Source organism: Puma concolor, chromosome A1 (genome assembly GCF_028749965.1).
Source record: "Puma concolor isolate L17-30 chromosome A1, mPumCon1.1.hap2, whole genome shotgun sequence".
NCBI lineage: Eukaryota > Metazoa > Chordata > Mammalia > Carnivora > Felidae > Puma > Puma concolor.
In genome coordinates, this window is record NC_141667.1 from 153,849,266 (window position 1) to 153,920,013 (window position 70,748).

Below are 70,748 nucleotides of genomic sequence, written 5' to 3' on the forward strand. Positions count from 1 at the left end.
GGGAGGGGCAGAAAAATTGGTGGGGTGAGGGGCAGAGAGAGAGGGAGACACAGAATCTGAAACAGGCCCCAGGATCTGAGCTATCAGCAGAACCCAACATGGGGCTCAAATCCATGAACTGTGAGATCATGACCTGAGCCAAAGTCAGACGCTTAACCAACTGAGCCACCCAGGCATCTCCAGAGCTCTGTCTTGAGCAGACCCAAATTTACTTTCATGATGAAAAGCCAACTCTAGGCCTGGCCAGCCATTAACTTGGCCATAGGGTTTATTTGGAACCAAAGTCTCTAACTCACTCAAGACTTTGTGCACCAGATACCTGGAGAGTTTGCTTTTGTTGCACAGAATTGGTCCCCTAAGGAAGTGGGAATCTAAGTGTGATGGTTGATTTTATGTGTCAGTGTGGTGGGGCCATGGTGGCCAGATATTCTGTCAAAAAAATTTTGGATGCTCCTGGGAAGGTGTTTTTGGATGAGATTAACACTTAAATCAGTTGATGTTGGCGCGTCTGAGTGGCTCAGTGGGTTAAGCACCCTATTCTTGATCTCAGCTCAGGTCTTGATCTCAGGGTGTTGGGCTTCCTACTGGGCATGGAGCCTACTTTAAAAAAATGTTAAATCAGTAGATGTTGAATAAAGCAGATTGCTCTCCATAATGTGGGTTGGCCGCAGCCAATCAGATGAAGGCCGCTATGGACTGACTGTTTGTACCCCCAGGACCCCAACCCTTCTGTACTCACTACCAGCTGCCATCCATCCTGATACCTCCTGTTCTGCACCACTCTGCACGGGTGCTTATCCAAGCCCACCTCCTAGAGAAGCAGGGAAGAAGGCTGAGAAGAAATTCTGGTGGCCTCTTTTCCTCAATTCAGAGCCTGCTATGCTCCAAATCAGGGACCTCTCTCCCAACTCTAGGCTCAACCCGCTAAAATTTATATGTTGGAAACTAATCCCCAGTGTAATGGTATGAGGAAGTGGAGCCTTGGGAGGTGATTAGGTCATGAGCCTCATGATAGGATTAGTGCCCTTATATACAAATCCAGAGAGCCCCCTCACGTCTTCTACCATATGAGGACACAGCAAGCAGGTGGCTGCTTATGAACCAGGAAGTGGGTTCTCACCAGACACCAGATGTGCTGGAGCCTCCATCTTGTACTTCCCAAACTCCATAACTGTGAGAAATCAGTGTTTGCCACCCAGTCTCTGGCACTTTTATTACTGAAGCCCAAACTGACTGAGACAAAAGCCTTAATAAAAGATTGACCTTTCCTAAGAAAGAAGGAATTCTGCTAGCAGACTGCCTTTACACTAGAACTGCAAGTTTTCCTGAGTGTCCAGATGGACAGCATGCCCTGTAGGTTTTAGATTTGCCAGCTCTGGAAATTATGTGAGCAATTTCCTTAACATAAATGCCTTTCTTGGGGTGTCTGAGTGGCTCAGTCAGTTGAGAGCTTGACTTCAGTTCAGTTCATGATCTTATGGTTCGTGGGTTTGAGCCCCACGTTGGGCTTTGCACTGACAGAACAGAGCTTGCTTCCAGTTCTCTGTCTCTCTCTCTCTCTGTCCCTCCCCTGTTCACACTCTCTCAAAAAAGAAATAAACATTAAAAAAAAAGAATTTAAATTTGGGAGGGGGACAAAACATAAGACACTCTTAAATATAGAGAACAAACAGAGGGTTACTGGAGGGGTCATGGGAGTGCGGATGGGCTAAATGGGTAAGGGGCACTAAAGAATCTACTCCTAAAATCATAGTTGCACTATATGCTAATTAACTTGGATGTAAATTTAAAAAATAAATTTTAAATGAATAAATAAATCCCTTTCTCTCTATATATATATGTATATATATGCACATACACATCCTGTATTGGTGACATTTCTGTGGAAAATCCTGATAGTTAAGATTTTTCACTTTGGGTGGCTTAGTTGGTTAAATGTCTGACTTCAGCTCAGGTCATGATCTTACGGCTCGTAAGACTGAGTCCCGCATCTGGCTCTGTGCTGACAGCTCAGAGCCTGGACCCTGCTTCAGATTCTGTGTCCCCCTTGCTCTGTGCTCCTTCCCTGCACACTGTTTGTCTTTGTCTCTCTCTCTCTCAAAAAACAAACAAAAAAAACCATTAAAAATTAAAAAAAAAAAAAAAAGGTTTTTCATGTTTTACTTAAGCAATCTCTACACTCAACATGGGGCCAGAATTCACAACCTCAAGATCAAGTCATACTCTCCACTGAGCCAGCCAGGTGCCCCTCTTGATAGATACTGTTAAAAAAAAAGGAGTGTTTGGGTGGCTCAGTAGGTTAAGCGTCCGACTCTTGATTTTGGCTCAGGTCATGATCTCATGAGGGACTCGAGGGATCGAGTCCCATATCAGGCTCTGGGCAGACACCTTGGAGCCTGCTTGGAATTCTCTCTCTGCCCACCCACTGCTCCCCCTCCCCCAAGTAAAGAAACTTTTTTTTAAAGAAAAAACCTCTCAGCTGAGTAAGTTTAAAGATCTAATTGACTGTATTCAATGACTTGACTTAGGCAGCTCACCATCTAGCAAGCAGAAGCGATCTCTGATCTCTGAGGACCTGTACAATATGAAAGGCTTTAATAGGCAGAAAGGGGCCGGGACAAGGATGTCATAAACAAAAGAAATTATTATTTCAGTTAATCACCTTCTTCTGCGGAAAGGGTGGGTTTGCCTTACTAGTGTTGATCAGGAAATTCCAGACTGAGTGGTTTAAAATTCTATTCCTGGGAGAAATCGAAATTAATTTGGTTGGTTATTAAGTTTTGATGGTGCTTAGCAAGAGTGACTCCACTTGGGGCCCATTATTTCCTTTTAACAACACAACGAGGTATCAGTCTGTCTCTCCTCTCTCCACTTCACGGTGCAAAGCCAGGGATCCTGGCCCAGCAGCAGGTATCCTGGGCGCTTTCCCTTAGATGCCTCTGATCTTAGACAAAACCAAACGGCCCCCACCTGCCGAGGAAGGTTTTGGGTAACTCATCACATTTCCTTCAGGTTTAACACTCCAGACTCTTGACTGAAGAGAATCATTTCCTGGGGGAGCATCTCTTTACTGTGGAAAACCAGATGGTTAAGGGCAGTTTTAATTTGCCAGAGACGTAGGACATTATCAATTAACTGGCTGGTTTTGATTTTAATCCTCACTTGAAAGAATCAGATTCTCAGTAATCACCATAATGAGTTGAATGGGGACCCCTTGATGATCTGTTCCCTGAAACTTGTGAATGTCACCTTGTTTGGAGAAAGGGGTCTTTGCAGACTAATTAAATTAAGGTTTTTGACATGAGACCCTCAAGGATTACCTGGGTTGGTCCTAATTCCAATGAGAGTTTATAAGAGCAGAAGATGTGAAGAAGAGGCCTTGACAAGACAGAATTTGGGCTGATGCAGTCACAAGCCAAGGGATACCTGGAGCCACCAGAAGCTGGTGTAACCCATGGATGTCACAACAAATTATCACAAACTGGGTGGCTTAAAACATCCAGAATGTGTCCTCTCACAGTTCTGGAGGCCTGAAGTCTGAAATCAAGGTGTTGAAGGCTCTAGGGTCTGATCATTTCTTGCATCTTCCAGCTTCTATTGGCTTGAGACTTTCCTCAGCTTGTGGCTTCTCACTCGATCTCTGCCTGTGCCTGATATAGCGTTCTCCCATGTGTCCCCCCTGCTGTGTCTCTTAAGAACACTTTTTGGATTTCAGGCCCACACACGTAATTCAGGATCATCTATTCTCAAAATTTTTAACTTCATTACATCAGCAAAGACCTTTTTTCTAAACAGGTCATGTTCACAGGTTCTGGGGGTTAGGACATGGACATATCTTTTTGAGGGACGAAACTGAGCCCTTTCATCCCCATACAGTTTCCCACTGTTTTCTCTTACATGGGGCCATGTTTTGTTTTTAAGTTTTTATTTTAATTTCAGTTGGTTAACATACAGTGTAATATTAGTTTCAGATCTACAATATAGTGATTCAGCATTTCATACAACACCTGGTGCTCATCACAAGTGCAACCTTGATCACCATCATATATTTAACACCTGGGGCCAGGTTTTAACCCCATTTTATATGCAGTTTGTTGTTATCTTGCTTATACCAGATTCTCAGGAATCCTGAATGACCGTTCTTTCTCCCAAGACTACTTACTCTAACTTGGGATTTCACTCCTAACAGTGAAACCTATGGAGCCTCAAAATTAACAACTCAAGAAATAGGTGTCGGCAAGGATGAACAGAAAGGGGAACCCTCTTGCACTGCTGGTGGGAATGTAAACTGGCACAGCCACTCTAGAAAACAGTATGGAATTTCCCCAAAAAGTTAAAAATAGAGCTACCCTAACATCCAGCAATTGCACTGCTAGATATTTACCCAAAGGATACAAAAATGCTGATTCGAAGGGACACATGCCCAATGTTTACAGCAGTGCTATCGACAATAGCCAAAGTATGGAAAGAACCCAAATGCCTGGATAAAGATGTGTGTATATATATATACATGGATTATTACTCATCCATAAAAGAAAACCTTGCCATTTGCAACAATGTGGATGGAGCTAGAGTATTATACTAAGCAAAATAAGTCAGTCAGAGAAAAGTACCATATGATTTCACTCTTATGTGGAACTTAAGAAACAAAATAAACATGGAAAAAAGAGAGGCAAACCAAGAAACACTCTTAACAATGGAGAGCAACTTGATGGTTACCAGATGGGAGGCAGGTGGGAGATAGCTTAAATAGGGGATGGGAATTAAGGAGAGCACTTGTGGTAAGCACCAGGTGTTGTATATAAGTATTGAATCACTAAATTCTACACCTGAAACTAATATTACACTATGTTATCTAACAAATTTAAATAAAAGCTTTAAAAAAAAAAAAAAAAAAGAAACCTATGGAGCCTAGCTGGTTAGTGAGGGTGAATTTTGTGGCTACTTTAGGTACAGGGAGTCCCAGGAAGAGCATTCAGATGTGGCCACTGGCCCAAATGGTCCTGCATTATATCAGCCACTGGGGTCTTGCTATCAGAACCCTGACCAGGGCGTTTATGAGTCTCACATTCTAATGTTCTACTTGCTGGCTCTCCATGAGGCAAACTCCTTTTTTATCTCCTCTCTACTATTTCTATCCCTTGAGACTTTTAATAATGTGTTCCTGTGCTTGGGGATATGCTGAAGGTCTCATTTCCAAGGGTTTTGTGGATAAACTGTGACTTGAAAATGTGTTGGAAGACCTGTTGGCTGGGAATAGGAAACTGAGTCAAAAAGATGAACTTTGGCCTAACTTATTTCATGTCTTAAAAGCTTCTGTACCTGATCTGCTTCAGAATGAGGTGCTAGAGAATCTCAGACTCTCCCTGAATCTCCTACCTTTCCTGTGACTCTGCTACTTGGTAGAGAGCTTTGTGCAATGTGGCATCACGAAGATTCCCCAGTGCTCCTTTCCTGGCCAGCCTGCCTTCTTGAGCACATGTCTTAACATGTAGTCTTGATGCAAGGAGCACCAGTGGGCCGGACCATCACTTTTAAGACAAAACAGGATCAACTTTTGTTGCCAAAAGACAACGTGCCTGGGCTTGATAGGATTGGGGGTCATCCAATCCCCTACATTACACTGCAAACAGAAGAGCTTGTGCATGGTCCAAATTCTGCTTTTGGTGGAGGAAGGAAACCATCTCAGGGAAGAAGAGCAACTTGGACCAACGTCCAAGTCCAAGGCAGGTGTGGACTTGCGCCTTCTCTCCCATCAGTGTTATAGCGTGACTTAGGAATGGCAAGAGTTCAGGAGACAAAGGATGCACTAAAAAATGGCCAAAGTTCAGTGAAATAGCTATGGTGTAACCAGGAGTGCAACTTACCCGTGGTGTAGAGAGAGTGACTTCCTTTCTCTTCCAGAGAAGGCTCAGATCAGATGACGGAAACTATCTGAGACATAAAGGTTTCACACAGGGATGTCTGATGTCCAGAAGGAACATTTTCAAGATCATTATAACTGAAGCCCTACTGTTCTGGCCTGTTGACTGACCATCTCTCTCAGCTGTGCATTTTACTTTTTTAACTAAAATTAAAAGTCTAACACGAATATTAATTCAGTGAGTTTTTATTATGCACCTGTTCAGTTTGTGGGAACAATGCCAAGGGATCAGAGGAACAGAGAGGGCAGATGCTTCTCAGACGAGAAGTCTCGTCTCCTGAACCTCCATGGACAGGTAGAGACCCCTCACCTGCCTGCCCAGTGCCCACAGAGGGAGGGAGGAACCAAGTGGGCCAGCCCTCCTATTACCTGCAGCTTTCCGCAATGCAGGCAGCCCTGGCTTCTTCTGCACAGATGAACCTGGGATTTGAGCTACATCACCCATGACGGTTCCCAGGAGCAATGTCAACTCCTGGTTTGCTGGGCGCCTTGGTCAGCTTTGGGTCAGGGAATCGGAGGCTGCCTCATGATGTCTGATTGATACTCAAGAAACACACAGCCTCTCTTTAGGTTTCAGTTCTGTTACATTCCACTTGTTCCTTACTTACAATCAGATTTCACACATAAAATACACCAGGTAAGTGAAGCAATGCTCCTTGTAGACGTGTCTTAAGTGGGTGGGTTAATACACTCACCAATGGACCTTTGGGCAAAAGCACAGCTGGACGAGACAAATGTGCGCAGCGTCTGGCTTCTATTTGGAATTTTCCACTTTCTTATTAGCCTTAAAAGATCTGGGGGTTTATTTTCCCCGTTTCCTGGCAGATTGATACAAGAGGCAAATTCTTCTGAAACAAAGAGCCCCAATAGTTTATTTATTACTGAGGGTAGGACCAAATGGTTTTATGACACTTACTGTTCCTGGGTATGAAGCTGCCCTTACACAGGCACAGCCATCATTTAACTATAGGACCTTGGCACTCTCTCACTGGGTCTGGGGGAGTGGTGTCTTGACAGGACAATGAAGTGAATGACAAGAAGACACTGGCAGGTGTATAAATAATACAGAACACCTGACCGGTCGCTGGCTTTTACAACTGGCCACAGCTGCTCACCAGTCCCCAGGCCTTCTCGTCACTGGGCCTAGTAGACATGGTCAGTTCTCCCAGAAGCATTAAGACCACAGCCATCCGTGCCTGAGATTCCACTCCCCATCCAGAATGCCAGGCTACAAACTTTGAAGGCTCTTGTGCAGAGGACACCCCACCCTGAAAGCAGCAGCTTGGGTCTGAATCGTGCTTCTGGTTGAAGAAAGAGCTAGCTACAGTGTTTGTATTGGTCCTTGTGTGGATTGGGGATGAGAGCATTACGTGACCATGTGGTATTGTGGGCTGAACTGTGTCCCCAACCCCCACAACTCTAACCCTGGCACACTGGAGTGTGACCTTCTTTGGAACTGAGGCCACGGCAGGTGTAATTAGTTAAGATGGGAGTCTACGGGAGTAGGACGGGCAGACCTTAGATATGGATGCATTCCTTCCAGAAAGGGACAGACACACACACAGAGCACCATGTGAGAATACAGCAGAGCTGGGGTGATGCTTCTGGAAGCCATGCAGTACCAACAATTGCCAGCAAGCCCTGGGGTGCGGGGGCAGGTGACAGGCGACGCATGAAATAGACCCTCCCCTGGGAGGGGCCACCCTGATCTTGGACTTGTGCCTTCAGAACTGAGATGATGCCTTTGTTGTTTAAGGCATCTGGTTTCTGCAGGAGCCCTTGCAAACGACCACAACCAGCACACTAAGTCACATACGCACAGCATGAGCATGACTTCACGTGAGGTTCTGGTTTCCCGGCTCAGCTCACCCAGACAAACACAACAGGACACCCTCACTGGGGGCTGAGCCCCCCCCCTTCCTGGACTCGATGGACTGCACGTCCACCCAAAACCACCTATGAAGACCCTTCAAGGGTACAAAGAAACAGCATTTAGGGGTGGGTGTGCTACAGTTTAAAATGGGGCTTTGCCTTAGATAAGCTCCTGTTCCCTAATAAGCAGACATCATCACAAATAAAAGGGTAGGAGTTTCCCTTCTGCAGGAGCTATAAAGCCCCCCAGCACGGTTTGAGCCTGAAAAGGGCTGCCTGATAGCAGTGGGTTGTTTCTATGGGCCAAGAGGTGATGGAGACTCAGCCTTCTGATGACAGGATGCGGCCTGGTGTTTGGCCCTGTGGTCACAGGCCCACAGGCCGCACCCTGCCTTATTGCCACCCTCAGCCCATCAGCACACCCCAAGCTTCTTGCTGCCGGACAGTAGTGCAGGTACCCCCAGACCTCAGTACAGGGGAAGGGAGTGTACTTTGGCTGGCAAGGGCCAGACCCCGGGGGGTGGTCCCATCCCTCCCTGCCAGGGAAGCTCTGGAGGGACGGTTCTCTAGGACCTGCAAAGATGAAGAGTCACAGCTGGTGGAGACGCGCCCTCCCTGCTTTTTGGCACGGCCGAGACAGAGCGCATGCTCAGTCGGCCACTATCTCATTTCTACCTGAGAGCGAAGGGTGGGAGGACGGAGCTTCTGTCCCGGGCAGGTGCACCGCGGGAGGGGCCAGGCCGGGCCGCCTCAGTAGGAGTTGAGGGCCTGCTTGGAGCGGCGCTTCAAGTGCAGGCGCTGGTGGCGAAGCAGGTCGCAGTTCTGAGAGAAGCTCTTGACGCAGTAGCGGCACTGGAAGGGCTGCGCCGTGCCCCGCAGGTGCGCGCTGCTGCGGTGCCGCGCCAGGTGCTCCGGCCGCTGGAACGCCCGCCCGCAGTCGCAGCACTGGAAGGATAGCAGGCCGCCCGGGCCCCCGCCCACGGCTCCCGCCGCGTTCGGCTCGGTCTTCGGCACCGGCTCCAGTCCACCCGTCGGCAGGTGTATCCGCCTGTGCGACAGCAGGTGCGAGTTGAGGCGGAAGCTCTTCCCGCAGGCGCCGCAGCGGTAGGGCTTCTGCGCCTCGTGGCTCTCCAGGTGCCCGTCCAGGTCCTCGCTGTCGCTGAACAGCTCCCCGCACACCGAGCACTCGTGCGGCTTCTGCTCCCTGCGGCTGCGCAGGTGCCGGATGAAATTGACCCTCCAGCGGAAGATCTTCCCGCAGTTGGGGCAGATGTAGGACTTTTTGGATGACGTCTGCACCTCGTCCCCGGGCTCTGCGCCGCTGCGGTGGGAGGCGGGGAGGCTGCGCGGCTTCTCGGCGGGGCCCCGCGGCTCATCAGTGCAGTAAGGGCTGAGCTGGGAGTCCTCGTCTCCGGAGCTGGACAGGACGATCTCGATGGTCACCTCCTCGTCCAGGCCGTTTTCGGGGGTCAGCGCGTCCCCTCCGGCTACAGGGAAGCCACGCGGAAGTTCATTCAGTGCTGCTGCCCATGCCACAGCCCTGCCCCTGCAAAGGCTCCCCAGGGAGGTTCAGAGTGGATTCTCTTCCCCTTCCCTGTCCTGTTCCCTTAAGGCCCCATCACACAATCCTTTCCTTCCTCCTTTTCTAGGCAGAGACCCCTACAAGCTCTAAAGACTTTGTATTCGTCAGTGTGAAGTCTTGGCCATTTACACATCAGTTAACACCACTTACCTAATGTCATAGGGCACGTTAAAGCTGTCAGGAAAGAGAAAGACACCATATTCTAGAAAGGCAGTGCCAGGAAGGTACCAGCTACCATGTGCTGAGCACTGACAAGCTCCAGGGGCTCTGTGGCACTTGTGACATGAACAGCCCTGTTTGTTCCTGGACATAAGTCCCTGATGTATTATTTGCCAAATTATATACACGCACAAACTTGGGTGACACACTCTGGGCTCAGGGTTGAAGGGGAGTCAGGCTCGTTGCGCTGACCTCAGGGCTGTTCAACAGTACCCTACACCCAGGTCAGCTTTCCCTCAGTGTCACCTCTGACGCCTGCCAGCCGCCCCCAGTGGTGATGGGTAGAGCTGCTCTGTACTTTAGACTGCAGCGGACAGACTCCATGAATCCTGAGTCTGTGATGTTGGAAGATGGGTGGGGAGTGGGGTGAAGTTGTAGCCCCAGGCCCACCACGCAGCTCCCCATCTGGTCTGTTTCCTCACTGTGTGAGATGTGGGACTGAGGCGGGGGGGCGGGGAGTGCTGCGAGACCCCCTTGAGGTCTTAGCAGGAATTGAGATGTTAGCAGAAATATGCCGATTCTGGATTTAGTCTCTGGAGGAAGGAGCACTCTGTGAGGTTAGGGAACCTGAGGGTGGGTGGAGCTGGAGATACAGAAGCAGGGCAGGAGTACCCAGAAGCCACAGAGCATGGGGCAGACACCAGGCAGCAGCAGGGCCATGAAGCACTTGTTCCTAAGGGGACTAGGGTAAGGGGACACAGCACAACATGAGACTGGGGAATAAAGACTTGAGAACCTGGAAAATTCCCACTTTTATCCACACTGAAAAAATTACAAAGTATGCTCTGGAGAGAATGCCCAAGTGGCCGGATAACCATTTGGTAAAGGGATTCTGGGTGTAACCCACGGAGGGGAGGCAATCCAGGAAAGAGCTGCGGAGGACCCTCTGGTCTGGTGACCTGAACGCCTGTGAACTGCACTGTGAGCAGGGACGCTGCCGACTCAGACTAAACAGCAAGAGACCTTAGGAAGGCCGTCAGACTTCTGGGATTCCACAGAGAAGTCCAGCAGAGCTATCTGGAGACACATGGCAGTCGGCCTTGATGAAAGAGGGCTGGCTCCAATGGCCGTCCCCAGGTAGACAGGATGCTACAGCAGCCTGGGGCCCAAGGGCGATCAGAGTGCTGGCCAGAGATTGATACCAAGCCTTAAGTTCAAGTTTATTTATTTTTGAGAGAGAGAGAATGAATGAGTGTGCACATGAGCAGGGGAGGGGCAGAGAGAGAGAGAGAGAGAGACACAGGGAAGGAGAGAGACAGAATACCAAGAGGGTTCTGTGCTGACTCAGCACAGAACCCAACTTGGTGCTCAAACTCATGACCATGAGATCACGACCTGAGCCAATATAAAGAGTCAGACGTTTAACACACTGAGCCACCCAGGTGCCCCAAACTTTCTTTTTTAAAAAAATTTTTAATGTTTATTTTTGAGAGAGAGACAGAGTGCAAGCAGGGGAGGGGCAGAGAGCGGGAGGCACAGAATCTGAAGCAGGCTCCAGGCTCTGAGCTGTCAATACAGAGCCCGGCGTGGGGCTCAAACTCATGAACCACGAGATCATGATTTGAGCCGAAGTCGGACCCTTAACCAACTGAGCCACCCAGGCGCCCCAAGCCTTAAGTTCTAATGGAATTTGCCCTACTGGGCCTCAAACTTGCTTGGGAACCTTTCTTCTTCCCAATTTTCCCCTTTTGGGATGAAAAGGTCTATCCTGTGCCAGCCTGAGCACTGCACTTTGAGAAGTACAGCACTGGACGTGTGGTTTCACAGATTCACAGCCAGAGAGGATGTGCCTTGGGTCTCACCTCTACCTGATCTACAGGACATTCAGATAAGGTTACGGATGCAGAGCTGGTGCTGGAAGAGATTAAGGGATGTCCAGAGAGGGTGAATACACTTTGCATGGGAAGAGAACATGGACTTTGTAGGACACGAGGGTGGAATGAGCTGAACTGCAGCCCCTTAAAAATCCATAGATCCAAGTCCTAACCCCAGTACCTTCGAATAGGAGCATATTTGGAAATAAGGCATTTCAAGAGGGAATTAAGTTAAAATGAGGTCATTAGGGCAGGACCTGCTCCACCAGGTGTCCTTGTAAGAAGATTGGGGCACAGACACTCAGAGATGGATTGCGAGAAGACACAGGGAGGAGACTGCCATCCACAAGCCAAGAAGAGGGAGGGGGGCTCAGAAGCCCACCATGCGGCCACCTTCATCCTAGCCATGCAGCCTCCAGAATTCTGAGAAAATCCACCCTTGTTTGAGCCTCCCGGTCTGTGGTATCTTGGTATCGCAGCCCTCCGAGACTAATAGAATGCACATGGGAGGACATCCACTCAGATCAGAAAGTTAACAAAAATAGACGTGGAGCTTCTGAAGAGGGAGGAAGAAATCAACAGTAATGCTGTTGTGTGTCATCAATACAACAATGTGAAGAATCCCTAGTATGTAACATGAGACTCCGAGGTGTGCCCAGAGCAGCAGGAAGAGAGTAAGAGGGAGCTCTTGGCTCAGCACTGATGAGTAACAAGGTGTGTGGGGTCGGACGCAGGGGCGCTGAACTGAGTAGTAGGGTAACGGTGGGGTAACAGGCAAGAATTACTGATCTATCTACGTGCTTTTACATGAACTATTTAATCCTCAACAACGAGTCCATCTGAGGGCACGTGGTGGGGGGGGGGCTCAGTCCTTTAGGTGTCCAGACTCTTGAATTCAGCTCAGGTCATGATCTCATGGTTTGTGGGTTCAAGCCCCATGCTGGGCTCTGTGCTGACAGTGTGGAGCCTGCTTGGGATTCTCTGTCTCTCAAAATAAATAAATAAACATTAAAAAAAAGAGAAAGAACCATAGTAACCCCACCTGGCAACTATGATGATTACGCCTGTTTGGCAGGTGAAAAATTTAAAGCAGAGGGAGAAAGCAGCCCTGAGTTTCAGGAGAGCTGTGGCCAGGCTGTGCTGCAGGCAGGAAACGGCCAGACCGGCATGTGAGCCAGGAGCAGAGGCACATGCCTTGGCTCGCAGCTGACATGTCCTGAAGGGCACTCTGTGCATTGGAAATGAATAGACCCCCAAGAGCCAGAGGGGCTGAGGGGCAGCGTGGACTGAAAGTAAATAAAAAAAAATAAAGGCATTATAAAAAATATATTCTTAGAATGTTAGAGTGGGGAGGCTTACTTACAAGACAAAAAACCAAACAGGAGACGATGAATAAATTTATATTTTTAAAATGCAGAACAAGAATTATAGGCTGAAAGACCTAGAAAGTTTAAAAAAAGTGGGAAGAATCGTGTGCATATATGTAAGAGGCCCTTAATGTTGAGTTTCTATGAAATTCTCTCAGAGAACACCAGCTTGGTAATGTGAAGGGTATAGCCCAGATGTTGTGCATCTGACCACATGGCTTCATATCTGCAGGGCAGGGTGTTCCTGGGCCCCTGACTTCGGACCACGTGCCCCAGATGCACAACAGAGACATCACAGTACCTCTTACGGGCTAAATATCTGTCTCCCCCAGTACTCATACGTTCGAGCCTGCGTTAGGCAGTGTGGCCTTTGTGGGGGTGGGGGGTGGGGGGGTGGTGGTGGCTAGGTTTAGATAGTGGGACCTACTGGTGTTGGGACCCTTGTGTTGGGATGAGAGCCCTTACAAGAAGAGGAAGAGACAGGACAGATCCATGCTGTCTCCTTCCAAGAGCACACAGGGAGAAGGCAAGCGTCTACGAGCCAGGAAGAGTCCTAACTACTTACAGGATGTGCTAGCACTACCATCTCAGACTCCCCCCACCTCCAGACTGTGAGAAACAAATCCCTTTCGTCTAAGCTGCCCCATCTACACTGTCTTGCAGAATCAGCCTGTGCTAAGACAGTATGCATCTTGGAAGGTGCCAGAAGGACCCAGTGCACACAATCTCGTTGAGAACTTACAGTGGTGCTGCACTTGGGCCCTAAACAGAGCTCACCAAATGTGAACAGGGAAAAGCCAACAAAAACAAGGATGAATAGTAACTAGTCGACTCACAGAGGAAATGTGGGAAGCTAAAAGACACGCTCCATCTCTGTGCAGCACTGAGATGCACTGGTGATTGGCACGAATGGATGGGCCCGTAGCATCTTGCGTGGGCACGGCTGTGCAGGTACAGACCCCTCCCCTGATGTCACAAAGCATGGGCCACCAAAACAAAACCAGTGCCTGTTCCTGGGAATCCAGCACCTCCCCAATCTCAGACGGCAACCTTGGCTTGTGCCATTTCAGAAGAGACTCTGTGTCAGGACCCAGGAAGGGGAGTGGAGGTGAGAGCACTCCATATTGGTGAACATCCGTCCCCCTTGTGAAATGACGCCGGTGGGGGTGAGACACACTGTGGGCAGGGAGGTGCCAGCAAGGACCCAACATGCCTCTGGGGGTATTGCTGAAGCCTGCATGAACGATCACCCTCAGCACACAGATTTACACAAACACACACATAAATGACTGTGGGCCCTGCATGAAGCTGCATGGAAATACCACAATCCCACGCCAAGTCTTGCCTCCAAATGCCACCACGGGTCAAAGAGATCATGCGTTAGCCCGTCTTCCTAACTGAGGGAAATCTCCATGACCCAGTGGGCTCCAGGGAGAACCAGAGCTTGGGTCTGGTGTTTGGGAAGAGGTCTGAACCCCGAGACCAATAAGGCTGGCTGTATTTTAGTTCTTGCTTCTGCAGGTGGTGACTTTCACCATCACAGCTCAGAGTGCATGCTGGCCACTCCTGTGAGGCTCTGCCTCCTTGTCCAGAGGGCCCCTCAACTCGGCCATCCCAGACCTGGTCTTAATTCCTGGACTCAGATCAGGGACTCTGACCCTACATCACAGCCCTGCTTCAACCCGCAGAGGGAGGGCAAGGAAGGGAGGTTCTCCAAACCTGAGGGATCCAGGCAGAACAGAACCAGCCCAAGCAGCTGCAGCTGGCAGGGGTCCCGAAGAGTCCAGTTCCTGACCCCACCCTACCTCCCAGCCGCACACACGCACCACACTGGACACCACACACGCGTGCACTTTCGCATGCCTCACACCGGACACCAAGTGCACAGGCACGCACACACGGACCCCACCACACAGCACACAGGCAGGTAGACATGTGCTCACGCGCACCACACTACACACCAGCACACACCATACTACACCCCCTACCATGTACATTGTTGCTCGCATACACACTGCACACCGCCCCCCACTCTCCCCACCCCCTTTACCTGGGCGGGTACTCTGGGTGAGTGCCGTCTGCTGGCAGGTCTGGAACTCGGGCACCTGCAGCTCATCCCGTTTCCTTCTCTCTTCCACCTGGAATGGCTGGAGACCTGGGAAGTCTTTCCAGAGAAGAAAATGGAGAAACTGACTTGCCCTGCAGTTGCCAGCCTCACATATGCCCTGCTGTGATCTGGGAGCAGCCCTGGGCAGCCGCTTGGTAAGGCGGAATGGCCAGCAGCAGGAACATGGGCTCTGACACCAGACAGAATCTGTATGGATGTGGATGCCATCTGGTCCTGAGGGCATCCCTGTGCTCACTGCCACTCTGTGGTGGGGTTTGTGCAAGGCTTCAGCACGGGGCCCTGCACCCACGGATACAGACCCAGCCGGTGCAGAGGGAGCACAGGGGCCGCCGCCTCCATGTGCCGGAGAGTCTGCACCTCGTCCCAGCTGGGGGTGGTGAGCCACAGCCTGGTCTGATTTGCCAGCTTCAGGTCCCAGAGGGGCCGAGGTGTGGAGCTGCTGCCCATACTGTGCAAAGCGTGTCTCCCTGAAGGGGTGGACATCTCATGGCATCAGGGCACGGAGTTCTGGTGACACGGACTGCCCCAGGGCAGGGAGGTTGTGGGAAAATGCTGCTGAGCTGTGCTGCTGTCCACTCAGCCCCAGCACCTCTCTGTGCCTTGGTTTCCTCACATAAACCAGACTGGCCAGGCATCCAGAGGTGCTATGCCTGGTGCCTGGCCAGGAGAAGCTATGGCCTCCTCCTCCTCCTCCCCGGCCTCACTTCTGGAGAGTACCTGACCTCACATGTGGGAGTTGGGGGCAGGGGGGCACCTGTTCGGCACAAACCAGCACTGCTTACAGTGAGAAGAAAGACTTCTGTCACACCCTGGGCTCTGGCTGAGGGCAGAGTGATCCCCACACCCAACAGAACTGAAACCTCACAGTGTTTCTGGAAGAGTCAGGGAAGAGGCCAGGCATGTTCCAGCAAGACAGAGTGTGGGATGGGGGGGAGGGGGAGGGACACTGGGTTGCAGAGGGAGGCTGGAGAGGCTGGCCTGCCCTGGCCAGCAGCAAACTCCCCCCAGCTCTGCAACCATCACTCACCCAAGTAAGAAACCTGGGGCACGTCCTTCCCTTGCAGGTCCTGCAACTCTGGAACCCGGGGCTCGTTCTCCTCTCCCTGGGAGAGATGCAGCTGGGTGCCCGGGTCACCTGTTCATGGAGAGGAGGACACAGTTGTCACTGAGGTGTCTGCACAGGAGCCCAGGCCAGATGGAGGGGGGGACCTCCGCATCAGGGCAGATGCACCCGCAGGGGCCATGAGGGGCCATGGGGCATGCAGGGAGGGGGCAGGACAAGTAGCACATGAAAGGAAGAGCTTTGGGATGAGCGCATATCCTTTGGGGCTGTCAGGAAATCAGACGTGAAGAGAGCCATAGAAGAATGACAGAAAACCAGGGTGCCTGCATGGCTCAGGTCATGATCTCACGGCTTGTGAGTTGGAACCCCGCATTGGGCCATGTGCTGACAGCTCACAGCCTGGAGCCTGCTTTGTGTGTCTCCCTCTCTCTCTGCCCCTCCCCCACTCATGCTCAGTCTCTCTTGCTCTCTCAAAAATAAACAAACGCTAAAAAAAAAAATGGCAGAAAACCAGACGCACAGGAAACATGTTGCATTTGGTTTTGTATGAAACAGCCAGGCGAGCCTGATCTACATGTGGCAGACAGAGGGTGGGTGATGGTCAATCTGCAAAGTGCCCATGAGGTCTGGGGGTGAAAAGCAATCAGATGCCGCCCCCCCCCCCCCCGTCTCTGGCCTCAGGAGAGAGGGGGTAAGTCTTACTTGGAGGCAGCGAGACCCCACAGTCCTCCCCGATGATGAACTCTCCATAGAAGCCCGTCTGCGCAGGGTCTAGAAGGGACCAGTCCTCTTGGGAGAAGCAGAAAATCATATCCTTGAAAGGAGAAACCCGGTTCTGAAACCACAGGGGGACAACGAGGATGCCTGAGTCCAGGGAAGCTCTGAACCAGGGGAAAGCAAGCTGGGATGAAGGGCAGAGCCCCTTGAGACCCCAGCCGCATGAGCCCCAGGAAGGGAAGGCAGAGAGGCTGCCCCAACTGTAGCCTGAGATGACCTCACACGGATCAGGTTCAGCATAATCCCAATGGCAGATGCCTCTTGGGGACAGGATGGCCACGGATCATTCACTGGCTTCCTTGTCAGTGCTGGGGCAGCCTGACACCCTCAGCTCCGAGGTGGGTACATGGGGAGCGTCCAACTGAATCACCAATGCAGACATTGCATTTTTAGAGTTTATGCTGCATATGTGCAAAGTACAAGCTTGTTCACTGCAACATTAATGATTCCAGGTGACAGTGAAAGAATCTGACATCTGTGCCCAGTGTCAAAGAACTAAGCTACTTCCCAGCAGGAACATCACACACCGGTGAGGAGGAACGAGGGCCTGTCTGTACCAAGAAGGAATCCCTCTAAGGGATTCACCCATGGAAAAAGCACCCATGTGGAAGGTGGTCTAGATGGTCCCCACGTGCCAAGTGTCCAGAAGTCTGGAACGCTGCCTGCTGCTATAGAGGGGCCTATGGTTAGTGCTACATGGAGACTTTGCCTTCTTTCTTTTTTAAAAAAAAATTTATTACTGTCTTTTTAAATTACGTAGGCTCCACACCCAAGGTGGGGCTTGAACTCAGGACGCTGAGATCAAGTGTTGGATGATCCACCGACTGAGCCAGCCAGGTGTCCTGACAAGGAGACTTTTCTTATACTTTGAGTCATGAACCATGGCAATTTTTAATTTAAAAAGTGATAGCATATGCATATAATACCAGGATACCATAACAATAAAGAAGGACCCCTGGGGGCTTAGTCGGTTAGGCGTCCGACTGCAGCTCAGGTCGTGATCTCGCAGTTTGTGGGTTCGAGCACCCTGCTGGGCTCTGTGCTGAGAGGTCAGAACCTGGAGCCTGCTTCAGATTCTGTGTCTCCTTCTCTCTCTGCCCCTCCCCCGTCTGCACTCTCTCTCCCTCTCAAATATAAATACAATAAACATTAAAAAAAATAAATAAATGAAGATATCCTCTGCAAAATAGAACTACAAGATCTCTGCCAGCTGAAGCATGAAGTGAGGGTTTCAAGTTTCCTGTGAATGTTACAAGACAAATGGATGGTAACAATAAATGTCATGTAAACATTGTTCATTTTGGGGGCACATGGGTGGTTCAGTCGGTTAAGCATCCAACTCTTGGTTTCAGCTTAGGTCATGATCTCACGGTCTGTGAGTTTGAGCCCTGCATCAGGCTCTGTGCTGGCAGCTCAGAGCCTAGAGCCTGCTTCAGATTCTGTGTCTCCCTCTCTCTCTACCCCTCCCCTGCTCATACTCACTCTCTCTCAAAAATAAATAAAACATTAAAAACATGAAAAAGAATTCATAGTATTTCTTTCATTATTAATTTTTTAATGTTTATCCACACATTTCTGAGAGAGTGACAGCATGAGCAGGGAAGGGGCACAGAGAGAGGGAGACAGAATCCCAAGCAGGCTCTGCACCATCAGCATGGAGCCCAATGTGGGGCTTGAACCCATGAACCATGAGATCATTACCTGAGCTGAAATCAAGAGTCGGATGCTCAACCGATTGAACCATGCAGGTGCCCCATAAACTCTTTAAAGGTCAATCATCAGGAATATAAGTGAAATTTAACAGTTGTAGGTTTACAATTACTTCTTGGTTTTTCTTTGCCCAAGCAAAGGTTAATCAAGATTATAAGTGTTATGCTCCTCTGGGTCCTGGAGGGTGTAGGAAAACGGGTCCTCACACATGCTTAGCAGAAATGCATGTTTCTGGACATTTGGGAGAATGCTAACAGAAGCACACCCATTCTACTTCTGGGAAATTTTCCTAAGGAATCCTCAGAGATATATGCAAAAATGTGTGTGAAACAACATGGAACATGCTGTTTGGGAGAATTGCGTGAGGATTCTTTTGTTCTGCACACTTTTCCCTAGTGGCTGAAGACTGCCCTGAGCGTGTAGTATGTAGCTAGCTCTAGGACATGGACTTATTTCAGAGTATGGTTCTGTCAATAACGTTCGGGTTTTCCCCAATTCTTTGCTACTAAGAGCAACGGTCCAATGAACTCCCTCATCAGTCTCCCTGCCCACGAACAAGTGTCTCCAGGGTCGACATGAACAACCTCTTCCCCGATATTAAATATTCCCACATTGTTCTTCCAGTGGGGTACCCACAACTGTACTCCACAGGCAACACACCTGTACTGTTCACCCACATCTCTGCCAACACCTGGCAAGGCCACGTCTACGGTTCTAATGACACTGTGGGCAAGGAGCAATCAGCAGTGGAACTACCCTTTTCTCGATGAACATTTTTCTCATGGGTTTATGGGCCAATCTGCATCTGTCTTCTTTGAAATCCTCGTGTATTTTCTTTGCACGTTTTTCTATTTTCTCATGGTTCCTTTTCCTAATTTTTTTAACCAGCTTATTTAAAATTGCAGACGTATGTGTCTCTTATAAAAGAAAAATTAATATTATTTTAATTTTAAAATTAAAAAAAATCCAATGTGTTGCATTAAAAAAAATCAGTAATATTAGTGGTATAGAATGAACTGTTTGAAAAAACAGAACAAAACACAAAAACCTCACACCTCATGACAAAAACACAAAACAAAAAAACCCCCAACCAAAACCAGAACAAAGAACAAAAACAACAAAATCTTGAAATGAATCAAAGACCCATATGTAAAAAATCACAACTATAAAATTTCCAGAAGAAAATTCTGTGTGACCCTGGGGTAGACAGAGATTCATTAGGACATAAAAAGTATATATTACAAAAGAAAAACACGGGACCTCTGATGTCCAATCTTCATAAGACATCAAAACAATGAAAAGGCAAACTGTAGAAGAGTGATAGAAAATATTTCCAATAATATATCAAAGGACTTTTATCCAGCATATATATATATATATATATATATATATATATATATATATACACACACATATGTGTGTATATATATATACACACACACACACACACACACATATATATATATATATATATTTTACAAGTCCTTTTTAATTTAAAAAAATTTTTTTAAGTTTATTTATTTATTTTAAGAGACAGAGACAGTATGAGTGGGGGAAGGGCAGCTAGGGAGGGAGCGAAAGAATCCCAAGCAGGTGCTGTGCTGTCAGCACAGGGCCTAATGGGGGGCTCAAACCCATGAAGCCGTGAGATCATGACCTGAACCGAAATCAAGAGTTGGATGCTTAACCAACTGGGCCACCCAGGTGCCCTAATTTAGTTTTTATTTTAGAGAGAGAGAGAGAGTGTGAGCAGGGGAGAGGGACAGAGGGGCAGAGGGAGAGAGAATCTTAAGCAGGTTCTATGCTCAGCACAGAGCCTGATACGGAGCTCAATCCCATGACCCTGGGATTATGACCTGAGCCGAAATCAAGAATCAGATGCTCAACTGACTGAACCACCTAGGCACTCCTATTTTACAAAGTTCTTGAAACACAGTAAGATGGTGGGGGTGGGGGGGTGGGGGGGAAGGGTGCCTGGTTGGTTCAGTTGGTATGCATGCAATCTCAGGGCCATGAGTTTAAGCCCCACATTAGGTGTAGAGCTTACTTAAAACAAAACAAAACAAAAAACTGCAGTAAGCAACCCAGTAAGCAGGGAAAATATTTGGGCACTTCACGAAAGATTAAAAGAAATGATCCACAGCACATGGAAAGATGAAAAACTTCATTAGTCAACAGGGAACTGAAAATTAAAACCATAATAAGATACCTATTTTAATGGGCAAAATATACACTTTTTCTAAAAAAAAATGACAATACCAGTAAATGGTGAAGATGTGTAGCAAAAGGAACTCTCATTCATTAGGTGGAGTGTTGAGTGGTAAACCACCACAGAAAACAGCCATTTCTCATATAATCAATCACATCCTTACCCTACAACAATTCCACTTCTGGATAATCGCCCAAGAGAAATAAAAACCTGTATCCACAAAAAGACATATAAGTGTTCTAGAAGTCTCACTCATAATGGCCAAAGTGGAAAGGACCCAAATATGGGTTGACAAGTGACTGGGTAAACCAGCTGTCAGTGTGCAATGGAATACTACTCAGCAATAAAAAAGGAACAATTGATAGACATGTGAGTGACGCTGAAATCACTGGGCTGAGTAAGAGAAGCCTGGCACAAAAGACCACGTACTGTAGGATTCCATTTACAGAAAATTCTAGAATGAGAGAAAATCATCTACAGTGGCAAAAGGGAGATCATGGCTGGCCTGGGTGTGAGAGCAGGACTTGCAAACGGGCACAGGGGAATTTCTGGGATTTGATAGAGAGGAGATGTTTTCTATGTTGACTGGGGTCATAGTCATGTGAGTGTAGACACTTGTCAAAAACTATCCAAACTTGGGGTGCCTGGGAGACTCAGTCAGTTTTTAAGTGTCCAACTTCAGCTCAGGTCATGATCTCATGGTCTGTGGGTTCAAGCCCCATGTCGGGCTCTGTGCTGTAAGCTCAGAGCCTGGAGCCTGCTTTGGATTCTGTGTCTCCCTCTCTCTCTGCCCCTCCCCTGCTCATGCTCTGTCTCTTCCTCAAAGATAAACATTAAAACATTAAAAAAATAAACTAATAGAGTATTTAAAAAATGTGTGAAGTCGAATCAGGAGTTTGGAACAGGCTTCTCAAACTCACATATGCCTACGAACCACCTAGGCATCTCAGTAACGATGCACTCTGCATCAGTAGGTCTATGGAGGAGCCTGAGAGGCGGCATTTGAACGAGCTGTAAGTGGCTTTGCTCCCAGAAGAGGTCGGTATGATGGAAGCCTGTCCTCCCAAGACGAGTTCCACAGGATGGAAGATGGAGCTGAGAAAGTCATGGGTTTGCAGGACAGAATCTGATGTTGGTTTCAAAGGGGATTAGAAGGTCCATCCCAAATACGCCACTTTGGCATTAGGACTTTCAGTCAACTGAGAAACAGGATCACAGAGAAAGTTCTCTACCCAGGGCGCCTGGGTGGCTCAGTCGGTTGAGTGACTCTTGACCTCAGTTCAGGTCATGATCTCATGGTTCGTGGGTTCAAGCCCTGTGGAGGGTGTGTTCTGTCAGTGCAGAGCCTGCTTGAGATTCTGTCTCTCTGCCCCTGCCCCACTTGCACAATACTTTTCTCTGTCTCTCAAAATAAACATTTACAAAACAAAAGCTCTCTACTCTCCCCCATCTGCCTAAATGAAGGACATGAAGCTTCCCTGTGAAAAGCACCCTGGTCTCCCACCCGCAAGGGCAAAATTACTCTTCATCTCCAGAGAGGACAGAACTGGACTCTTACCAGACCAGAGACAACAAAACACACTTGACCAAGTAACCCTTGTTTTCCATTACTCTCCAAATACTTGCCTTCCCATAATTTACCAACCCCTCTGAGCTAACAATCCCTTTCCTCTGTCTTGTCACTTCTCTGCAATTACCGCCTTGGGTTAAAATGGTGCATCAGTCAAGTCAGCCTGCGGATCTGACTGCCTTCTTGGGGTTTTCATTTCATTTCTGTGAGGCAACCCACAGGCACAGGAAATAAATCTTTTTAATCCTGTGACTCTGCATTGTGTCAATTCAATGTACAGGGGGCACTGAGCCTAACAGAGTGGAGGAAAAAGGTTTTTTTTTCTCCCTGAAGATGGTAACTGCCCCTGTTGGTAAACAGTTGAGAAATCAGAGCTCTCAGGGGCACCTGGGTGGCTCAGTTGGTTAAGCATCCGACTTTGGCTCAGGTCATGATCTCACGGTTTATGAGTTAGAACCCCGCATTGGGCTCTGTGCTGACAGCTCAGAGCCTGCAGCCTGCTTCGGTTCTGTGTCTCCCTCTCTCTCTGCCCCTCCCCCAGTCACATTCTGTCTCTCTCTCTCAAAAATAAATACACATCTAAAAAAAATTGAAAGAAAAAAAAAGAAATCAGAGCTCTCAGATGGCAGTGTGGTTCTGGTTCTGCAGATTCTGAAGACAAAAGTGGAGGAGATGTAGAAACTGCTCACTTTAGCCTTGGATGGATGTCTGGGAACAGACCCCAAGTGGAAATAGGAACTAATCACAGTGGACAAAGTTAGCATCATGGAAGCAAACCCCAGTGCCAGGGCCAGGTGGTGGATCTGTGATGCTCTACTTGCTGACAGAGTCTGACACAGTCTGACACAGCCACCCTGGGACCCCCGGGGACTTCTGTCTCATGGGGAAATGCTCACATGTCAGGGAGAAGCAAGGATGTACAGCATAATCCCTGCAAGGGAGAAAAAACTGGCACAGGTAACTCTGGGCGCAAGTTCAACAAAACATTCGAAGATCTTCACAGGAACTGGGAACATGTAACACACTCCTGTGCTAAATCTTGCTCATTCTTCTTCTTCTTCTTTTTTTTTTTTTTTAGTGTCTATTTTTGGGAGGGGAAAGAGAAACTCAAGCAGGCTGTGTACTGTCAACACGGAGTATAATGTGGGGCTTGAACCCATGAACTATGAGGTCATGACCTGAGCCAAAATTGAGAGGGATGTTTAACCAACTGACCCACTCAGGTGTCCAGTCTTGCCAATTTTTATAAGGAGAGTGGATGGAGTATATAAATACGTCAATTTAAAAACAGAGCTATTTTTCCCTGATTCCTGCCTCTAAGAATAGCTAAAATCCCAGCCCCTTGATGCATAAAACACACATGGGAGTCTGAATGGGGAGAGGAAGAAGGCTGGCGTGGACCCTGAGGAATCTCAAGGTGACGAGCTCTCTCATTCTTTATGTCTCATGCATCCCAACTTGAAGTGAACGCAGAGAAGCTGGCAAGCCAGAGACACCCCCCCCCTCCCCACCCCAGGTGCAGAGAAAAACAAACCCGAACAAAGCCTGTGGTCTCAGCCACGAGACCAGGAAAGGAGCAGCTGAGCCAGCCGGGCATCACTGCTCTCCTCTACCCAGCACCGCAGAAAACACCACAGCCCCCAGCCTGCTCCTGTGGCAGAAAACGAACACCCTCATGAGGCTGATGCCAGGCATCCTGACACCCCACTGCTGGGTGTAGTGGCCTCCGAGAGGGCTGAGCGGGAGCCAGGGCTCCTGTCCTGCTGGCTGGAACAGTTCACCCCTCCCCGCCCGCCCCCACACCTGTGGTCATCTAGGGAGACCACGTGGTCAGTTGGAGCTCTGCACCAGTCAGGAGCCCCCCTCCCTGGTGCCCATGGAGACTGAGGAGGGGGCTGGACTCCTTCCCTCCCTGGCAGGAACAGGACAGGACAGCCCACCCTGAGGGGTCTTCTTCTCAAGCAGGGGTCAGAGTGAAAACCCACCTGAACAGGTTTCAAGGGGACCCAGAGTGTCATAACATAACATAGAAAGTCAGGGGCACCTGGGTGGCTCAGTTGGTTAAGCATCTGACTTTAGCTCAGGTCATGATCTCAAGGCTCCTGAGTTCGAGTCCCACATAGAGCTCTGCACTGACAGCTCAGAGCCTGGAGCCTGCTGCGGATTCTGTGTCTGCCTCTCTCTCTGCCCCTCCTCGTCCCCGTGCTCTCTCTCTCTCTCTCTCTCTCTCTCAGTCTCAAAACTAAATAAACATTAAAAAAGAAAGAAAAGAAGAAAGGAAGAAAGAAAGAAAGAAAATCACTGGCAACACCAAGAACCAGAACGATCTCAAAGTGAGTGAAAACGGAAGATATAAAGAGCAAGTAAATGGAAATACAAGAACCGAGAACCTGAGAGCTCAGGGATGAGCTCAACAGCAGAATGAAGGGCACAGGACAGTCTGTCAACCTGTGAAGACAGGAAAAGCCAACTGTGGCAGAGATGCTCTAAGTCTCCGGTGCCTGTGGGACTGCAAGAACATGTCCCAGACGGGCGCACAGCGTAGTGCCGAAAAACGCCTCCAAGAAACCAGGCCTCAATAATTCCCTTCCCTGGAAAAAGATGTTAGACCAGCTCATTCAGGAAGCAGAGCCAACCCCAAACAGGTAATCCAAGGAAATCCACACCAAAACACATCCTAATTAAACTTCCAAAAACAGAATCTGAAAAGTGGCTAGAGGAAAATGACAGCTTCCCCACATGAGGGAAGAAAATCCTCGTCTCTGATGAGAAACCACGGAGGGCAGGCAGAGGGGGGCCATATGCTTCAAGTACTGACAGGAATTGGGGCAGCGTGGGGCCCATGTCGGGAGAAAACACCTGCAGGAATGGAGGGATCCAGGCATTCTCAGATGGATCACAACCAAGTCCATCTTGACCAGCAGACTCACCCTGTAGGAAAGGCTGAAGGAAATTATCTAAGTGGAAAGGAAGCCACAGAAGGAACCAAAAGGAAGAAAATGGTAAGCAAAAATAGGAGATGCACTAGGCTTTCCTTCTCCATTTAAGTTTTCTCAATAACTGACAGTCTGGGGCGCCTGGTGGCGCAGTCGGTTGAGCGTCCGACTTCAGCCAGGTCACGATCTCGCGGTCCGTGAGTTCGAGCCCCGCGTCGGGCTCTGGGCTGATGGCTCGGAGCCTGGAGCCTGTTTCCGATTCTGTGTCTCCCTCTCTCTCTGCCCCTCCCCCGTTCATGCTCTGTCTCTCTCTCTGTCCCAAAAATAAATAAAAAACGTTGAAAAAAAAAATTAAAAAAAAAAAATAACTGACAGTCTGATGTAGTTCTAAATGTATCTTGGGAGGCGCACTTGGGGGCTCAGTCGGTTGAGCACCTGACTTTGGCTCAGGTCATGATATTACGGTTCATCAGTTCAAGCCCCATGTCAGGCTCTATAGTGATAGCTCAGAGCCTGGAACCTGCTTCGGATTCTGTGTGTGTATCTCTCTCTCTGCTCCTCCCCTGCTCGTGTGCACACTCTTTCTCTTTCTGTCCAAAAAAAAAAGTATCTAGAGGAACTAGTTAAATCACCTTTTTTAAAAAGAAACTTTATTTTTTTATTTTGGAGAGAGAGCACAAATGGGGGAGAATCTCAAGCAGGCTCTATGCTCACTCAGCACAGAGCCCGACATGGGACTCAACCCCATGACTCTGAGATCATGACCTGAGCCAAAATCAAGACTCAAGACACCCAATCAACTGAGCCACCCAGGCAACCCCTAATCACTTTTAATACAAAAGGTGGGGGGGGGATGAAGGGATGTTAAGGGCTGTGATAAGATAAATATCTATGTATCTATATGTATAATATAGAGGTATATCTGGATATGGATATATTGATTTCTGGTTTGAATCAATAAAATCAATACATATACATCTGTATACATCTATATGCACACAGATATATATATATATATATATATAGATAGATAGATACATACATACATACATACATACATACATAATTTAATACCCACAGCAATCACTAAAAAAGCTGCATGAAAGATTCTTTGATTGACCAAACTTTAGTCAGGCTCCCGAATCTTCTCCTGGGGCCATCTGTGGCCCTCCTATAAGGCACCTCCTTATAAAACACACATTTTTGGACACCTGGGTGGTTCAGTCGGTTGAGTGTCCGACTCTTCAATTTCAGCGCAGTCATGGTTCATGAGTTCGAGCCCCATGTTGGGCTCTGCACTGGTGGCACGGATCCTGCTTGGGAGTCTCTGTCTCCCTCCCTTTCTGTCCCTCCTGAGCTCACGCACACGCGTGCTCTCTCTCTCAAAATAAATACATATTAAAAAAAATAAAAATTCCTTTAAAAACTTTTTAAAATTGCATAATATAAAACAAAACGCATGTTTAGTAAGAACGCTGATAAGTCAGTTTAACCAGAACCCCAACCCTTGATACCTGATTAGGTTCCTTATTGTCCATCACCCCTGGTAAAGTCTGATGTCTGTGGCCTGCCTTTGGTGAGAATCCTGTTAGGTCAGTTTAGCTGGAACCCTATCTTATCCCTGACGTTTCCTCCTAGTAATGTTTTGTCCATAGACCTCCCTACCCCATGCTCCCTGGCTGTAAACTCCCACTTGCCGTTGCTGTATCTGGAGGTGAGCCCCAGCTCTCTCCACTGCACGATCCCTGCCATGTTCCCCATGTGGTCCTGAATAAAGTCTGCCTTATCATCTGTAACAAGTGTCACTGAATATTTTAACAATATAAAGACATATGCTTGACAACACACTAGGTAAGTCAAGATGGAAAGCTACAGAATGTTCAGGTAACCCAGAGCAAAGCAAGAAAAAAAAAAAAGAGAAACGAAAAACAGAACAAATGGGAAAAAAGGCATGTCAATAATTACATTAAAATATAAGTGGTCTATGGGAATGCAAACTGGTGCAGCCACTCTGGAAAACAGTATAGAGGTTCCCCCCCAAAAATAAAAATAGAACTACTCTACGACCCAGCAATTGCACTACTAGGCATTTATCCATGGGATACAGTGTGTTGTTTCTAAGGGACATGTACACCCCCATGTTTATAGCAGCACTATCAACAATAGCCAAAGTATGGAAAGAGTCCAAATGTCCATCAATGGATGAATGAATAAAGAAGATGATAAAGATACACACACACACACACACACACACACACACACACACACACACACACACAATGGAGTATTACTCGGCAATCAAAAAGAATGAAATCTTATCATTTGTAACTACGTGGATGCAACTGGAGAGCATTATGCTAAGTGAAATTAGTCAGAGAAAGACAAATATATGACTTCACTCATATGAGGACTTTAAGAGACAAAACAGATGAACATAAAGGAAGGGAAGCAAAAATAATATAAAAACAGGGAGGGGGACAAAACATAAGAGACTCATAAATATGGAGAACAAATAGAGGGTTACTGGAGGGGTTGGGGGAGGGGGGATGGGCTAAATGGGTAAGGGGCACTAAGGAATCTACTCCTGAAATCACTGTTGCACCATATGCTAATTTGGATGTAAATTAAAAAAAAAATTAAAAAAATATAAATGGTCTAAATAAGACATTTTTTTTTTAAAGTAAACTCTATACCACACATGGGGTTTGAACTCACGACCCTGAGATCAAGAACTGATGCTCTACCAACTGACCCAGTCAGGTGCCCCTAAATTCATCACTTAAAACACAGCGATTGGCAGAGGGGATTAAAAAACCTGATCTGGGGCACCTGGGTGGCTCACTCAGTTAAACATTAAGCGTCTAACTCTTGGTATTGGCTCAGGTCATGATTTGTGAGATGGAGCCCTGAGTTGGGCTCTGTGCTGACAGCATGGAGCCTGCCTGGGATTCGCTCTCTCCTTCCCACTCTGCCCCTCCCCCACCAGTGCTTTATCTCCCCAAATAAATAATAAAGTAAACTTTAAAAAATTTAAAATATATATTTAAAATTAATAAAAAACAAAAAACCTGACCCAAATATAGGCTATCTAAATTTTTTTATGTTTATTTATTTTTTAGGGGGGGGAGAGAGAGAGAGAGAGAGAGAGAGAGCGAGCGCACAAGTGGGAGAGGCCCAGAAAGGGGGAGACAGAAGACCCAAAGCAGGCTCTCAAGTGAGCGCAGAACCCCACGTGGGGCTCGATCTCATGAACCATGCTATCGTGACCATGAGCTGAAACCAAGAGTCAGACGCTTAACCGACTGAGCCACCCAGGTGCCCCTAACTATATGCTATCTAAAAGAAACTCACCTCAAACATGATGATTTGGCAGGTTGGAAGTAAAAAGATGGAAAGTATACATTACACAACCATTAATCAAAAGGAACAAGAGTAGGTATATTAATACCAAATGAGATAGAGCAAAGAAAATTACTAGAGACATTATATAATAAAAGGGTAGTCCATGAAGGCATAGCAATCCTAAATGTGTATGTACCAAACAACAAAGCTGAAAAATATACAAGGCAAAAACTGACAGAACTCAAAGGAAAACAGACAAATCAATTACTATTGACTTCCATATCCCGCTCTCAACTGACAGAAAATAAGAAGAAAGTAACTTGATAGCACCACCAAACAAGAGGTTCTGATCAACTTCTATAAAACACTTCACCCAACACTAGCAGAATATATATCCTGTTTTTACGTGTGCACAGGACTATACCAAGACAGACCATACACTGGGTCATCAAAATCCTGGAGGGAGAGGAGAAACTCCCAACAAATTTGAAAGAAATACAGAGTATATTCTTGGATCATAATGGAACCAAACCAGAAATCTATAAAAGAAAATAAAGGGAAAACCTTCAAGCCTTTGGAAATGAAATACCACATTTTAAAATAATCCTTGGGTCAAAGAAGGCTCAAGAGAAATTAAAAAATACACTGAAATAAATGAAGGTAAAACCACATCATACTGTAACTTGTGGGATATGGCCAAAGTGGTTCTCAGAGGGATATCTACAGCACTAAAATGCTTATATTAAAAAATGCTTACATATATTAACAAAGGCAAAGCATGGAAAGCGCCCAAATGTCCATTGATGGATGAATGGATAAAGACATGGTATGTATACACACATGTGCACACACACACAATGGAGTATTACTTGGCAATTAAAAAGAATGAAATCTTGGCATTTGCAACTACATGGATGGAACTAGAGGGTATTATGCTAAGTGGAATTAGTCAGTCAGAGAAAGACAAATATCATATGACTTCACTCATATGAGGATTTTAAGATACAAAACAGATGAACATAAGGGAAGGGAAGCAAAAATAATATAAAAACAGGGAGGGGGACACAACATAAGAGACTCTTAAATATGGAGAACAAACAGGGTTACTGGAGGGCTTGTGGGAGGGGAGATGGGCTAAATGGGCAAGGGGCATTAAGGAAGACACTTGCTGGGATGAGCACTGGGTGTTATACACAGGGGATGAATCATTGGATTTGACTCCTGAAATCATTATTGCACTGTATGCTAACTTGGATGTAAATTAAAAAAAAAATGCTTACATTTGAGGGAAAGTCTCAAATCAATAATTGAAGCTCCCACCTCACGAACCTAGAAGGCAAACAGTAAAATAAACCCAAAGCATGTAGGAAGAAGAAAACAGTCAAGATGAGAGCAGAAATCAACGAAACTGAAAACAGGAAAATAACAAAGAAAAACCAATGAAACAATGAACTAGTTCTTTGAAAAGGTCAGTGAAAGTGAAAACCTCTAACAAGACTTACACAGACAAAAAAAAGAGAGAGAGAGAAAAAACACAAATTTCCAGTATCAGAAATGAAACCGGAATAGCACAGACCATGCCCATACCAAAACGATAAAGGAACACCACAAGAAAGTCTACATGCAATACATTTGACAACTTCAATGAAATGAGCCAACTGCTTGAGAAGCGCGTACTACCAAAACTCAACCACCATCAGATCACATGAACAGCTCTGTAACCATTAAGGAAGTTGGCTCTATAATTAAAATACCACTTCCCCCCCACCCCGACAAAATCTCCCATTCATATGGTTCCACTATCGTATTCTACCAAATGTTGAAGAATCAAAACCAAGTCTAGGGGCGCCTGGGTGGCCCAGGGTTGAGTTTCTGGCTCTTGGTTTTCAGCTCAGGTCACAACCCCAGGGTCGTGAGATTGAGCACCAGGTCGGGCTCTGCACTGAGCATGGACCCCCGGATTGGGATTCTCTCTCTCTGTCCCTCACCACCTCATGCACACTCTCTTTCTCTCTAAAATAACATTTAAAAAATAATAAACAAATAAATAAAACCAATTCTAAACAATCTCTTTTAGAAAATAAAAGGGGACACTTCCTGATTCACCATACTCACCCATGAGTATAGATACAGAAATTCTTAAAATGCAGGTGACTCTTGAACAAGTCAGGGATTAGGGGCACCGACCCTCCCCCACTACAACAGAAAATCCATGTATACCTTTTGACTTCCCCAAAACATTACTAATCACCTGCTCTTTACCATAAGGAAAACTTACCGATGATATACACAGTTAACCCATATTTTGTATGTTATATGTATTATACACTGCATTCTTACAATAAAGTGACAAAAGAGATCATTATTAAGAAAATTGCAAGGAAAATACATTACAGTAAAGTACTGCATTTGTCAAAAAAAAATCTTCGTATAAGTGGACAAACAGTTCAAATTCATGTGTTCAATGCTCAACTGTAAGAGCAAATAAAATCCAGTAATATATCAACAGAAGAAGACGTTTATTCCATGGCAAGAAGACGTTTATTCCAGGGAGGCAAGGCCGGTTCAATATTCAAAAATCAATAAACATAACCCACAATATTAAGAGTCGCAAGAAAATTCATGTGATTAATGGAAACAAAAACACGTAACATTGGACAAAATTCAATAACCACCCATGATAAAAACTCCAGAGAAACAGGAATTGAGGAGGTTTCTCAAGTGGATAAAGAGAATTTACAAAAATCCCTCAGCTAACATACCAAATGGTGAAAGACTGAATGCTTTCTCTCTAAGATTGGGAACAAGGACATCTGCTCTCATCAGTGCTTTTCAACAACATGATCAGAGTCCTCACCAGCTGAATGAAGCAAGAAAAGGATATAAAGGCATATAATTGGAAAGAAATAAAAGTTTTTATTTGCAGATAGCATGATGGTTTACATAGAAAATCTAGAGGACTCTATTTAAAAACAAACCAACAAAAATCTCTCCTTAAACAATGTGTCAATCCAGCAAGGTCACAGAATACAAAATCAACATACAAAAAAACCAACTGCATTTCTTTTTGTTGTTGTTGTTAAGTTTATTTATTTATTTTGGGACAGAGAAAGCCTGTGCACATGAGCAGGGGAGAGTGGCAGAGAGAGGGAGAGACAATCCCAAGCAGGCTCCACAATGTCAGTGCCGAGCCTGATACAGGGCTTGAACTCATTACCCTGTGATCATGACCTGACCCAAAATCAAGACACTTAACTGTCTGAGCCACTCAGGCTCCCTTCCACTGCATGTCTTATACTAGAAATCAAAATTAAAAAAAAAAAAATAGTATCATTTATAATTGCTCAAAAAGTGAAGTACTTAGGTATGAATTTAACAAAACGTACACAGCTACTTACAAGCTAAGGAGCACACAGCACTAATGAAAGAAATCAAAGAAGTAAGTAAATGGAGGGGTGCCCACTGGCTCAGTTGGGGAAGTGTGCACCTCTTGATCTCGAGGTCGTGAGTTCTAGTCCCACACTGGCTACAGAGATTACTTTAAAAAAATAAAAATAAAAAAATCTTAAAAAAAAAAAGAGAGAGAGAGAAAGAAATAAGTAAATGGAGAGGCATCCCACATTCACAGACAGAATGACTCAGATGGGTGAAAATGTCAATGCTCCCCAAATGGATATACAGGCTAAACAAAATTCCTATCGAAATCTCTGTAAGACTCTTTGTAGACATGGACAAGATTATTCTAAAATTTACAAAGAAATTTTACAAAGGGACTAAAACAGCTGAAGTAATTTCTGAAAACAATACAATGGGAGGAATCAAGGCCGCCACTTCCAAGACTTAGAAAATAGCCGCAGTAATCAAAGCTGTGCGGTATCAGTAGAGACAGACCTAGGTCAATGAAACAGAGTAAAGAACCCAGGAACAGACCTATAGAAATATGCTCAACAGAGTTTTTGCTTTTTTTACAGAGAGAGAAAGCGTCAGTGTGTGCACGAAAGGGCTGGGGCGGAAAGAGAGACAGAGAATCTTAAGCAGGCTCCACACCCAGCATGGATGTGGGGATAGATCTCAGGCCCTGGGATCATGACCTGAGCCACAATCAAAAGTCGGACGCTCAACCAACTGAGCCACCCAGGCGCCCCTCAAGTGATGTTTGACGAAGGAGCAAAAGCAATTCAATGAAGGGAAGAAAATCTTCCTTTTTAAAAAAAAAAAAAAAGTTTACTTCCTTATTTTGAGAGAGCACAGAGGAGGGCAGAGAGAGAGAGGGAGAGACAGAATTCCAAGCAGGCTCCATGCTGACAGCACAGATCCTGACGGAGGGCTCGATATCACGAACTGTGAGATCATGACCTGAGCCAGAGCCAAGAGTGAGATCCTAAACCCACTGAGCTACCCAGGTGCCCCGAAAACCTTTCCAACAAATGGGGCTGGAACCAGACATCCACTGGCACAAACAAATAAGCCACAACTAATGTGTCACACCTCATTTATAAGTTAGAGATCACGGGGGCGCCTGGATGGCTCAGGCGATTGAGTGTCCAGCTCAGGTCATGATCTCGTGGGTTTGTGAGATGGAGCACCACATTGGGCTCCACAGTGTGGAAACTGCTTGGGATTCTCTCTTCCTCTCTCTCTCTCTCTGCCCCTCCCCTGCTTTCTCTCTCTCTCTCTCAAAATAAAGAAACTTACATACATACATAAATAAATAAGCTAGAGATCATGGACTCAAATCCAACTGGATCACAGATCATGGATTAAACCAATCATAGACTTAAAATGGAAAATGTTTAACTATATAACTTTTAGGCAAAAATATAGGATGAAGTTTTTGAGATTGAAGACCAGGCAAAGAGTTCTTAGACTTTACACCAAAAGCATGATCCTTAAAAGGAAAAACTGACAATTTGGAGTAAATGAACATTAAAAACTTTTGGGCTTCAACTATACTTTAATAAAAAAAATAAAATAAAAATTAAATACAGTAAAATAAAATGGATGAAACCTTGGTTGGGGGCAGGGGGGAGGGGGTGGGAAGACCCTGTCAAAGGGAAGGAAAGTCAAGCTCCAGAATGAGAGGAAACATTTACAAAACACATATCCAACGAAGGTCAAATATCTGGGACATATAAGGAACTCTCAAAGTAAGAGAAAAATGCAAATGGTCCCATTAGAACATGAGCAAAAGTCGTGATGAAATATTCCATAGAAGATGACAGGATATTCAGAGGCCAGATCCGCACAGGAAAAGATGCCCAACATTATTAGCCCTCATGGAATGAAAATGTAAACCATAATGAGACATCACAGCACACCCATCAGAACAGCTTAAAAAAAAAAAAAAAACAGTGCAAACAGTAAACAGTGGCAGCAAGAATGTAGATTACTCACACACTGCTCATGGGAATGGGATGGCATAGAGTCCCTCCGGAAAACAAAACTAAATTCGCACTTAGCACACAACCCAGGGACTATATACCTGGGCATTTACCCCAGAGACACAAAGTGACGCTCACATAAAAACCTTACAAATATTTACAACAGCATTAGGCAGAATGGCCCAAACTAGAAAACAACCCAGAGGTTGTTCAACAAGTGCATGGGCAAAAAAATGTGGTGTATCTGGACCATGGAATTCCACTCAGAAATAAACAGTTCCTCAGACCGTGCCGACTGAACAGTCAACCCCCAAAGGCAGGGATCCGTCTATACAACGTTCGTGAAGTTGACAACATCTGTGGTTAGTGTGGCCAACGAGAGGACGGCGTGAAGGAGCCATGGATTTCACTATAAAAAGCAACAGGAAGGATGGTCGTGGTGACACAAATGTTCTGTATCATGTGTGTATCAACACCAGTGCGCTGGCTGTAGCCTCGGGCTGTGTTTTCACAAGACATTACCATTTAGCGTAAAGAGTACAAGGGATCTCTGATATTTCTCACAACTGCATGCGAAGGTAGTTACTCAAAGAAAAAAGGTAAACATTACATGCACCCACGTTCACAGCAGCATTATTCACGACAGCTGGACACAAACCAAGGGTCCACCAAAAATGAATAAACAACATGCATTATACACACACTATGGGATATTATCCAGCCTCAGAAAGGAAGTCCTGTCACAGGATACGGTATGGACGGACCCTGAAGTCCCTATACTACATGAAACAAGCCAGTCACAAAGGTGTAATTCTTATGCAAGCTAGTTAGGGTAGCTGAGTTCATAAAATAGAATGGTCATCTCTCTGGGGACACGGGGAGCTATTCCTGGAACCAGTGAGGAGTTTCAGTTTGGAAAGATGAGAAAGTTCTGGAGGTGGGCTGCATGACAGTGTGAATATGTGTATTACTAAACACTTAAAAACACTACAGTACATAAAAATAGTTAAGATGGTAAATTTTATGTAACATGTATTTTACTACAATTGAAACTAAGGGGCGCCTGGGGGGGGCTCAGTCGGTTAAGTGTCTGATTCTTAATTTCCACTCAGGTCATGATCTCACAGATTGTGAGTTCAAGCCACATGCACAGAGTCTGCTTGGGATTCTCTTTCTCTCACTCTGCCACTCCCTCCTTCACTCTCTCTCTCTCTCTCTCTCTCTCAAAATAAATAAACTTAAAAAAAATGTTAGAAAGACTGAGAAACAAAAACCTTCGTGATGAAGACTTTCACTGCACTGAGCAGAAACGATCTTCAGCAGAGTGATGAAACAGCACTGACTTACCAAAATCTGTCTCCTGTTTACTGGGGCCTTTACAGGAACGCAGAGAAATTCAAAGACGAATACCTTGGTTGGGGTACAGGAACGCAGAGAAATTCAAAGACGAATACCAAGGCTCATTAGATACTAAGGTCACAGCATCTCTGTGTGTCATACTGGCCAAAAGTCTCAATCTTTAATAAGAAACCTGAATTTTCCTTCCTTGGGCTCACACTTGTGCTCAGCAGCCACCACACTACATGGGAGATGCTGACACACGTGAACAGAGCCCACGAATGCAGCTCTTGGGGAAAGGAGGCGCCCCACCCCATGTGCCCGGTACCACGTACCCAGGCTTCAGGTTACGCAGGATGCATTGTGCTTAGGATTGCCGAGAACAACCTTGGGACGTGATTACTGTGTGTCTACCATCCTTCAGATGGCCCTCCATCTGTAAGGAATAATAACCAGACAAGGTCCACACCTTCTTGTCATGCACTTTCTCGTGCAACCAGACCAGGCTGTAATACCCAAGTCGCGTGCCAGCCAGCAGACATCATTAGAGAGAAACAAAGGGGGTGTGATGAGAAACTGTGGCCAGAGGCAATGGGGCTGGAAGGAAGTGCGTGAGACCCCCTATCGGACCAGCTTTCCATCCCACAGGGACTCCCAACAAGGGAAGCCTTGCATGGCCTTGTGCAGAATCACAACAGGGAAAAACGCCCAGGAAACTCTCCAACAACATGCCCGCTTGCGTACAGCACTGACATGATCTCTGCTTTTCCTCCATTTCCTAAATACAATCACTGTGGTTATCACTGCATAAGACAGTACCCTGTGAAGTATGAAAAGAGAGGTCTCCCTTTTTTCACAAGGGGGAAACCCTAACACACGGGGAAGGACATCTGTCTCCCACCATCACAGCTGGCGGGCAGAGATGGGGTTCTTCAAGGGCTGTCCACACATCACTCACCGGGGGCAGCTGCAGGGCGGTTACCTGCTGTGTATCCCTCAGACTTGCCTCCTGAAGAAGGGCAGGCTCTTGCAGAACTGAAAGAGAGGAAACGTGGATTCATAAATCTCAGGTCTCCTCTCCTCTGCAAGAGGAGGGCTGCAAGACGTCAAAGGGGTAAAGCACTTGTGAACCACAAGAATTTATGTCACCAATGAGAAGGCTTCAGGGGGGAATGCCTGGGTCATGTGCGCTCGGTCACTAGGGAGCTTTTTTGTATATAATATGTGATGTTTTTTAATAAAATTTTTTTAATGCTTATTTATTTTTGAGAGAGTTGCACAGTGTCAGCAGGAGAGGGACAGAGAGAGAGGGAGATATAGAATCTGAAGCAGGCTCCAGGCTCTGAGCTGTCAGCACAGAGCCCAATGCGGGACTCAAACCCACAAACCATGAGATCATGACCTGAGCCAAAGTTGGACGCCTGACCAACTGAGCCACCCAAGTGCCCCCAATTTTTAAACAATTTTTTAATGTTTATTTTTGGCAGAGAGAGAGAGGGAGAGGGTGAGAGAGAGAGAGAGAGAGAGAGAAAGAGAGAGAGAATGAGCGGGGGAGGGGCAGAGAGAGGGGGAGACACAAAATCCAAACCAGGCTCCAGGTTCTGAGCGGTCAGCACAGAGCCCAATGCAGGGCTTGAAGTCACAAACCATGAAATCATGACCTGAGTCGGAGTCAGACGCCTAACTGACTGAGCCACCCAGGTGCCCGTTTTTTAATTTTTTTTTTAAGAGAAAGAGTATGAGCAGGGAGGGGCAGAGGAGACAGAGAAAATCCCAAGGAGGCTCCATGCTCAGTGTAGAGCCCAACATGGGGCTCAAACCCATGACCCTGCGATCATGACCTGAACTGAAATCAAGAGTCAGATGCTCAGCTGACTGAGCTACCCAGGTGCCACTATTATTTTATTTTTTTAAATTTTAATTCCAGTATAGTACACATACAGCGTTATATTAGTTTCAGGTGGACAATACAGTAGGTTAGCAAATCTGTGTATTTACTCAGCTCATCAGGATAACTGTATGCTGCCATCAGGTAGCTCTGCAACTTTCCATGGGTTCAGGGATCTCAGCTTCAACCGCGATATGGGGGAAAATAAAGGTTAAAGCTCTACGGGGCTGTGGTGCCAGTAAGAGCTGCTAGTAATGAACATGATTGTAGACTCCACTATCATCTATAGATTTTTAAGTTCATAAATTGCAAAGCTGCATGAGGAAGCAGCTGTGAGGTACTCTTGGAAGAGCTACTGTCACATGAAAGTGCAAAGTGTGCGATTAGAGTCATCTCACCTGCCCTCAACTTGAGCTGCTGGGACCTCTGCTATATTCTCCTATGACGTCCCTCCTCTGGCTGGGACTTATTGCCTGCCTCAGGCTTCTGCTAGCCGGTGGGGGGCGGGGGGAGCCACGTACCTGGCAGGGAGTTGCTGTGTGAACCCGAGCTGTGTTTTAGAATGCGCTCCTTTTGGGGCATCTGGGTGGCTTAGTCGATTAAGTCTCCAACTCTCGATTTTGGCTCGGGTCACGATCTCGCAGTTTGTGAGTTTGAGCCTCACATCGGGCTCCGCACTGATGGTGTGGAGCCTGCTTGGGATTCTCTCTCTCCGAAAAATAAGTAAACTTTAAAAAAACAATATGCTCCTTTTACAGAGTGAGACTTGGAAAGCTGTACTACCATCTCCTGGTTGAGAGGAAATCCCAGAGGCTGACCCTAGGTCACGTGTTAAATCACTGCCAAAGCTAACACTGGAAGCCAGTGTCCCTCACCTTTCGGACCTGGGACACGAAGCTTTCGTCATGGCACAGGCAAGACACCTGTGCCAGTTTATCCTGTGGTGATGTCTGGCTGCCCCAGCTGTGGAAGCTCAGGATTGGAGTAGGGGGTGATTTAATATGCTCTCTTACCTGCTGCCTTCTGAGGGAGGGACTACAGCCCTGCCTTACATGTCCCCAGAAGAAATGAGTGCAGGGACACTATGCACATCCCTCTGCAGAGCTCTGTCTCCAAACAAAATCTAGCTTTTGAGGAAGACCTTCAAGATTAGCAACTACACTGGGGCGCCTGGGTGGCTCAGGTGGTCAAGTGTCAAACTCTGGATTTCTGCTCAGGTCATGAGCTCACGGTTGGGAGTTTAAGCTCTGAGTCAAGCTCCGTGCTGACTGTGCTGAGGCTGTCTGGCATTCTCTCTCTCACCCTCTCTCTGCCCCTCCCCTGCTCATGCTATCCCATTCTCACTCTCTAAATAAATAAATAAACTTAGGAAAACAAAAACAAACAAAAAAAAAAAACAACATAGGAACTGTATAGCTGCTACTGGAGGCTCATCCCCACAAGTCAATGATGAATTTTAAGGTCTTCCTGATAACTTACTCGCATCATGCCTACTCTGTCCATTTACTGTTGTCCGGGGAAATACTGGAGCTGACCTATCTGACCCAAAGCCCCTTGCAGCACCTGGCTCACCTGCCTGGGCTGGTGCAGCACCTGGATCTCCTATCCGCCCTCCTGAAGACCCTCCCAGGACACGACCCAGGCTGTGTGCACACACAAGGTTTATCTGGGAGAATATGTTCTGGGCTGAGTTGTGTCCCAATCCTAGTACCTCAGAATATGACTGCATTTAGAGAGATCTCTCAAGAGGTAATGAGTTAACGTGAGGTCACAAGGGTGGGCCCTGCTCCAACGACTCGTGTCCTTATAAATAGAGATTAGGACAACCGTTTGGAGATGCAGGGAGACCACAGTGATCAACAAGCCAAGGAAGGAGCTCACGGGAAAGCGAGCCTGCCTGCACCTTGGTTTAGAACATCTATCCCGCAGAACTCTGAGGATGTAAACCTGCATTGTTGGGCCTGCCCGGTACGATGCTTTGCCAAGCAATCCCTAGCAAACTAACACAAGGCCAGCGTGCCTGGACATCTGTACTAAAGTCAGATTAATTCCACCCAAAAAGAAACTTAATATGTTTTTTTTTTTTTAACTGAAAAGCTTATAAAGGATCACTTCTGTGAGTCACAGGAGTGCACTCCCGGCTTCCTATGGCATGTGTAACTACAGTACAACGTGGGGAGTCTGCCCACACCAACCTGCACCCCACAGGGGTCACTCCCCTCAACCACAACTTCCCATGGTGGTTACCGCGACCAAAAGTCAAGAAGGGCTCAGGGTCTCTGCTCTCAGCATTCTGTGGGTAAAGTCCTTTAATTCTCAAAAGACCCATATGGGTGATGATTATCCCCAAAGGGTGGGCCAGGAAACCAGGACTTGGAGAGTGCTCTCAGTCATAGCTAGAAGAGTCAAAGCCACCTGCCTCAAGCCACCACTGGCACTCTTTGTACAGATAGCCAAATAGGTCCAGGCGACATTCAGGCCTGAAAAACCCACCCTGTTCCCTCTGAAGCACTTGTAAATTTCTTTGCAGCTTCCTAACAAATCCGGAGAGCAGCTATTTCTTCGCTGGGGAAGGAGGTTCGGAGACACAAGATGTGGCTGTGCTCAGCCACCCACACAGGCGTCTCCCCAAACCAACCAAGTCTGGAGATGCACCCTCAAGAAGAGGAGATGGTGCGGCCTCAGACACCCACCCACAGCCCTCGTCGCTCTGTGTGGATTTACCACAGTGAAGGGGGCACACATCCTCAGGAGATCCTGACTGAATTGCTCTAGAGAAGGACCCAGACCATGGAAACAGTTCACGGCTCTTCAGGGGATGAGCAAGAAAAACCCAAGTCCAGAGCCAGAGGCACAGGGAGGGGTAACCCCACTGAGTACCTGGATCCCCACCGGGCTGGCCTGGGGTTCTGCTCGGGAGCCCAGGGCCCTGTGCTACGGCCGTGGGCTGGCTGTCCTGGCTCTTTGCAAGGTCGCTCTGGGCTTCTGCCGGCAGCCGCTCCGGCTCTCGGTCTGGAGGGCCTTCGCCATCATCAATCACCACGGGGTCTTCACAGTGCTTGAGCTGCAATCACAGAGAGGGTGCTCAGGGCGAGGTGGAGAGGTCCTGCTGACCATCTGCACAGTGACCGCCATAGGCTCCGCCAGGGCCCTGCATAGGACAGAACCATGCCCCAAAGCAGGACCCTCAAGGAATGGAACCTGCTTTCTTGGGAAACCAAACTCCAGTGTGAGCCTTGCTGAAGTGTGGGGCTCTACACAGAACTTCTCCGCAGCCAGGGGCCCCAAGGCACCCTCCCCACCAGTGCTGCCCAGCCCCGCTGTGTCCCACTGCTCACCCACTGCCAGGGCCGCCCAGGCTCCCGCTCCAGCGCCTCCACGGCCGCCACAGCCTGATCACCACTCTCGGGCTCCTGGGCCCGCACCCAGCCCTGGATCTCACGGGGCAGGATGGCCAGGAACTGCTCCAGCACCAGTCGCTCCAGGATCTGTTCCTTGGTGTGTCTGTCGGGCCTCAGCCAGCCCTGACACAGGTCCCAGAGGCGGCGCAGGGCCTCCCGGGGGCCCGCCGCCTCCTGGTAGCGAAAACGGCGGAAGAGGCGGCGGGAGGACTCGGGGCTGGGAAGCTCGCCCTGGGGGCTAGGGTTCTCTCCTGGTGGGCTCCTCATTTTCCTGGGCTCCTCGCTTTCTTTTGGAGCCAAGACTCGGGGACACAGGGCTGTGGGCATGATGGGATTTGATGGGGGTCAGCAGCAGAGGACGACCCTATTTCCAAACAGAAATCACTGGCTTCAATGTTCTGGTCTCCTGTGGCAGTTTTTGGGGGGCAGTGATGGGGAAAGTGACAAAACCCGCAGAGACCAGCCCGTGGGACAAGTCCTTGGACATGGGACAAGGGTCACTGTGGCTGGCCCTTGCACAAGGGGAGATAGGGAAGACCCCCCCCCCCCCAACACAAGAGCATCATGACAGGATTTCCCTAACGGGGCAGCCAAATGAGGCGGAGGATCTGGGAGAGAAGCGCTAGCATATCAACACATCACGGGCATTTCAGGCATCCAAGGAGCCCGACAGGGCCACATGCAGGGCAGAGATTGAATTGAGACTCTGTGGTACCTTCCGTGGCCAGGTCCTCCTGGACAGGACAAGTGAATAGGCCGCTATCTTGAGGCTTCGCAGCCAAAGTCCCCGTTCTTGCCCTTGAAACCTTTACAAAAGGAGCTGGAAAGACACAGACATGCCTGGGGTGCCTGGGAGGAGCCTTCAAAGAGGATCCGGGACCAGAAATCAGCCATGCTGGTGCCCAGGGCCAGCCATCGGTGCTGGATCTGGACTCACACAGAGCAAGAATTAATGGCACCCAGCAGAATCCAGGGGGATAAAGCACACCGCCCAGATGATGCCCATGCATAAGATGGGAAGAGTCAAAAGAGGTAGGTACATCCTGAGTGTAGAGCAGAAGGTAACTACGTATGTAAAAACATCAGTGCTTTCAGATCAGCCTCCACCCAACTTGCCCCCAAGTCTGGATGGCAAACTTTAGGATGTGTTTAAAGATGCACTGGCCTTCCATCGAGCCTCTACCCCACCCCCTTGTCCTCTTCAAACCATGATGAAGGCAACCGTGTACTGCTCACGGCCCTTCCTCCGTCAGAAGTGAGGTGGGGGCACTCTGGCGCAGTCACACCTGCACCTCCCCAGTGAACACACACAGGGCGACATCAGGGAGCAGTAACCCTGACTCTGCACTGTGGGACTCAAGGGAAGGGCGAATGGGGAAACATGAGGGCCTTGGACTCCAGTCTGCATAAGGCTCCAGCTCACTCCCATTTCACAGGAAGACCAGTGAGGCCAGGAGAGAGAACAAAGGCCACTGAGTGGCAATCAGAAACACTCCAGTCTCTGGACCCCCTTGCTCTGCAACATAGAAACCAATACAGAATGACACCAAAGTATTCCAAGTGTGTCTGGGTGTCCTCCCGCCTCCAGCACCTGGAATACAATCTCTCCTCCACCTGCCCCCACGTTCCCTGAGTTCAGCCAGCGCACACCTGCCGGGCCTCTATGTTTCTCAGACCTGCCCCTAGGCTTGGGCGGGGGCTCGGGCCCCACCTTCTACACTCTGTTCGCAGCGGGGCATCCCGCTCGGGGTCTGTGCGGATCATCCTAAGCAGACAGCCGGGTCTGCCTTTGCCACCCCGGGACCTGGCACCTGGCACGCAGGCGGCGCAGAAGGATGCCTGATGAATGAGCTAACTTAAGTCCCGGGGGCCTTCCCGGAGGGGGCGGGGCATGCCTGTAGCAGCTCTCGGAGGACAGAGCCCCATCAGCAGAAAGGAAGGAGGAGGGCACGCTAGGCCAGACAGAGAGGCAGGCTGTCCTCGTTCCCCGCCTACCCCAGGCGCGCCTCCAGCGTAACCCGCTCCAGGCTCCTCACCTTGCAGCCCGGACCTCCTTCCCCGAGTCTAACTCCAATCCCTCCTGCTGCTGCGGAAGTCTCCGGCAGCAGCTCCTCATCCTTCCAGCCCGGCCTCCCGGGCGTCCTTCCTGAGGCCGAGGGACTCTCTCCTTGGCTGGTCGAGCCCCCGTCTCCCGCTCATGCACGAAAACGCGGCTGAACTAGTGCAGCAAATGGAGGCGCCTGCAAAACAGCATTCGTGCAGCCTTACAGCCCCGCCCGCGGAGTCCCTGGCGCGGAGAGACCTGGGCTGCGGGCGGGGAGACCCGGGCGCGTGGGGAGGCCGGGGCGCGCGGAGAGACCTGGGCTGCGAGCGGGGAGACCCGGGCGCGCGGAGAGACCGCGACTGCAGGCGGGGAGGCCCGGGCTTGAGGGGCCGGTAGCGGGGAGCGCGCGGGAGGTCAGGGCGGAGGCGGAGGACGGGGCTGCGGGCTAGGAGGCGGGGGCGCGGGGAGGCCGGGGCCGGGAGCGGGGAGGCCGGGGCGCGCGCGGAGGCCGGGAGCGGGGCGCGGGGAGGCCGGGGCCGGGAGCAGGGCGCGGGGAGGCCAGGGCGCTCGGGAAGGCACCGGGCAGAGCGCGCGGGCCCCGCCGAGCCCCGGGCCGCACTCACCGCCGCGGCGCGTCCCCTTTGGCGGGCCGCGCTAGCCTGGCCGCCGCGGAGCCCGCCGGACGCGCAGGAAAGGAAAGGCCGGAGCCCTCCGGCTCCCTCCCCTGGGACACTTCCTGCTCCGCTCTAGGACTGGGGAGGTCTCCGCATCTCAGTGGTCGAGGTGTGCGCGGGGGGTGACATCCGACACCCCCCGGCCGGGCCCGGCCCGCGCGCCCCGCCCCGCTCCGCGCGCGCGCCCGCGCGCGCCCGCCGGGACACGGGCGTCCGGCCGGGGGCGTTGTGGGGCCCACCGCGCGGCTGCGGCCTGGACCACCCCGGTGTTGCGCTGGGGACGCGCCTGGGGGCGGGCCGGGGGCTGGCCGGGGGCCCGGGGACGCCGGGAAGGGCCGATCCCGATCCCGGAGCCGCGCCGGAATGTTGGAACTGGGAGGGGGCAGCGGAAGGAGGACTCTCCCGCGCGCCCTGGGCCACTGCATTCCCGGAGTCCGCCTGGGACCCTCCCGACCCAACCCCCCTGCAGCCGGAACCCCTCCCTCACGCCCAGCTCGCGGCCGCCGGGGACGCCAGGGCTGCAGAGACGGAGACCCCTCCTCCCCGTCGCAGCCCAATGCAGCCCGCGCTTTCCAGGGATGATTCACAGTTTGAGATAGGGCTGCCTGCTAAGGCCCTTCTGAGCATTAGGACAACCCTGGGGGATGCGCAAAGGGGCTGTGGGGAATCCCGGCCACGAGTGGCTGGTGGGGAATCCCGGCCACGAGTGGCTGATCGGGAAGCTCATTCCTCGCTTCAGCGGAGGGTACGGCTAGATGTGCATACTGTGCTGGGGAGAGAGGCGAAGGGTATTTGAAGTCAGGTAACAGTGAGGGGCGAGCAGGAATCAGGGCCGCCGGACCCCCAGACAGGGCCACTTGCCACTACCCTATGCTGAACATAGTCTGGTGGCTCAAAGGGGTCTTCCTGCACCCATCCCTAATCTTCCAGGCTCTGGAGCCTGGGAGAAGGCATGTCCAGGATCCCTGAGCAGACCCGATTCCCACCAGCCCTCTGCATCATCTGCTCCACACCGAAGTTGGACTTTCCCACAGAAGAGAAGGCAAAGAAAAGGTTCCATCTACCAGAGCGGCGCCTGACGACACAGAACCCATTTGCCTCAGATCCTGTTTGAAGGCCAAGCAGAAATGAAATCAGTTCCCCTGAAGAAAGTGGCCTGGCAGAACAAATGGGTAGAAAGTGGATGGACTGAGGAGAACCTGGATCCCTTAGCTGTGTTTTTCGCACTTCAGGGCCTGGGCACCTCTTGTTTCCTATAGACTGCAAATCATCACTCCTGACTAGTGCAGTTACTGGGATCCGCCATTTGTCAAATACCTGGATTCGACTTTAACAGGAGATGCACCAAAGTGAAGCAGTGAAGTTCTTTGTGAACAGTGAGTGTTCCCGCAAATGACAGATACATGCACGGCCACCCAGGTATCTTATGTGCAGCCACCCCCTTCAGGTTTTCCCTGGACTCATGGTTAGCAGGAATCAGGCACACTCAATTTCAGAAGCACCAGCCAGCAGCTTGGCCTGGACCAAGGCTAGCCCAGGTAGTTTGGGTTGAGGTGGTCATGCCCACACCCTCTGCTGGAGCTCCTAGCCCTGTGACTGGCTGGAGATGCTGCTGTGGAGTGCTGGGAATCTGTGCTCACAATTCTGCCTAGGGCCAGTGGCCCTGCGGCAGATAAAATGCAGAGCCTAGAGATGACTGTGTACAGCATCAGATCATTCCCTGCTGCCTACTCCATTTCCCTCCCCCAAACTGACACCTCCCTGTCACCTGTCTGCCCTTCACAGCTTAGAATATGCCCTCACTCTACATTTCACTCAGCCCCAGGGTTAGAGCCAGCCTCTGGGGTAAATCCTGCTTCATCAGTTCCTGACCAGGTGATCTCAGGCATGCTTAACCTTTCTATGCCTCAGTTTCTTCATCCAGGAAACAGATAAAGCTGTCTACCTCGTTGGGTGCGTGTTTGGGATCGTTCAGGCATTTAGCAAACTTACTGAGCACCTACTAGGCACTTCCAGCACTCAGGCACATCCATGCACACAACCAGCTCGTGGGGGTAGGGTGCAGGCAAGCACTTGGTGCAATCAGTAACGTGGCTGCTATGTTGGATCCGTGTTGCAGAAGTGGAGCAGTGTCAAGGCTCCATCGTGACTGTGATATCTGAGAGAGTCAGTCAAGCTCCAGCAGGGGTGAGAACAGGGTCCCCCGTGGAGGCCACCGTCACCACGGTGAGCTAAAGGAGTGGGGTGTCAGAGAGTGAGCAGGTAGGTGCATAGGCCTGGAAGCCATGGAAATGTCTTTTTTTTTTTTTTTTTTCTGCACCATACAGGACTGTGTCGGGGACCACAGCGTGAAGCACCATGGTATGAACCCTGCACATAGACTCTGCTCAAGGACCATTGGCCATCTTGCATCAGTGTGTATGTTTATTCCATTTATGTTACTGTTGCTGATTGATTGAAATACTTTCCATCTGCCACTAGTTCTTCCATCCTTGTGGTGGATGGAAAATCCTGGTTTCTGGAAACTTGAAGGGAAATCAGATAATAAATAAATGCCTCTGTGATATAACACTATTGGTGATAGATGCCATGAAAATAAAAATAAAATAAAATGAAACAAAATAAAATAAAACCCAGGTAAGGAGGAGCCTGCCAGGGCAGTCTAGAAGGACCTCCATGAGGTGACATTTGAACAGAGAGAGTGTGGAAGTTTCAACAGGTGCTCTGAACAAGCAGAACAGAGGTGTGTGGGGAAGAGCATTGCAGCAGAGAGAACTGCATGCAAAGGCTGTGAAGCAGGAGTTTTTTTCCCTCTGTGCACGCATGGTGAGAGAACAAGGAGCTGGAACAGAGTGACTGGATTTTACCTTCAGAAGTTTTCAGGAAGGGGCATGGCCTGATGGGACTTTCCTACTGTGATCATTGTATGCAACACATTGGAGGACACAGAGAGCAGGGGCTGAGTTAGAAGCCGCAGGGGAAAGAGGCAGCAGATAGTTGATCTGGCAAGCTGTGGCTGGGATCCCCCTGATGTGCTGTGGATGTTAGAGGAATGAGGAACGGTGTGGTTTGGGCCTGAACTGGGCAACTGAAGGGTTTGTCCAGGAAACAGTGAAGCAGGTTTCTGGAAAGGGCTTGGGAGGCAGTTGTGGAATTTTGGACTTGCTGGGTCTGAAATGCCCAAGAGACAAGTAGTGATGACCCTTGGGGGAGAACATGGAGGCTGGAGGTGGAAATGTGGAATCACAACAGCAGTGACCCTGGGATGGACAAGTATGGGTGGGTGCAGATGCTGCCTCTGGGAAGAGCAGGCAGAACTGGGCCAGGGCAGCTTCCAGATCAGGAAGAGAGTGGGGAGATGCAGAGGGGGAGGGGGAGAGGGAGGGAGAGGAAGGGAGGGGAAGAGGAGGGGGGAGGGAGGAGGAGAGGGAGGAAGGGGGAGGAGTAGGAGGAGAGGTGGAGGGGAGCAGGAAAGGGAGGAAGAGAGGAAGAAAGGGAGGAGTAGGAAAGGGAGGAGGAGGGGGAGGAGGAAAGGGAGGGGGAGGAGATGGAGGAGGAGAGGGGAAGGAGGAGGGAGGGGAGGAGATGGAGGAGGAGAGGGGAAGGAGGAGAGGGGGAGGGGAAGGAGGAGAGGGGGAGGGGGAGGAGGAAAGGGAGAAGGGGAGAAGGTGGGGGAGGAAGAAGGGAGGGGAAGGAGGAGAGGGAGGAGGGAGAGAAGGAAAGGGAGGAGGGAGAGAAGGAAGAAGGGAGGGGAAGGAGGAGGGGGAGGAGGAGGAAAGGGAGGAGGGGAGGAGATGGAGGAGGAGAGGGGAAGGAGGAGGGAGGGGAGGAAATGGGGGAGGAGAAAGGAAGGAGGAGGGAGGGGAGGAGGAGGAGGGAAGGGAAGGAGGAGAGGGAGAAGGGAGAAGGGGAGGAGGAGGGGGAGGAGGAAAGGGAGGAGGGGAGGAGATGGAGGGGAAGGAGGAAGGAGGGGAGGAGGAGGGGGAGGAGGAGGGAGGGGAAGAAGGAGAGGGAGGAGGGAGAGAAGGAAAGGGAGAAGGGGAGGAGGAGGGGGAGGAAGAAGGGAGGGGAAAGAGGAGAGAGAGGAGGGAGAGAAGGAAAGGGAGGAGGAGGGGGAGGAGGAAGGGAGGGGGGAGGAGAAGGAAAGGAAGGAGTGGAAGGAATGGAGGAGGAGAGAGGAAGGAGGAGGAAGGGGAGGAGGAGGGGGAGGAGGGAGGAGAGGAGGAAGAAAGGGAGAGGGGAGAAGGGAGAAGAGGAAAGGGAGGGGGGAAGAGGAGGAAGGGGAGGGGGAGGAGGAAAGGGAGAAGGTGAAGAGGAGGGGGAGGAGGGGAGGGGCTGGAGGAGAGAAAGGGAGGGAGGAGGAGGGGGAGCAGCTGCCCTGAGGTGGAGGGAAATTGGGCAGTGCTGAGCCTTGGAATCCCCCATAGGTGACTGAGGAATGGGGTAATTGCTGCTGGCAGATCACACCTCATGAGGAACTAACACCCTCCTAGGACTGGGTAGAGGGGCTGGGCAGGAGCCAGGGGCTGTGTGGGAGCAATCTCCAGCAGCAGGGAGGGGGCTGGGGTCCAGGGCCCAGGGGAGCTGCGAAGGGAGGAGGATAGGGAAGGTGGCCTCTGGTGACAGAGTGAGAATGTGTGGCTGTCTGGGAGTCCATGGTGGACACTGTCCAGTAAGATGAGAAGCAGGGTGTGATGGTATATTTTATGTGTCCACTTGGCTGGGCCAAGGTGCCCAGATTTTGATCAAACACTGGTTTACATTTGCTGTGAAGGTATTTCTAGATGAGATTAACCTTGAAATCAGGAAGCTTTGAGTAAACCTGGTTAGTCTCCCTCCATAATGTGGTTGAACCTCATCCAGCCTCCAGAGGCTCCAGAGCCAATCCCTTATCTCTAAATCTGTCAATCTGTACACTTATCCTAAATAGCTCTCTACATGTATACATATGTTAAATCTCTTTCTCTGCCCTGGGGCCCCTGGGTGTCCCTGTCCTTTGGGCTGCCCACTCTTGATTTCAGCTCAGGTCAGGATTCCAGGGTCCTGGGATCCAGCTGCCTCGAGGGCCCGTGCTGGGTGTGGAGACTGCCTGGGATTCTCTCTCACTTTTCCCTCTCCCTCTCCCCTTCTCCCCCATTCGTGTGTGCGTGCTCTCTATCTAATATATCTCCTAAATATCTTTATACATACATACCCTAAATGTCTCTCTGTGTACATACCCGACATATCCTAAATCCATACATATCCTAAATCCGTCTCTCTGTTTTCATTCTCCCCACCCCCCACCCCAACGCAAATGCTATTGGTCCCTGTCTTTGGAGAACCGCCCCCCCCACCCCACCCCACTGCTGACAGGGAGGAGAAGGAGGGTGTGGATGCCTGAGAGCAGGGAGGACTTGGTATTTCATGCTTGTGTTGCAGACTGGGACAGCTAATGGGATATAGCAAAAGACTTGACAGATGTTGCCAAACGCAGGAAGTAAACTGTGCACAGTGAAGTGTGATGTATACGGCTCTCCTAAAAACCCAGAGTCTGCACACAGAAGGGCAACACTTACGGGCACCCGGGGGGGCTCAGCCAGTTAAGTTCGCCTCAGGTCATGATCTCACAGTCCCTGTCTCTCTCCCCTGCCTCTCTCTCTCTCTCTCTCTCTCTCCCCTCTCCCCCAAATAAATAACATTGAAAATAAAGAAAAAGAAAGGCAACAATTATGCCTTCCCTTGGGGTTCGGGTCACGATTGCACAAAATATGCTTGTAGACCTGTAACAAATACAGGCATGTATGCTGCCTCCCATGTGGTCCTACACCAGCCACATCCACATTCCCTGGAAGCTTGTTAGAAATAGAACTCTCATGGGGTGCCTGGGTGGCTCTGTCGGTTAACCATCCACTTTGGCTCAGATCATGATCTCATGGTTTATGAGTTCGAGCCCAGCATCGGGCTCTGTGCTGACAGCTCAGAGCCTGGAACCTGCTTTGGATTCTGTGTCTCCCAATCTCTCTCTGCCCCTCCCCCACTCACGCTCTGTCTCTCAAAAATGAATAAATGTAAAAAAAAAAAAAAAATGAGACCTCAAACATTAGCTTTTGGGAGCTGTTTGTGAGCCTCGGGATGTTAATGCCAACATAGCCAGGTCACCAGGAGCCAGCCTGTAGTTTGACAAATTCAGATTAGCAGAAACAACCAGATTTCTGGGCTTGTGTCTTGAGGGATGATGCCCAGAGGAGGCTAGAGTGAGGCTTGATAAAAAAGGGGAAGAGAGTAGGTGATGGGCATTGAAAAGGGCATCTTTTGGGATGAGCACTGGGTGTTGTATGGAAACTAATTTGACAATAAATTTCATATAATAAAATAAAAGACAAAAAAAAGGGGGAAGAGAAAAGTCTTTTGTAAGGTTTGGTTCCAGCTGAAGGAAGGAGGAAGAGAAGGGTATCAGGGACACTGCAGTGTGGATGCCATTTAGAGGTGGGCTCAGGAGAGTGGGGGTAGCTAAGGGTCCTGGGCTCTTAGGAGAAGAGGATTGCTTAACGGTGGAGTCACAGCTAAGTATAGCAAGTAGATCTGGGACGTCTCAGGTAAGGAAGTAAGTTACACTGAGACAGGTGCACTGTGGCATTTCCCAGCCGCTGTAAGACCCTGGGGACCTGTGAGTCCGTGTTTCCTGGGGACACATAGCTTCTCTGGTGCGTCTGTCTTCCCTGCCCATCTGCTTCTTTCTTTTTTTAAAAAATTTTTTTTCTTTTAATGTTTATTCATTTTTGAGAGAGTGTGAGTGGGGGAAGGGCAGAGAGAAGGAGACACAGAATCCAAAGCAGGCTCCAGGCTCAGAGCTGTCAGCACAGAGCCTGATGCGGGGCTCAAACCCACAAGCCTCAAGATCATGACCTGAGACGAAGTCAGATGGTTAACCGACTAAGCCCCCCAGGTGTCCCTGCCTGTCTGCTTCTTAGTCCTCACTGATCTTCATGCTTTTCCTCCTAGACAGGTTTTGACTTTTTGAGCAGGTAAACACCGGTCACTGCAGTTCTTTGGATGTTTCCATTTATGTGTATTTGTGCTTTCTGACCTTCCTTTCTGCATGCTCAAGTCCTGATGGCCACTGAGGCTCAGGGAGAGGAAACTGGTCAAGGAGCCCATATTACGTTGTGTGTGAAAGAGAGAGATAGAAAGAGAAGGAGAAAGAAGAAAAGATACATTACACAGGTTACATTTGGCATCTGCTAGGCTTACCACCTGCATTTATCATCATGCTCACTGGAGTCCCAGGAAGCCTGAGCCCTAAACACCACATAAAGAGTTTGAAGTCTGTCCAGCAGAAAAGAAGGGCTCACTGCATGCTGGATCCCACATTCCGATGCATCCCACCACGTGTGTGTCCTGATCTCCTCTCAGAGCACAGACCCTGTCCTGTTCCCTCTATCTTTATACAGCCTGAACCCTGAGGTTCAGGGCTATAGTTTAAGTTCTATAACCCTGGTGTCCTTACCTTGGGTATTTTCTCTCAGTCCCAGGCACACAGAAGTCCAGTATCTGCCTCCTTGCCCTGTAATTATTTAACTGCTGGGAGGCATAGATAAGTTTCTCCATGCAAGAGCTGGTGATTCTACTCCTGCCTCACAGGGATCAGACACAAATTATTTTATATAAGTTCTCCAGCACACAGCCAGAGATACTGAAAAGTTTATTTTGAGAGAGAAATACAGAGAGAGAAACCCGAGCAGGCTCCACACTGTCAGCACAGAGCCTGATGCAGGGCTCGAAACCACGAACCTTGAGGTCATGAACTGAGCCGCCCAGGTGCCCCTGAATAGGTCCTTCTAATTCATCCTCTGCCATTAGTTGCATGGGAACCTTTCAACTGTTTTCAAGTTTGACATTTCAGTGTGTACCAGTTTACTCTTCTGCTGTTAAACACCTGGATCCATCTACATATTTTTGCCCCAGACATGAATTCTGTACTCCAAGTATTTCGGGAATTTCCTGATACTCTAGAGGCCCCTCCACTTTGCCAGCCTCTCTCCACCCCATTCCCTCATGCTCAATGTGCTTAGTGTGCAGGTAGGGGTGAAACAGGGTAGAATGGGTGGAAATGTGTCCCCCAGCAAGATATGTTTAAGTTGTAACCCTTGATTCCTGTGAATGTGACCTTATTTGGAAATAGGGTCTTCAAAGATGTAATCAAGTTCACACAGTTATATTGAACTAGAGTGAGCCCGAAATGTCATGATGCCTTGTAAGTAGGCCATGTTGGGTGCCTGGCTGGCTCAGTCGGTAGAGCACATAACTCTTGATCTCAAGATTGTGCATTCAAGCCCCATGTCAGGTGTAGAAATTACTTAAAAATAAAGTCTTAAAGGGGTGCCTGGGTGGCTCTCGGTTAAGCGTCCGACTTCAGCTCAGGTCATGATCTCACAGTTTGTGGGTTTGAGCCCTACATCGGGCTCTGTTCTGACAGCTCAGAGCCTGGAGCCTGCTTCCAAATCTGTATCTCCATTTCTCTCTGCCCCTCCCCCGCTCACACTCTGTCTCTTTGTCCCTCTGTCAAAAAAAAAAAAGTTAAAAAAGTGTTAGGAAAAAAGTAAGTAAGGCCATGTGAAGACAGACACACAGAAAGAAAGCCATGTGACACCAGGGGCAGAGGTTGGAGTGATGTGTTTACAAGGCGAGGAACAGCATCGATTGTTGGTAATCACCAGAAGTGAGAAGACAAGGAACTATCCCTCCGTTCATAGCATGGCCTGGCTGGTGCCTTGATTTCAGGCTGGCCTCCAGGACTCTTGCTGTTTCAGGGCACCCAATTTATTATTGTTATTTTTTAAAGTTTATTCATTTCCAAGTGAAAAAGATGGAGTCCAAACAGGGGAGGGGCAGAGAGAGAGGGAGACAGAATCTGAAGCAGGCTCCAGGCTCTGAGCTGCCCACACAGAGCCCAGTGCAGGGGTAGAACTCACGAATCATGAGATCATGACCTGAACCGAATTCAGATGCCTAACCGACTGAGCCACCCAGGCACCCCTAAATTTTTTTGTTTCTTTACTTTTGAGAGAGAGAGAGAACGAGAGAACGTTAGGGGGGAGGGGCAGAGAGAGAGGAAGACACAGAACCTGAAGCAGGCTCCAGGCTCTGAGCTGTCAGCACAGAACCTGACACGGGGCCCAAACCCACGAACCTTGAGATCATGACCTGAGCTGAAACGTAGGAGGGAAGGGTACCTGGGAGGCTAACACAAAGGTGAAGGGTCTTGAAAACACTTGCTGTTTGGGTAGAACCACATGACAAACCTGGAGGTGAGGTCAGACGTCCACAACCACCAGGCAACCACCAGGCTCACACACGGTGGGTATCACTGCCGGTCGGTGTTTCTCATGCTTCTTTTTGCCTGCATTCTAGAGAAGGCACATGCCTCATGAATCATGCTGATAATATCTATTCCATGTTGCTAGAAGAAGGATGGGCTGTTGTAGGCAAAGATTTTCCCCCCGACCCAACTCCTCTCAGGCTTCCCTGAGCATTTTTTCAACTTAGACCTGGCTTTGGGGGTCCATGTTCATCTGTACTGTCCAGTTTTAACAACTATCCTGCTGAGTCTGGTGGCCCTGGAGATGCCTGATCAGATATCCTTCAGGTGCTGTCAGATCACCCTGGCTTGCCTTCTGCAGGAGTCCCTTTAGGTCATGTTGGCTTAGCCAGAATCCCCCTTTGCTCCTAATGTTTCCTCTTAGTAATTTTCTATCCGCTCACTCCCACCATGCTCCTTGGCTATAAATTCCCACTTTTCCTTGTTGTATTCAGAGTGGAGTCCAATTTCTCTGCCCCACTGCAAGACCCGACTGCCTCCCTACATGTATCCCAATAGTCCCTTGAATAGATTGCCTTACGGTGTTTTAACAAGTGTCATTTTTTTTTTCTTTAAACACTGGCACAAGCTGTAATGGGTCTTTTAATATAACGGGGTGTTGATGAAGGGTTCTCATAAGGCTAAGAGGATCTTGACAGGTATCAGACTTCAGTTAGCATTTTGGCAAAGCCCTGGAAAGAGAAGTGTGGGTTGCTGGCTCTCTGGCATGGCAAGAAAGTAGATAATTGTCAGTACAGGAATTGAAGGCTGGAAAGACCTCTGCTCCATAATGGTTACTGAATCCAGCATTCACTGAAGAGGGCCCTTGTATGCCTCAGCCACCAACAGGTTGTGGAAAGACAGTGTCAGGTAAAAGTTCTCTCCCAGATCTGTGGGATGTCTGGGAACCAAAAACTCTTCAGCTTGTAGTAATATTTTGCTTGAGAAAGAGCATATTAAAGCCTGCATTGTGAGCTTTGGAAATTGGGAAGGTCTGTCTCCTAAATCTTACCCAGAATAAGAGCTAGAATTCTAAACCTGTGAGGTAGGTAGGTCCCAGATCTGATCACACCACTGGCCTTCACGGGGACTCCCCAGCCGTGGCAGGAGGGACACTAGTGGGTCTTAACAAATGGGACAGGTGCACCACGTGTAACTAGATGTGAAGGGCTGCCTTCCTGTATGGCTTCCATGATCCAGGTTTCCAGCTCTGGAAGTAGGTAGTTTAAATGTTTCTTACTTTACAAATTCTCATGTGGAAGGTTAGAATTTACTTGTATCCTGGGATGCCTAGGTGATTCAGTGGGTTGGGTGGCCAGCTTCAACTTTCACTTGAACTTCAGCTCAGGTCATGATGAGCCCCAGGTCGGGTTCTGTGGTGACAGCTCAGAGCCTGGAGTCTGCTTTCGATTTGTCTCCTCTCTCTGCCCCTCCCCTGCTCATGCTCTGTCTCTCTCAGAAATAAATAAAAACATAAAAAAAAAAACCCAAATTACTCGTATCCTTGGCATCTCTCTTTCACACACACACAGACCTGCATGTCTCATAACCAGTTATTATTTACTCCGACTGTTTAATATTTCTTTTAAAAAGTTATTTTTTTTTTTAATTTGCTACTTTTACTAACAGTTAATACTATGATAAATGCTTATACATTATCCAAGTATCAAACATCTGAATTGTTGAAACTGAGGCCTAGAAAAGTTAAGGATCTCCCCCTCTCCCCCCAAGGGCATTCGAGGAATTTCTGGGGACGAAAATTTCAATTTCCGGGCTATTTTATGGGACCGCTTCCTGGTCTGTCTAGAATTCCAGAACCTTTCCCCGGTTTCCAGCTGGACCTGCTATGACCTTCTCCTGTGCCCTCTCCAATTGGACGTCTGGCCTCGCGGAGTTCCTCGTATTCTCCACCACCCCCATCAAAGCCGGTGGCCCCCTCCGGGGCTCTGGGAGTCTCCTGTAGTCAGCACTTTGGCGCAAGGCCACGCGCCTCTCTGACTTTCCAGGGCCTCTGCTGCGGAACACCGGGTGGGCTGGCCCAGGGCAGGGTCGGTGCACCTTGTCTGGGAAGGCAAGGGTCCGGGAGGTGGGAGCACCCGCCAAGTCTGTGGGGCCCGCGCGGGTGACTCCGGCACATGGCTGGACCCTGCAGCCTCCCGCCACCGTCTGTCGTCATCAGTCACCAGCTTTGGTAAGAAGGGCTCGCTCAGGCTCTCGCGCCCTTCAACGGGCAGAATTGGGAGTGTCAGCAGCTCCTGCCCACCACCCCGGACAGATGAGAGGGAGAGGCTTCGGGATCCGGTATTTATATCCAGATGGTCGGGCGGGTGTTTGAAACCCGAAAGGAACCATTTCAGTCCTGCCATTTCTAGGGCGGGAGGTTGTTTAAATAAATGTTAACAGCGGGGCGCCTGGGTGGCTCAGTCGGTTAAGCGTTGACTTTGGCTCAGGTCATGATCTCAGTTTGTGAGTTCGAGCCCCGCCTGGGCTCTGCGCTGAAGGCTCTCAGCCTGGAACCTGCTTTGGATTCAGATTCTGTGTCTCTTTCTCTCTCTGCCCCTCCACCACTTGTGCGCTCTCTCTCTCTCTCAAAAATAAATAAATGTAAAAAATAAATAAACAAACGTTAACAGCGAATAATTGTCCTAGGACATGTCCTTTGAAAAGGAAGCTAGACTGCCCCCCGCGTCTGGATTGTTCCCACCTACGGTTGACGACGAATTAAAGCAGTAACAGCTAGAGCGGAAGCGGGGCTCATGCGCGGGCTCGTGCGCGGCGGCAGGTGCGCGCCCAGCAGATGCAGCACCCTCGCGAGTGAAAAGTTAGTAAACTCATGAGTGCAGAACCACCGCCAGAGGGGGATCGCCTCCGGGTATGAACTTACGTCTCCATTTACTGCAACTCCTCACCGGGTTCTATTTGATTTGGAGGCAATGCGGCTTTCCCTTTCGTTCCTCTTCCAGAAACGTCCCCAAACCCTGTACTAAGACTTTTTGGAATCTTCCTTCTTACTGGGGGACTTTTGGAAGGATCCATGAGTTTGGCGGGGGGGAGGGGCGGGTACTGCCGGCCCGCTGAATGTCGAAGAGCCTTTCTCTACACGTGGAGCCTCGCAACAAATCCTCCCAACTGGTCTTAGACTGGTGTTTCCTTTATGAGTTGTGCGTGGCTTACAGTAGCGGGTCAACGCCAGTGTTACTGTTATATATATATATATATACATATATATATATATATATATATATGTATATATATGTGTGTGTATATATATGTGTGTGTGTATATATATATATATATATATATACACACACATATATATATATTTTTTAACTGAAAAAACTAGTGGAGATTAGATGTCATTGCCCTAGTTTTGGAAATAAGACTATGGTATTTCTGAGATAGGGTTTTTGTTTTTTCAAACTCTGCAAGAAGGAAGAATGAGGGGAGCGTCCAGCAGCCAGAAATCACTGGTTACTTCACCACTGTTCTTATCTCCGCAATTTCATGGATTGTTTCAGAGAAGAAAAGGAGACATCTCCCCACCAGAAATAGTTTGGGGATCGCCTGCCCATCTGGGGAAGTCCTCAAAAGAAAACACACAAAGTACTTTGGAAAAGCTATTGAGGTACCCATTTTGAAACCCAATCTCAAGCAACCACAGTTAAGGTGGAATACGCATTTAAAAAGCCAGGCAAATATACATTTGAAAGAGGAGTTAGAGGAGTCTGGGTTTTATTCAGAACAGCAAAAAGAAGCAGGACTGTGGAGGGAAGAAAATGTAAGGAATTTTCTTGTGTGTTTCAACTTTTAGGACAAGCACAGTGCTGATGATAGAACTCTGTGTCAGGGTATTCTCTGAAATTTGTTCTTCTTTTACACATACATACAAATGCAATGTTAAATGTGTTTCTTTGGCTTTCCATTTAAGAAAGCATGAAAGGGGGGCTCCTGGGTGTCTCAGTTGTTATGCGTCTGACTTTGTCATGATCTCAGGGGTTCATGAGTTTGAGCCCCCACACTGGGCTCTGCTGACAGTACTGACGCTACTGACAGTAGGGGTCTGCTTGGGATTCTCTCTTTCTCTCTGCCCCTCCCCTACCTGTGTACTCTCTCAAAATAAATAAATAAACTTAAAAAAAAAAAACACACCAGAATGTTTTTAAAAAAGTGTGAAAGACAGTAACCATATGAGACCCTGAGTTTTTTTGTTTTTGTTTTTGTTTTTGAGACACTGGTATCCTGTATAATGAAAATGAAAATGCTGATTCCTGATGCCTCCTCAAACCTTCCCAATAGGAAGTACTGGGAGAGGGCCTTCCCACCTACATTTTAGCACCATACCATCAGTATTTCTTAAAATGCATATATCCCCAAGGACTTACTTATTTTGTAGCTGGAGATTTGTAGTTTTAGGCCACATTCCCCCATTTCACCCCCCCCCCATTGTATTTTAATATGGAACAAAATGCAAGTTCCCCAGGCTGGGAGGGACTATGAAGCCTGAAGCATCATTCTCTGGCAGAACCTCCTCCTGGGATTTAGGAGTCGTGGAATGCTGTACCCCCTTGCTGGGGAAGAAGGGAAGGCAGATGTGCACGCTGGTACCCACAGTAGTGGAGTGGGCTTTAATGTAAGAGCTCCCTGCACAATGCTGGATGGTTTATTAGCAACCTTGCAATCTTCTTTTTTTTTTTTTTTATTTGTATTTAATTTATTTTTTTAATTTACATCCAAGTTAGTTAGCATACAGTGCAACAATGATTTCAGTAGATTTCTTAATGCCCCTTACCCATTTAGCCCATCTCCCCTCCCACAATCCCTCCAGTAACCCTCTGTTTGTTCTCCATATTTAAGAGTCTCTTCTGGGGGCGCCTGGGTGGCTCAGTCGGTTAAGCGGCCGACTTCGGCTCAGGTCATGATCTCATGGTCCGTGAGTTCGAGCTCCACATCGGGCTCTGTGCTGACAGCTCAGAGCCTGGAGCCTGTTTCAGATTCTGTGTCTCCCTCTCTCTGACCCTTCCCTGTTCATGCTTTGTCTCTGTTTCAAAAATAAATAAATGTTAAAAAAAAAAATTAAAAAAAAAGTCTCTTCTGTTTTGTCCCCCTCCCTGGTTTCATATTATTTTTGCTTTCCTTCCCTTATGTTCATCTGTTTTGTCTTTTAGAGTCCTCATATGAGTGAAGTCATATGATTTTTGCCTTTCTTTGACTGACTAATTTCACTTAGCATAATACCCTCCAGTTCCATCCATATAGTTGCAAATGGCAAGATTTAATTCTTTCTGATTGCCAAGTAATACTCCATTGTATACACACACACACACACACACACACACACACACACACACACCACGTCTTCTTTATCCATTCATCCATTGATGGACATTTGGGCTCTTTCCATACTTTGGCTATTGTTGATAGAACCCTGCACCCTTCTAAAACTAAAGTGACTTGCTGGAAGACTGAAAAAGACTTTATAAAAGAAAAAAAAAATTAGTGCTCTGTGCACACTGCCTCCCAGGGGAGATCCCCAGAGCCGCCTGTGCCTGCCTCCCTGGCCTGTGGCCCAGGAGTGCCTTTCCTGCAGTCTTCGCCAGAGATTATCCTGAGGAGTTCAGGGCATCGGGGCATCTGTGCTCGAATGCACACCACACGTCCTAGAAAACAGGACAACATGCAGGGGGACTGGGCGCAGTCCACTGTGCTAGTGGGTCCAGGCTGCAGGGGCACTGGTGAAGCACAGGCACCTTGGAGAGGTCATGTCCACAGCTGGATCGGCTGGGGCACGCACGTTCGGTGAAAGGGTGACCTTTGAAGGGCCACGAGCCCTGCACGGTTTTACTTATTTATTTTTAATACAAATCACAAGAGCAAGCATTTCCTCCCAGAGGAGTCCTGCACAAATGGATCCCCTGCACACTTGAGTATAGCGGGAGGGAAAATGGTCCCTTGTACTTTGCTGTAACTATCAGAGAGGGCCCAGAAGAGGCTTGAGGCAACTTTGGGTTCAAAACTGTCCATTCCTCCAGCCTGTGGTCAGCCCCATGATATGGGAAGGGGACCCGGCTCCTCCAACCTGAATGTCCACAGCAACTGGCCAGGAGAGGCACACCAGGCGCCACAGAGTCCCTGAGCCACGGTCCCACTTTTAAATTTTTTTTTTTTCAACATTTATTTATTTTTGGGACAGAGAGAGACAGAGCATGAACGGGGGAGGGACAGAGAGAGAGGGAGACACAGAATCGGAAACAGGCTCCAGGCTCTGAGCCATCAGCCCAGAGCCCGACGCGGGGCTCGAACTCACGGACCGCGAGATCGTGACCTGGCTGAAGTCGGACGCTTAACCGACTGCGCCACCCAGGCGCCCCACGGTCCCACTTTTAGACCACACCCCAACCTCCACAAAACCCCTCCACACCCTCACGTCCACGCGGGTCCACCAGCTGCAGCACCCTCATACACAGGCCCCTGGACCACCGATTCCTTCCTCCTCTTTCTCCTCCTCCCCCCATCCCCTCCTCTTCCTTTCTTCTTCTTCCTCCTCCTCCCCCTCCTCCTCTCCCCCTCCCTCCCCCTCCTCCCCCTCACACCTCCTCCTCTTCCTATCTTCTCCTTCCTCCTCCTCCCCCTCCTCATCCTCTCCCTTTCCCTTCTCCACCTCTCTCACTCTCCTTTCTTCTCTTTCCTCCTCCTTCCTCCTCCTCTTCTCCTTTCCCCCTCTCACCCCCTCCTCTTCCTTTCTTCTCCTTCCTCCTCCACCCTCCTCCTCTCCTGTTAGGGAATATGACTGGAATGTTGGTGGGAAAACCAAGCGGCACTTGGAGACTTTGGTGGATTGGAGATTTATTTAATACCAGCAGGCTCATAGGAGACTGTTTCTCCAAAAATCTGAGTCCTGAATGTGAGTGGGAAGGGTAATTTATAGTTATCAGCCTCTATATTTGTGTATGTGGGGAGTGGTTGGTGGTTTGCATGTGCAGCAAACAAAGGAAGAAGAACCCGGAGGAGGGGTCCCTAAGCTAGAGAGTTTGTTTTAGCTCAATCAGTCATCTTTGGTGTACTTTATCCACTTCTCCAACATTCCCCCCCTTTGATGTCTTTTAAAAAAACTTTTAGTAGGCATCACCTTTCAGTTTTACAGTTTGGTACTCTCGGAAGGCTAAGATATGTTCAGTAGTTTGGCGAGGAACAGTGTTTTCAATAAAATGTACCATGGCATTCAGTACACAAGGGCCGATGGATACAAGTAAAATTATGGAGACGAGGGCCCCACCAGGGCAGGAAGCCAGGATGCCCAATCTGTGAGATTCCATCCTTTCCATTGATTGATACTCTCTTGTTCTCTAAGTTGAATTCTTTCCTTGAGTTTCTTAACCTTAATTGTGACTATTTCTGACTGGTTTACGTGATAACAACATTCCTCCCCCAGAAAGATGCAAGTCCCTCCTTTTTCTGAAGTGAGGAGGTGGAGGGCTTGCCTATTTTGGAGGGTCACTGCTGCCAGAGAGTTTATTTGGCTTTGTAAGGTTACCAGAGAATCTGCCACCTGTTCCATGTCTTCATTTAGCTCTTGAGATAGTCTATGGTATAATCCTACGGATGAACCTATATCCCCTATTCCAATCGCAATTCCTGCTGCTATCAGAATGGGAAGCAGGATTGCCCATTTAGCCCAGGCTGTGGGGCTAAAGGTTGTTAGGAGCTGATCTTCAGTGTATATGGATATCTCTGGAGTTAGGAAGACGGAATAACATATCTGAGTCCACTGGCCTCTAAGCATCGGTAGGCTGAATCAGAACACAGATAGAACACCCCAGGGGGTGAACACAGGGTTGAATTTGTATTTAAGGTTATATTTCTTCCGCATTGAAAGGTACCATTCCTATCTTCAGTGACTGTACAGGTTAGATTGTCGACATTTGTGAGACGGACCCCAGTGGCCAGGGTTCCAACTAAGACAGAGGTGTTGGTTTTGAGATTTTCAGGAGCTTCCCAGGTCAAAGGGATAGGAGTGGCTAAGTAAGCCCTCCAGCTGAGGGGAAGCACATCCAGAAGGTTTGGGTGTGATTATCTGTTTTATGGAGGACTGGTAGAGTAGTGTTAGTCCAATGTTGGAGTGGGGACTTGGTAAGCATCTGATTGAGGGCTGAAAGTTTCAAACCTTGGTAGGCTGCCAGGGGAGTGGTCACCTTTATGGCTTGTATTACCCTATCCTGGGTATCCTTCATAACTGTTTGAAGGGCCCTGTCTTGCAACCCTCCCCAGTCCGAGATCCCCCACTGAGGAAGGTAAGTGTAGCAATCTTGCTTCCCTCTCTGGAGGCCCTTGTTGTGACATGGGTTCCTGACATTTAGGGTTATCTCTACGGTCCAATACTTAGTCCTTGGGGCACCGGGTGGCTGACAGAGAGTGGGTGTTTTTCCCTTGTAGCAATCTTGTGAAGGGAGGTGAAGGCGCTCAACGCCCTTGACCCCCTTATTGTCATATAACAATCCTGGCAGCAAAGTGGGTAAGCGGCAGTTGTGAGGTTGAGATAGGTTATCATAATATAAAGGCAATACTTAATAATTCTCCCATTCAGAGGAGGTATGTGAGACCCAGCATGCATCTTTTGTCCCATGTCCAGCTTGTTGGTGCATTCTCTATCAGCCCAACAGTAAGAATTAAGATCAGGGCTATGGCACCAGTAAGGGGCAAGGGCTGGCAGAGTTGCATCCAAACACCTGGGCTTGGTCCACATGTTGATTCCTCAAGCTTCTGTCATGCGCAGGCCAGCCAGCTTCCGGGGAGTGGCTGGAGCAGGGCTGGAGATCTCAGGGGCCAGTGTCTTTTTGAGGGTCAGTTTAAGCGGGTTGACTGGATCTGGATCATATTGCCAGGTTGAAGGTTCCTCTGAGTTGGCCTTCTTAGCTCTGGAGTGATGGACCCATGGGGTGATACCTGAAACTGAATCCTCTATTTGGTTGTATGCCTGTAAAGTCCACCTCCAAGTCTTTGAAAGGGGTAGGTTTCTGGTAACTGTCAGACCAGGTTTAGGGAAGATATGGTTTGCATATTTAGAGATCCATCCTGTCCAGTTGCTTAAATAATCATATGCCCATGGGGTCTTATTATTATCCCCATAGAATAACAAGCACAGAAGATTGCCTATATATGAAATACTGTAACAATTTTCTGAAGTTTACCTCAAGTTGTCTAGTTTAGGCAAACAACAAACATTTAAAGACAATCATAACTAGCATTTAACATCCATAACTGTGCATTGTTGAAACATAGTTGTTCTCTCTAAAACCCACCCTTTCCAGAGATAGCAAAATTGAGACCAATGCATTTGTAGAACAAATCCAGTCTTAACAAATCTGGCCTAATTATTTACATAAGCTCAGCAAGAATAGAGATTGATCATGAGGATCTTTTAAAGTCTGCTTTGTTGGAACCTTTTATAAGGAATCTCCGGGTTGAACTTTTAGTAGCCTCTCCCGGCCAGAAGCCAAGCCAAATACTTGCCATCAGACAGGCCTGCAATACTTGCAGAATTGGGTGAATTCCTCTTCATGAGGTCCCCAAGATATCCTGAGGTTCCTGCACCTGACAGGAAGTGACCTTCTTTACTCACCTGGTGAGGCTGCTGGGAACTCTGTAAGCAAGGCACCAGGCCAGCATTTCTAAGGGGCTTTATGGCTCCATGTTTTATAAAGCCAACTCTCATTCCTTAAAGCTGTCTGGTCATATCTGAGTCTATGAATGTCATCCTCAAATATGACATTCCAGTCAACGCCTTGGTAAAATAACCAGTATTTCCAAATGGTGACCTGTTATAAGATGAATAGATTCTTATTGAACTTATGCAAACAATTGTAATTGTCATGAAAGAAAGAATACTCATTGAGAGTTTTGAATTTTGGGGGAATTAAGTAGAGAGAAAAGATAAATGCTTCAGTTTACAAATGAATACTTTATGACATTTTTGTATATCATAGATATCTAAAGAGAAAGTTTCCTTAATCTGGGAGAGGAAACATTAGAGAACCAGCAATATTTTCAACAAGAATCACAGAAGTATAATCTTCCTCAGTTCATTTAATCCCATGTTTCTAATTCTTGTTCAATTTGAATTCAGCTTTTTAGTTCTGGAAATTGTTACGCATTTTAGTATTAATCTTAAAGATGTTGAATACCTGTATTTATCCCCAAAGTCCTTTTTATAAATCTCCTTGAAGAAGAAACATATTTTGTGAGAGAATAAGAATAATTATAAATGGCAAAATCTCAGAAATAGACATCATTGAAGATCTGATGAGAGTTCATTATGATGCAATTGACAAAGAAATTTGGTTATTTCTGTGACACATAACATCTCAAGTAATTAGAATATTAAGTGATGACCTCATATCAAAACATTAAAATTTTAGGAATTGCATATATTTGGGCAGTTACAGCATTTACCTGTGCAACACAATCTAAGGTTTACCACTGTATAACAGAGCTTTTCCAAGTAACTTAACATCCCAAATAAAAGGGCCTAATTGGTCAAGAAGACTTCCTTTACCATTTAAATCCTGAGAAGTTTGTTAAAACCTCAGAAGTCATAAGTACATCCTAAATAGGATTACAGATTGTTACAAATCTTACAATTTTATTTATTCAACCAAAGTGGCAATAAAAGATCCCAAAGGTGAATGTATAGCATTATATAGTTGTTATCAAAACCTAGCTCCTTTGACATTCAGAAGTTTTAACTAACTAATCAAAGACCTGATAGATATGAGACCTAAAACTTTGATTTTCCTGGAGGATAAATCTTTGTTTGCATTGTCTTATCAAAAGCAGATCAACAGTTCAAGAAAACTTTGTGATTTGAGCAGAGAGAAAAGCAGTATTTCAACCTTATACTAGTGTACTTTTAAAATTCCATTAATCTCAACCTTCTATAACTTTCTTTCGCTTCTAAATTTTGTCCCAAAGCCATTTCTTTCCAAATAACCAGTCTCATTTAGGATAAAATTACTTTCTTCTACCCTCAACGAAACTGTATTTCCATTCCTTATATCTTTCTTATATACCTCCTATTTTCCTACAGAGTTGCTTTCTTTATTTTCATCAGTCTTAAGTACATTTAGCAGAATTTTAACTCTTAGGAAACCTTAGTCTCCAATTGAGGACTTAGTAACCAATTGAGAGGTGTTTACATCAGAAATTTTTTAGATGGTAAATTCATGAACCAATTAAGTACAAAGCATGTTTTCCAATAGGTCCAAATAGCCTTAATTTCTCAGCAATAAGAAGTTAAAAACACAAACCTATGTTCAATAATCAAAGCTTTAGCATTCCATCCTATTTGGAAAGTTTCAGGTTACCAAGGACCTTGAAAGTTATCTTAACAATTACCCATGAAAACTTTGAGACAGACAAAATTACCTATCATTAACAAATTGCAACAGAGATAACATGAACTTATTTGACCTTTGCCGATGACTTTAAAGACAGGTCCGATAAACTTAAATTAGTTTAAACATCAAATATGTTTCACCTGTGTCCACCTAAAAGTCAATCAATTTTTCCCCATTGTCAATTTTCATTTGGGGCACCAGTGGAGATATCTGAAATGGGTGATCCAAGGGATGTGCACTTTGCTCCTTGACTTGGAGGGTGGGAGGAGGAACCAATGGTGCCTGAGACACTGAGGATGGTATAGGACCACACCCAAGTTGGTGAAGAAACATGAGGGGGAGGGGAAGGCAGAAGCAGCAACTGCTTGGGAATATTCCTTAAAGTCCCTGTCCTGAGGTAGACTAACCACAGTTGGCTCCAATTATAGCTATTAACATGGGAAATGAGGGAGAATCCCTCACATCTATTAAGCAGAGGAACAGGGAGGGAGAGTCAGTGTCCCCTTTTAGTCTGGTTCTATCTTGGCTAGACCAATAAGGTCCCCTTCTTGAGGTTCCTCCTGATTTCGGCTGGGGTTTTGGGACTTCCCCTGGTTGGGACACTTATTCTTTTTAATGTCCTTTCCCCTGCAGTAGGTTCATTGACCCCTTGCTAAGGAGGTTCTGGGCCTCCCCCCTTGCTGCTGGGCATATTTATGGCCTTCTCAGCCCCCTGCTCTGATCCCCCTGAGAGCCTCTTGATATCAGCGGATGTGGACTGGCATCTGGAGAGTGCCTGCGCCTGGCTGAGGGTGCAATCTGGCCACAGGGCCTAGCGGAGGAGGGTTCTCTGGCCTGGAAGGGGAGGAGAAATGGTCAGTGGTGGCAGCAGCAAGTCCTCCCAGGGAGGAGTTTCAAGCTCAGGGGAGGGGGGAGGGAGCCTAAAGAGTCATGAAGAGGGGAACATTAGGTGAGCGGTCAGTCGCTTCTTTGGCTCCCTGGGTGAGTCTCCAGATAAAGTGGTTAAAACCTTTGCCTGACTCTCCTTGCCCCATCCCAACCCCACAATGCCCCTGTGAGGCAGAGTCACAAAGACAGGGGGATAGGGGTGCCCCCTCCAATGAGGAGACCAGCCAGATGCCTGCCTGGCCGTGTCCTGAAGGAACCTAGGCAACGCTCAGCCCCACAGGTCCCAACTCTGTGACCCATGATCAGAAACCATTCTGATATCACCACAGACTAAGCGCCATCCATCGTGAAATCGCAGATGGGCCCACTCAGACTCCATGGCCCCCTGGGGACCACAAGGACACCCGCCCATGGAGCCACAGAATCGAACTCTGCAGGAAAGCTAGACCTAGTCACACATTGACATTCACATACACACCAGAAGTTATTATATTCCCTGCCATAGAATCCCTACCTGTGAGACCTCTGAAGTCTCAGGGAGTGATCAGGTCCCCCTTCCACTCTTGCGAGTGGGCCTGACTAGATTGGGCCCCAGCCTTACCGGTTCTGACCCTCGGGTCCAGGACCTCATCTGCCGAGTCTCCTCGAGTCCGGTGGAAACAGCAGAGTGGGCCAGCCTGAAGGGGACAGAGAAGGAGACTGCCAAAATTTAGGCAGGGCGCGCACTCTCCCTTGTGATCCCTCATTCTGTCACCACCTTGTTGTTCTCCCAAACCAGTGGTAACAATGGGCCAATGCGGTTGGGTTTCCGGTCAGTGAACCAAATTTTTTATGGAATCAGGCTGGAACGCTGGTGGGAAAACCAAGCAGCACTCGGAGACCTTGGTGGATTGGAGATTTATTTAACACCAGCAGGCTCAGAGGAGACCATTTCTCCAAAGATCTGAGCCCCGAATGCTAGCAGGAAGGGTAATTTATAGTTATCAGCCTCCATATTTGTGTGTGTGTGTGTGTGGGGGGGGGGGGGGTTTGTGTGCATAGCATACAAGGAAGAAGGACCTCCCCCCGCCCCCCCCCCGCCCGAGGAGGGGTCTCTAAGCTAGAGACCAGAGTTTGTTTTAGTCCAATCAGCCATCTTTGGCGTACTTTATCCACTTCTCCAACACTCCCTCCCCCTCCTCCCCCTCTCTCACCCCTCCTCTTCCTATCTCCTTCCTCCTCCTCCCCCTCCTCATCCTCTCCCTCTCCCTCCTCCCCCTCTCTCACCTCCTCTTCCTCCTCCCTCTATATCCTCTCCCTCCTCCTCCCTCCCCCTCCTCCCTTTCTCTCACCCCCTTCTCTTCCTTTCTTCTTCCTCTTCCTCCCCCCACTTCTTCTGACTTAAGAGGTACAGGATTGATGTCAGCTGGGCAAGTCCTAGGCATCTTTTCTAGAACCTCTTTTGGAAACATGTTGACTTTTCTGCATGCTCCTGTGAGAGGGATGTAGGCAGGCCTGTGGAGGACCCAGAGGGGGACCTGCAGGACCAGCCAGGAGGGTCCCTAGCTCTGCAAGATAGAAAATCAACAGGAGCCATCAGGAGGTGAGAGCAGAGTTTATGGAAGGTGTAAAGAGAGTGCAGGAGCAGACCAAGTGGAAGACGTAGAAAGGAAAGGAGAGAGTCTTGTCTTTGCTCTTGGGTCTGGGGTTTCTACTAAGGATCGTGGTCTGGTGTAGGCCCTCTCAGGCATCCAGGAACTGGTTAGATAGGACAAGTGCCCAGCAGTCCCTCATAAGTCAACTATTCTTCGGAGCTAGGGGGACCTTGGCTTCCAGATGTCTAGCGCCTGTGGTCTGGAATGCACCTATGATGCTTTCACCTGGTCTGTCCTGAGATGTTATCTATTGTGCTGGAAGACTAAATAAATCATCAATCTTTGTTCCTTACAAGGAGGACATATGTTATTTGTTGTATGAGGCACGTATAAGTGGAGGTGTGGGTTCCAACAAGAATGGAAGTGGGAAAAGGAGCAGAAAACAGATTTTCATGGAGTGCTTTAGTTTCCCTCACTCAGAAGGATTCACCAGGAACCCTCAGGTGGGCCTTTGCTTTGCAGTGGCTGAGACATGAAAAAGGTCTTCCCCTCTTTTCTTTTTTCTCTCTCTGCCCCCAATGTCCTCTTTCTCCTCAACCCCCCCCCCCCACCATCTTATCTCCTCCTCCTCTTCTGTTTTCCTTCTTACATCGAATTTCAGGTTGAAAAGCCCTTGCAGAAGAGGTCCTGAAGGAGGCCAGGATGGTTGGCCTCAGTCTCGCAGACTTTGGCGAGTTTCATGGTTTTTCTTTAGAGTTGGTTGTGACAGCATTGCTAGAAGAAAATAAACTGCAGAACTTTAGTACAAATTTGTTGCCTTACACACACACACACAGACACACACACAAATGTGAATATTCCCTCATCATACTATTTGTTGTTGTTGTTGTTGCTGTTGTTCTAGATATATCTTTACATTCAGATATTTTAGTCATTTTGAGTCATACTTTTTATCTAGAATGGCTCTGTTCACAGCCCTGGGGACTGAGCTGTGAATAAGGCATAAAGTTTCCTGTGCTTTTGCAGTTGGCTTTGTGTGTGCATGTGTGTGTGTGTATTATCTGCATGAAAGATTTTTTAAGCATTTTTTAATATTTATTTATTTATTTATTTATTTATTTATTTATTTATTTATGAAGTTTATTTATTTATTTGGAGAGAGAGAGAGAGAGTGGGGGAGGGACAGAAAGAGAGGGAGAGATTCCCAAGCAGGCTCTGCTATTGGTGCAGAGCCCAACTCAGGGCTTGATCATACAAACCATAAGATAATGACCTGAGCTGGATTCAAGAGTCAGAAGCTTAAGCAACTGAGCCAACCAGGTGCCTCTACCCTGGGATCCTGACCTGAGCCCCAGGTACACTGGGGATAAACATTTTAAGCAGCACTAGGGAGAGAATATTGTAAAAGAAAAGAAGATTCTTTGAGATGTTGGGAAGTGAGGTGACTAAGAGCTTTGAGACAAATTCCCAGTCAGGCTTGGGGCACAGAGAAGGGTGGTTTAAGGGAATGTTGAAAGCAAAGGGTTTAGGGCTGCACAGCCTTAGATTAGCAGCTCAGCTGCCAACCCTCATGGTGTGATCTTGGGCCTATTGTTACTTACCATCTCTGCAGCATGCTTCCCTCACCTGTCAAATGATGGTATTAGCAGTTCTGACCAAACAGGGTTATTGTAAGAATAATTCAATACATATGCCAGTGTACAATACTTCCAGGTTATAGAACAGTACCTTATACACAGCATATGTGTAATTGTACGGGTACCAGAGTACAATTTAGAATGTGGTCTACCAGATGCACAGAACCATTTCTTACACACAGCAGGCCTTGTAGTGCATGCTGTGATTATCGTCTAAGGTTCAGTTTCCTCCTAGGCAGAATGGACACATTGATAACTAGTAGTGCATGCCAGACAGGATGGCTGTGAGAGTTTGTGATAATAAGAAATATATATTTGGTCTTTGTCCCTGGTTCCTGACACAGAATTTCTAAAATGCTTGGAATTTACTGAGTGAGATAAGTAAGAGGAGCATCTTTCGTTATCACAATAAGCTCCTTTTTAACCTTACCTGAGTTTATGCTAATGAGCTGACTCTAGGTGGGGCTCCTGACTTGCTCTGGGCTGGGGGCTGGTTGGCAGAGGAACCAATCATGAGATTAGAGCATTGGAACTTTGAACACCACCTTCTGAACTCCCTGGAGGGGATAGGCACTGGAGATTGAGTTCAATCACCAATGCCCAATGATTTAATCATCTGTGCATATGTAATGGGACCTCCATAAATACCCTCAAGTGAGAGGGTTCAGAGATCTCTCAGGTGGGTGAATGTGTGTGGGGTGCTGGGAGGGTGGTGTGCCCACAGAGGGCCTGGACACTCTGCGCCCTACCCCAGCCCTAAATACCTTGTCTATGTGTGTCTCCCATTTGGCTGTTACTGAGCTCTATACTTATTATAAACTAGTAAAGTGCTTTTCTGGGTTCTGTGAGTCATTGTAGAAAATTTTTGAACCTGAGATGGGGAGTGGGCATGGAAACCCTTGAATCTAGAATCACCTGTCATTGAGAAGGACGAGTGACAATCTTAACTTGGAGATTGTTATCTGATGTGGGGAGGCCTTGTGTGACTGAGCCCTTAACTGGTGAGATTTGACATTAACTCCAGTAGACAGTGTCCTAATTGAGTTACTGGGGCACCAGTTTGCTCTTTGGACTGAGCCAGCCAGGTGCCTCCAGATTGAATCCTTTTAAACTAATGCATATAATCCAACAGATACTGGTTGTGGACTTATATTTGCAAACCTTGGTGCTGACTCCTGGAAGAGGCAGGTGGGGTGGAGAGTGTGTGTGAAGTGGACTGCAAATATGCTTTAATAGTTGGGAATAAAGGAAACTGGAGAAACCAGGGAGAACAAGACAGTCTGCCCTGCTGGGGTATTCCAGAAAAGTGAGTGCCCAAGGGCTAACCGATCTGAGTTGTGTCACCCAGAATGCATTTGCAACCCATGAAGGTGAAGGTTGGAGACCTGCTGGAGGGAGGGGATTGAAGGTGTGTGGTTCTACCGTGGTGCCCTGGAGACACACTTCAGACACAGAGTCCATGAACTTGGGCTGCTGTGAGAAGTCCAGCCTGGGCAGCTTCAACCACAGAAATCACATATCACAACTCTGGAGCCTACATGTCTGAGACCAGGGTGCCACTGACGTAGGCTTCATTCTGGTGTTGCTGCAGGGTGGCCATCATCTTGCACTATGACCTCATGACCTCTTCTTTGTGCTCATGAGACAGAGAAAGATCTTTCTCTGTTTCTGTTCTGACAAGGGCACTAACTCCTCATCAGATGGTGACTTCACTGACACTAATTATATACCCAAGGCCCCACTTCCTAATACCCTGACATTGGGGGTTAGAGCTTCAACATGTTACTTTGGGGGGACACAAGCATTTATTCAATCCATACAGGCTTGAACCATAGCTCATCTGAATCTTGACAGCAAGCCTTGTGATCACCCTAGAACAGGATACTGCAGTAAGACTGTGAAAGGCTGTTAATGGGCCATCTCCCACTTAACCTCTGACTCCCCAGGGAGGCTGTCATGAGGCAGTTTCTCAGGACTTCCTGGGTTTTAGTGAGGTGTGGGGCTTTCTGCCCTAATCTGCTCTGAATGGAGCTGCAGAATATAAAACTGCCTAGCTGCCTCTGCTATGAGGCACACCACCACCCTTGCTACTTTTGCTGGGATGTTCTCATTTTGGTATGTGGGATGAGAGCCTGGGGAGCTGGCACTTTTGGGTGCTCTTTTTTTTTGCTGTAAGTGATCAGCTATCTGAACCTGAACATGGCTCCTTTGTATCTTTACTGGCCGAATCAGTCAAGCCTTGCCTTGCGTGTGGACTAAGGTCTACTCCATTCAAGTATGACCTCCTCTTAAGTAGTAACCTCTGCAACTAGCATATTTCTGAATAAGGTCACCTTCTAAGGTTCTGTGAGTTAGGACTCCAGCACATCAAGGGTGCCTGGGTGGCTCAGTCATAACGCCTGACTCTTGATTTTGGCTCAGGTCATAATCTCACAGTTGTGAGATCGAGCCCTGTGTGGGGCTCAGTGCTGATAGTGCAGAATCTACTTGGGATTCTCTCTCCCACTCTCTCCCTCTTTCTGCCCTTCCCCTCCCTCACTATCAAAATAAATAAATAAACATTAAAAAAATTATTTTATTTTTTTATATATTTTTTTAACATTTATTTTTGAGAGACAGAGTGAGACAGTGCATGAGTGGGGGAGGGGCAGAAAGAGGAGACGCAGAATCTGAAGCAGGCT

The 70,748-nt window shown here is 48.2% G+C and overlaps 2 protein-coding genes across 13 annotated transcripts; one reads left to right on the top strand and one right to left on the bottom strand.

Annotated features, from left to right (window-relative positions):
• Positions 1-6,093: 6,093 nt before the first annotated feature.
• On the bottom strand, positions 6,094-43,395 carry ZNF496 (zinc finger protein 496). Of its 9 annotated transcripts, none has more exons than XM_086707466.1 (10): positions 43,188-43,395; positions 41,236-41,340; positions 40,458-40,884; positions 40,000-40,183; positions 36,190-36,266; positions 35,241-35,303; positions 16,671-16,803; positions 15,933-16,040; positions 14,828-14,941; positions 6,094-9,282 (listed from the first exon to the last, which is right to left on the bottom strand). In XM_086707466.1, exons 3-10 carry the CDS (start codon positions 40,845-40,847, stop codon positions 8,546-8,548), a joined length of 1,806 nt encoding a protein of 601 aa, XP_086563592.1. In that variant the 5' UTR covers positions 40,848-40,884; positions 41,236-41,340; positions 43,188-43,395; the 3' UTR covers positions 6,094-8,545. The 9 variants fall into 9 exon arrangements, with proteins under 9 accessions (XP_086563592.1, XP_086563598.1, XP_086563581.1 ...); XM_086707472.1 differs by lacking the exon at positions 43,188-43,395 and adding an exon at positions 42,557-42,685 and having other exon boundaries at positions 40,458-40,837; XM_086707455.1 differs by lacking the exon at positions 43,188-43,395 and adding an exon at positions 42,557-42,685.
• A 530-nt stretch (positions 43,396-43,925) lies between these two features.
• On the top strand, positions 43,926-55,857 carry LOC147584573 (uncharacterized). Of its 4 annotated transcripts, XM_086707495.1 has the most exons (5): positions 43,926-44,614; positions 45,358-45,464; positions 45,566-45,656; positions 54,414-54,879; positions 55,228-55,857. In XM_086707495.1, exons 1-4 carry the CDS (start codon positions 44,578-44,580, stop codon positions 54,539-54,541), a joined length of 363 nt encoding a protein of 120 aa, XP_086563621.1. In that variant the 5' UTR covers positions 43,926-44,577; the 3' UTR covers positions 54,542-54,879; positions 55,228-55,857. The 4 variants fall into 4 exon arrangements, 2 of the variants coding, with proteins under 2 accessions (XP_086563621.1, XP_086563615.1); XM_086707489.1 differs by lacking the exon at positions 55,228-55,857 and having other exon boundaries at positions 45,566-45,652; positions 54,310-55,217; XR_015251425.1 differs by lacking the exons at positions 45,358-45,464; positions 54,414-54,879 and having other exon boundaries at positions 55,228-55,790.
• Positions 55,858-70,748: the final 14,891 nt, after the last annotated feature.

What these genes read in the sequence shown, in the direction of transcription:
- LOC147584573 (XM_086707489.1), top strand. Translation starts at nt 44,578, where the DNA reads ATGCACCAAAGTGAAGCAGTGAAGTTCTTTGTGAACA. An exon ending in TGGAGGCCACCGTCACCACG is followed by an intron (nt 45,465 to 45,565) that starts GTGAGCTAAAGG and finishes TGCACCATACAG; the next exon opens with GACTGTGTCGGGGACCACAG. An exon ending in CCATTGGCCATCTTGCATCA is followed by an intron (nt 45,653 to 54,309) that starts GTGTGTATGTTT and finishes TCTCCCCCCAAG; the next exon opens with GGCATTCGAGGAATTTCTGG.
- ZNF496 (XM_086707431.1), bottom strand. Translation starts at nt 42,636, where the DNA reads ATGAGGAGCTGCTGCCGGAGACTTCCGCAGCAGCAGGAGGGATTGGAG. An exon ending in GCCCCAGGTTTCTTACTTGG is followed by an intron (nt 14,942 to 15,932) that starts GTGAGTGATGGT and finishes TTCTCTGGAAAG; the next exon opens with ACTTCCCAGGTCTCCAGCCA. An exon ending in CACCCAGAGTACCCGCCCAG is followed by an intron (nt 9,283 to 14,827) that starts GTAAAGGGGGTG and finishes GCTTCCCTGTAG; the next exon opens with CCGGAGGGGACGCGCTGACC.